Below are 68,845 nucleotides of genomic sequence, written 5' to 3'. Positions count from 1 at the left end.
TGATGCCCACAGTTGAGAAGATAATGAGCCACACTGAGACAAATGGTGAGCCACTTGTCTCACCAGACTACTTCACTAAGTTTTATTACAGCAATGGCTCCTTTTGAACTATTGAACTGTTTTTAGGACCACTGGAAGAAATGACAGTGCATCGCATAGGCTCTGAGACGTTGTGTTCAGCAACGGTTAAGACCCACTTCTCCTGCGTAGAAGTGGGTCTACAGTGAGTGTGGATCAAGACTCTCACATCAAGGGCCTTTGTTTTTGACATTGTGTCCCGAAACAATTCTGCCAACGGAATCTCTATTTCTCATGCATGATGTGGTCCTTATTGTTACGTTTTAGGGCTGGGGAATGATTAAAAGTTGTAATCGTGATTAATCGCGTAGTATTGGTGAGTAAACTCGCGATGAATCACACTCTTAAAATTCTGATTTAAATCCAGTCCAACTGAAGTTAATTCGTTAGTTTGCCAGCTCTCGATGCATCTCAAGAACAAGAAGGATCATCCGTGGCCACCTCCATCCCGGCCACCACCTGCTCAGCCTACTCACTCATAAAACATAAAACCATAAACAGGTACGCATATACCTCACTTTCTATAAAGTGCAATATGCTTACAGCCTTTTATATTTTATGTTTATTATTCACCTCGCCTGTCCTTGTCTTGTTCCAAATGTTTTTCTGTTATTTCTGTCTTGTTTTTTACATTTTTAACTTAAATTGCTTGTTTGTCTTTTTGCATGTGTAATGCACCTTCAGTTGGCACTCCCAATTTCGTTGTATAGGCGACTGTACAATGACAATAAAGGCTTATCTTATCTTATCTTATCTTAAATGAGTTTATCAAATGGAATGACACATTATCATTCATACCAAATGTATTTAATAAGCAAAAACAAGTGGCCTTGAGAGAGTTTTATTGACTCACTCAGTGTGGGTTGAATATGAAACTTCAGAACACCACAGATTTGGGAATAGTTAACAGGAAGTTAATTAGTACAATTGTAAACCAACAGTTACTACAAGTCTAGTTCAATTCAAATAAGTAGCGCCACAGATTTGGGAATGTAATCAGGCAGTCACTTACTGCAAGTGTAATAGAATTTAAAGTAATTGGAACTAAAAACAAAATTATTTCTGATATGAATGTTCACATTCTGTGGCAAAACCTTTCAAAATAAAAATAAAAAAAAGAGAACGTGCGTTAATGTGTCAATTTGTATTAATCCCGTTCAGATAAGTTTGCGTTAACTTGCCCAGCCCTAGTTGTTACTGTATGAGGGTCATACAGAGCCACAGAATCAACATACTAGTAAACACAGGCCGACATCCAGTAGGCCTACTTGGCTTGGGAGAAGATGTTATTGCATGTCTGTGCCACATGAGGAACATGACCCATCACATCAGAGAGCCGTTTCTAATGTCAACATGGACTGAGATTAATGTTGTTCCTGCCCCATCCAATTCTCTTGTTGGTTGTTTTTGTTTGGTCTTCTTTAGTGACGTATTAATTTCATGATGTTCCTCAGATTTTTGGGCCTCTTTGTGATAATGCTGTGTGAACCACATGAGGTCATTGCCCTACAGTGCAGTTCGAGAGAACAGGACGTTTCTTAGGAAACATGTGTGTTGACGAACATATTGGTTAATGATTTAGAGACGATGATTAGCCTATTTAGCAAACCAGCTCGAAAACAAAAAACACAACTTTACATTGTATTGCACACACAGCAAGACAGTGCAATGCATAAATTGATGACCGGAATAAAGTAGCAATGTAATCAAGTATGTTTGAATGAATTGGTCACCAATTCATTCAAGACAAACGGGAACGCTATAAGTGCTCCGAGACCGGAAATTACGTCACAAGTGCAACTTGGAAGGCTGGTGTCCGAGGCATCTGGATCACACCATAATGCCTCCTTCAAAGCAGCTCGGAGGTTCAGAAGCTCTTACGTGTCTTTACGTAAACCTTCCCTTCTTCCGAAATCAGAGCGTTCAGGAAACGGCCCTCAGAAGTTCGTAGGCCATGACATAAAACCGGAAAAACTGATCGTTCGTGAGACTAGACTTCATAACAACAACAAGTATGGATGCCCGCAGGGACCTCTTTGCGCTTCTTTGCTGAATCAGATGAATTTTAAGCTATAATGTATCTTAATGCCAATGTTAGAATGGGTGTTAAGTTTGTCTTTTAGTGCTTGCTGCAAATTCACTTGTGACGTGATCTCGGAGGATTCGGGTAGCTTTACGTCCGCACGAAACTCTGAGCGAAAACTCCGACCCAACAGAGTGTTCAGAACGCTTTCCTCCAAGCTTCAGGTCCGAACCTCCGAAACTCCCGGGAACTCGGAGCGTTTTGAAGGCGGCATTAAGCTCCAAACCTCCGAACCTCCCGGAAACTGCCGAGCGTTTTTTAGGGCGGCTTAAGGTCAGACCTCCGAACCTCCCGGAAACTCGGGAGCGTTTTGAAGGCGGTGTGGGTACCAGATTGACTCGGCTGCCAGGTCGACTCGGGGTCCTGCGCTTAAAGATGACGTATCGACACTTGACGTATCGACACAAGCCAACGGACAAAACCCGGAAGGTTTTTTTATAAAAGGGGCTCTATCATGGACATAAAAAGAAGGCTCAATCTGATTTGGTTTTGATTTAATTGAACGCAGCCCGTTCTTTCCCACAAACAAAGCCATTGGAAACACGTCTAAAAGCACTGATGAATGCATATGTAACCCAGTTCCTGTTAGGGACTCTTATTCTGAAGGAGGAGAACGGAAGTGTCTGCGTGTGGGTCGCAGTTTTGACTCTGTGTTGTGAGCGCTGGAAATAAAGTGGATCGCCCCGTTCAGTGAATGGAGCTAACCGATTCTTCTTTTATATATAAACCAAGTATAGGCCACAACAATTAGTACATTAGATTATTATTCATAGATTAGAAAACAAAAGGAGATCGTTAATACTTGGGAATAACATGGGAATGAATGAATCGTGCATGCGCATTTAAAAGACAGTGTTTACAGGAAGTGTGTCATTTTTGCGCATCTAGGACCCCGAGTCGATCTGGCAGCCGAGTCAATCTGGTACCCACACCGGCACGAATTCCGAGGTGGCCAGACCAAAAGGGGGCTTAATGCTGTTAAATGCCGCAATAAAGCTGGGAGATTTTTCCCACTTGCCACTCGGATGGCTGGGGCCTCTACGAATTCTCAGAAACATATCATTTGAATCGAAATGAAATCATTTATTGCTGGTTATTAAGCACACAATATTCACGTAAGAAAATTAAATGCAGACTTCACATTTAAGAAAGACTACTGGGGGCATTTAATTTTAAATCAATTGAGCCTCTTTTTTTTTACATGTGAATTGGGATTCAAATGGCCTAAAATATTCCCGTTGGCCAAGTCCGACCTAAATGATTAGGCCGCTTGTTGTGGTCCAACTTCGGAAAACTGTAGTTCGACCCTAGAAACGCTGGAGGTCAGCAATACTCGCCGTCGCGCAATGACATTGGTGAGGAAAAGTGGATTCGAATTCATAAGCAGTGCTGTCTTTTCCAATGTTCGAAAGGGAAGCACCATTTGATCTCTCCTTGACCCGATGACGTTATCCACAAAGGTTAAGTAAAGGAGCCATTAAGGTTAGGAGATTTGACTATTCGTAGAGGCCCGAAGCATCTGGATCACACCATTCTGTCTGCGTGAACACAGGACACCGTGACGAGTCCCTGCGTCACGTCCCAGACTGAGCGTCGAGCTCCGATTGGTACGTCGTGGCATGACGTCTATAAATGAATCCCGCCTCTATCAGATGTGTTAACAGAATTCCTCCTCCGCAGACGGAACCACTTCCACAAGAGGTGGAATTGTACGTATATAAAGCTATCACCGTGCATTCAAATCATTTAGTACGGTATTGATTAAAGATAAAAGCATAACAATATTTCTGTTTGAAAACAACATCAAACTGGACTGTTGTGGCCGCTTCTGGTTCATGTTTAGGACTGATCCATCTACCGTCCGCCCCTGGAAACGTGACGTAACACTTGAGTCACTCAGTACGATGGAAAAGAGACCGGTGGTGAAACTATATTAACAGAATACTCGAACGGTTTCCCTTCAAGTAAATGATTCAGTCAACCAAAGCGACCAACCTTTGAAGAGTTGGTGGTCGTCAAACCCTGACTGTCTCTTCTGGACCCCCGAGCAGGAATGACCACCGCGCTGCTCCTCCTCAGCCGACATCTGGCCGCGCTGTGCGTCTCATCCCGTGGGCAACTTTCTGTCAGGAGGGGGTTCTGTTCCGCGTCCCCGTCCAGCCCCGCGCCGGGACCCGGGCACACCACCGGAGCAGGAGGGGAAGCGGAAGCCGGCAGCCGCGAGCCAGAGTGGAAGGCGGCTGGAGCATCACAAACTACGGCCAACACAGGACCAGGTAGGCTCCTGATGACACGGAGACGGTGGACCTACTCTGCGCCCTATACATCCCCAAAGTGGAAAGACGCATTGACATGGAGAAAATGACAAATCTAAGAAATAATTCGTATATTGTGTATCTTTTCTGTTTTTAATAAATCCAATCGGAGCGAGAATGTAATTTCAATAGGCTGACTAGGCTGTTCGGATGAGAGCATCGTCTTCCAAGCCGCACGTGTTGGCCTCGAGCTGTCGTTCCATCCGGCAGGATGTTGTGTTCTGTGCTCATCGCATGGTGCTCTCTGGGCGGATGTTGCCCCCTGGCCAAAGGTTCAACAGGCCGGTTTCTTGTAGTAGCCTGCTTTCACACTGGGACAGGTTTGGTTGCTATTGTAGCTTGAGATTGTTTCTTTTCTAAGGGACAGTGTTGCTGGTAAAACAATGAGTTCAGGAGGACGGTATGTTAATAACCTGCTCAGGGAATCAGCAGAAGGTCATTCGGTCAAAGCTAAATCCATCCAGCGGGAAAGTTGGCGGTAATAAATTGCTGTAGATTTTACCTTCTCCTGCACACAGAAACACGGCACTATCATGTAATTGTTTCATTTGTATTTCCCTATAGCCCTACAGAGGGAAAACATTATAATGGAACTTCTTTTCTGGCACATGTTATGTAACGGGCCTTAAGAAGTGGCCCACGTTTCACTCTCTCACTCCTGTTCTCTCATGCGGGTGCATTATGCCACAATTTTCACTCAGTCTCTCCTTCTGTCTTTTCCCAGTTCTAATGGAATGAATGTGTGTGATTCGTTTTGAGGCTGATATGAATTGCACGATTTAAAAGAAGATTCTAAGGTCCAATTCAGCTTATTTTGAATGTTCATTATATTTCAAAACACAGAACCCCAAAGAAGACGTGAATGACAGTGAAAATAACTATTTTTTGAAGGCTTTCTCGGGAACAAAAAATACATTTTAATTAAAGTAATTTTCTTATTTTCTATTTCCGGCAGCCTTAAAATAAAAAGGTGTCATCTGCTTCTTTAGCTTAAATCCACACACCCCCCCCCCCCCCAGCCACCCAGCTGAGTGGTCGGTGGTCATGTGATTCATATTCTTCCAGGGTGCTCCAGTTCAGGATTCCTAATAAACGACCAGCTAACACAATTTGCCTTCTATTTAAACGCACACAGCCTCCAAATGACCGACGAATTAGGCTGTGAGTAGTCAGAAAATGGATCCTTCAACAGCAGTTGGTACACAAAAGTCGAAATAGTCGAACAAGTCGAAAAACACGGCTGGTATAATTCCAAAAACTCTGAATACTTCCCTAATCAAGGCTGGATTCTTATTACATTCATCTAACTGAATTAGAAGACGTTGGGTAAGCAATTGTGTGTCCCTTCCCCCCACTGAATAGGTCATCAGTTAAAGGCTGTCTAGGATGCCTCGATATCACCGCATGCAGACGGTTCTTACTGTGCACGCACGGGTACACAACTTCACAAGTCAGTAGAGCAGACTGGTGGTGAACATCTCGGCACATTTCTGCCTTGATTGCAACGGAACCAAGCGAGCGGAGAGAGTAAAGCCCAGTTCAGACCAAAGATTCACCTTGCAACGACTTGCAACGAGACGGATTTAGAACGTCGCAGGGGCGGTGTGAACGGGTCGTTGCAAGGAGTCGCAAGGAGTTGCGAGTTGCAAGTCGTTGCAAGGCGAATCTTTGGTCTGAACTGGGCTTAAGAGACACGGATGTTAAGGCAGAGAGCCAAATAGAGATGTGAGCAGAGGAAGAAGCTGGACCGTCATTAGAGATATTGGGCTGAAGAGGAGATATTAAGCTGAGGAGATATTAGACTGAAGAGGACATTTGGCGTTGTGTTGAATTAAAGGTGAGCGGGCAAATGTGGCACAGTCCAAATAATTAGTAGTAACCTATCTAGATTCCATGGTGATGGTCTTGCTTTTTTATTAGTTTCATTCAGTTTTGCCCTACTTGACATTACGAAAGGATGCCAGAGGTTTGACAGCTTCTCAAAATTATAATGGAATATCATTTTTCATGGGACATGTAAACGTGTTTTGGGAGAGAGGAGAATTTTCCACAGTGACTGTTGCAGTGTGACAGTCGTGGGCTTTGGTCCACGTGCTCATTACATGTTGGTTGATAAGTAACCAATCGGAGGGTCAGTGGTCCTACTGAGATAGCGGCAGCTATATTATTCGGTCTTTATGACTTGGTGGTACATCAAGTGTTGATACCACAACGCATGTACCGGTATTGTGCACTTTATCTCATTAGACCACACGATTCTAAAGCTAATATCATATCCTCATTGGACCAGACGATATTAGAGCTAACATCATGGCCTCATTGGACTAAACAATGTTATAGCTAACATCATGACCTCATTGGACTAAACAATGTTGTAGCTAACATCATGACCGCATTGGACCACACTTTGTAGCACCGGTTCCGACTGGTTTCTAGTGGTCAGGGGACAACAGCATATGGAGGTGTGGTTCTGATGAATCAGTCCCTGTAGGATTCAAACTAACAAATGCAACAGGATTTAATTGAGAGCTAGAGAGTCGACTTTTCTCTTTATATTTATTTAAATTAATATTCTGTGTGTCATTGCGGACCGGCAGGAATGTTTCTGCGGGCCGCCATTGGCCCGATGGCCGCACATTTTGAGGACCAATGCTCTGGTACTAGCTGAAGGAGAGGCTTCTGGATGAGTCCAAGCAGTGAGCTCTGTTCTCTGTGTTCCCCATTCACTGTACCGCATGACACACCCGCGTGTGTGTGCATGTGCTTGCGTGTGCTTCTGTGTGTGTGTGTGTGTGTGTGTAGCCCCTCCCTGAACCCCCTCCCCTGTCTCTTCCGCAGGACGTCCCATGGGCTCCAGCAGCAGCCGGCCCTTCAGCACCCTGGCCCAGCCGCTCGACGGGGGGCTTCACCCGGACCCCGAGGCGGACCCCGAGGCGGACCCCCAGGCCGACCCCGACCAGCTGCTCCGTCAGTGCGCTGAGGCCCTCCGGGGCCGGCCGGCCCGGCCCCGCCGGGAGCTGGTCTCCAGCCGCGCCCCGGGCAACTGCTGCCGCCACAGCGCCTCGCCCCGGGTCCGCGTGCTGCAGTGGAACGTCCTGGCCCAGGGTGAGAGGGCCCGTCCGTCCGTCTGTCTGGATCCACTCTCCACTAAGGAGGCTCCATTATGGAAAAGATCATAATCACGATTGTTTTGGTCAATGTTGAAATCACGATTATTCAAACGGTTATTTTTGGAGTTTGAAAACATGACGTGTTTATTCAGCGTGTCTCTCTCACAAACACTTTGTAACTGAGAACTTTGTAACTGGAAATTTCGCCTTAAAAAAGTACACAAAATGGGCCAAAAGAAAATCGATGTATCCAGCTGTTCTGCACTTTCTATAAAACATTAAAAAAAAAATCGAAAACTCGATTATGTTAATTTTGTGATAGTTTGACGCTAAAATCTAAATCGAGATTGAATTTCGATGAATCGCCCAGCCCTACTCTTCACCTCTCCGTCCTCTCCATGAACTGTACTCCTCTCTTCTCCACTCCCTATTAATGACATATCTGATTCATCATCATCATCATCATCATCCGTAAGGTCATCGGAATGCGCAGACACGACGGCGAAAGAACAACGAGCAAAACAACCTCCTTAGTCCGTCTAAACGTCCCTTCTCTCTCCCCCCCCCACCCCCCCCCCGCAGCTCTCGGGGAGGGTAAGGACGGCTTCGTGCGCTGCCCGCCGGACGCCCTCGACTGGCGGGAGAGGAAGTACCTGATCCTGGAGGAGATCCTCACCCACCGGCCCGACGTGGTGTGCCTGCAGGAGGTGGACCACTACCACGACACCTTCCTGCCCGTCCTCGGCAGCCTGGGCTACCGCGGCAGCTTCCTGCCCAAGCCCCGCTCGCCCTGCCTGGACGTGGAGCCCAACAACGGGCCCGACGGCTGCGCCCTCTTCTACAGCCGCGAGCGCTTCTCCCCGACGGCCACCGACCACCTGCGCCTCTCGGCCATGATGCTGCCCACCAACCAGGTGGCCATCGTGCAGTCGCTGCGCTGCCGCGCCACGGGCCGCGGGCTGTGTGTGGCCGTCACCCACCTGAAGGCCCGCAGCGGCTGGGAGAGGATGCGGAGCGCGCAAGGGGCCGACCTGCTGCGCCGCCTGCGGGCCATCACGTCCCGGGCGGCGGCCTCCGAGGCGGACGGCGCGGCGGACATCCCGCTGCTGGTGTGCGGGGACTTCAACGCCGAGCCCTCGGAGGACGTGTACCGGCGGTTCCTGGCGTCGTCGCTCGGGCTGGACTCGGCCTACAGGCTGCTGAGCGCCGACGGGCTGACGGAGCCCCCTTACACCACCTGGAAGATCCGCCCGTCCGGGGAGAGCCGGGGCACGCTGGACTACATCTGGTACAGCCGGGAGTCGCTCAGCGTGGAGACGCTGCTGGACATCCCCGGCGAGGAGCAGATCGGGCCCGACCGGCTGCCCTCCTACCACTACCCCTCGGACCACCTGTCGCTGCTCTGCGACGTCAGCTTCAGAGAGCTCCCTCACAGGCTGATGTGAGCGTGTGTGGGCGGGCTGCTCAGCGAGGGGAAGGAGGTTCCCTTGGCTAACCTCGTAACGTTATCCTTAGGAATGAGTTTCACGTCACTTACCTCGTACCGTTATCCTTAGGAATGAGTTTCACTTCAAACGTAACGTTATTTTCGTGAGTGGAAACGGTTCAACTGCTTATTTGAGAGGTTGGAATGCAAGTAATTGAGTGTTTACATGACAGCGGGGCACAAATGATGGGATTCGTCCTTTTTTTGTTTGAAGAGGTTACTTGACACTGGAAAGCGGTAACCAAGTTATTTATTTTCTTTGACCAGCATCTATTTAATATTTAAAAAAATATTTTTCTACATAATGGTGTTATATTACCGTTGTTTAATTTATTGCTACTTTGTAAAAGTACAAGTTAATTAGGGAATTGTTGCTGTGACAAAATAAAGTAACTATATTCAAAACTTGTTTGGTGTAAATTATATTGTATTTGATCATTTCAAATATGGTTCCCAGATTTGATTCCTCCCCCTAAAAAATGTGCGTAACGAGTGTACTTGTTAGTGTAATAGCATTGAACAGCCTGACACTAGTTTTATGGAACCCTGTTCCTAAATGTTGTTCCATAAGTATGTTCTGCGACAGGCTTACATTGCTTAGTACATGTGAACCAAGAGTACAATAAATCCATTGAGTTTTATTCACTTCTTTTTATAATACATATTTAAGTAAAATCTACATCAATACACTGATAGTACAAGAAAAAATAGTATATTATTCAAAAAGCGCACAATGTCTAAGTATTTATTCTTTAAGCAGACATCCTTTCACTCCCTTATGTATGGTAAAAAAATGGACAACAGAAAGCAGAGGGGGGGGGGGGGTGGTGGGGTTGCTTGAAAGGAAAGCAGAACAACATAGCAATTAGTGTCTGCTGCAATGACACATGCCAGGTGGGTATCAAAAAAAATATTTTTTTCGTTTTTATGTACAACAAAGTCTGCTTGGGCTTTTTCATATTTGTTTTAATTACAAAAGGCATTTGTACAATTAACAATCTAAGGCTGCCCATCCATGTTGGATGGGATGAGCTGTGAAGCGGACGTAGAAAGAGGGTCCCTTTTTTTTTCCGGCTTTGTTGGGACTTTTGAAGCCCTTCCTGGATAATTAGGTTTCCAAATGAGATGGTAGAGCTGGGCCAATGGGAGGAGGCCCTGAACCCCACGTTGAGCCTGGGCCAATGGGAGGAGGCCCTGAGCCCCATGTTGAGCCTGGGCCAATGGGAGGAGGCCCTGGGCCCCATGTTGAGCCTGGGCCAATGGGAGGGGGCTCTGGGCCCCATGTTGAGCCTGGGCCAATGGGAGGAGGCCCTGGGCCACATGTTGAGCCTGGGCCAATGGGAGGAAGCCCTGAGCCCCACGTTGAGCCTGGGCCAATGGGAGGAGCTCCTGAGCCCCACGTTGAGCCTGGGCCAATGGGAGGAGGCCCTGGGCCCTGCGTTGAGCCTGGGCCAATGGGAGGAGCTCCTGAGCCCCACGTTGAGCCTGGGCCAATGGGACGAGGCCCTGGGCCCCATGTTGAGCCTGGGCCAATGGGACGAGGCCCTGGGCCCTGTTCTCAGCCTGGGCCAATGGGACGAGGCCCTGGGCCGGTTCTCAGCCTGGGGGGGACGTCCAGCGCTGTGCTGATATCTAGCAGTAGTCCACAGTCATTTCTCTCTCGCCAAACCCTCCCCGGGCCCTGAGGGGGGGCCCCTGGACGCCGGGGCCCCTGGACGCCGGGGCCCCTGGACGCCGGGGCCCGGGTCTTTGGCCTGGAGAGTGGGAGGATGGAGGGTGGTAGGGGGGGGGGGGGGGAGAGGGGGGGGGGTGGACTAGGAGTCCTTCGAGTCCTCTGTGGCGGGCGACACCCCCGCTTCCTGAGGGCCCCTCGCCGCGGCGGGGTCAGTCTGAGGGGCCGGCGCCGGTACGGAGGCCGCCACCGGAGCGGGAGACACGTGGACGGTCGCCGTGACGACGGCGGCGGCGGCGGGTTGCGGCGGCGGCGCCACGCGCTGAACGGTGAGCTGCGGCAGCGCCTGCGCCAGGGCCGCCGGCTTGGCCAGGATGAGCTGGGGCCCGTGGCGGCCGGGGGCCAGCTGCAGGGTGGCGCCGGCGGCGGGGGGGGGGGGCCGCCGCCTTGGGGCCCACCTGCGTGGTCGTCAGGTGGGCCCCGGCGAGCGTCCGGGCCTGGAGGAACTGGGTGAGCTGGCCGGCCGAGTTGGCCTGCATCAGGCTGGCCAGCTGGTTGGCCGGGATGGTGATGATGGTGATCTTCTCGCCCGCCTTGGCGCCCGGCGCCGGCAGCACCGAGGGCATGGCCTGGATCACCAGCTTGGGCGGCGGGCCGCCGGACGAGCCCCCCAGGGTGAGGGCGCCGCCGGCCCCCGAGGTGGTGGTGAAGATGGGGGAGGAGTTCAACGTGACCTGGCCCAGCGAGTTGGTCATCACCAGGGGCAGGGTGCGGATGGACCTGCCGCGGGGACGCACACAAACACATGACCCCGTCAGTCGGGACAGGGAGGGAGGCCACATGCAGGGCAGAACCCCCTTCTCCAGTCTCTCCCCCCCCCTCTCTCTCTCTCCCCCCCCCTCTCCCCCCCCCTCTCTCTCTCTCTCTCTCTCTCGCTCTCTCTCGCTCTCTCTCTCTCGCTCTCTCGCTCCCCCTCCCTCCCTCTCTCTCTCTCCCTCTCTCTCTCTCTCCCCCTCTCTCTCCCTCTCTCTCTCCCTCTCTCTCTCCCTCTCTCTCCCTCTCTCTCTCTCCCTCCCTCTCCCTCTCCCTCTCCCTCTCCCTCTCCCTCCCTCTCTCACCCTCCCTCTCTCTCCCTCTCCCTCTCCCGGGCAGGGGTACGCACCTGTTCCCGGCGTTGGCGGGGATGACGGTGACGTAGCTGTGCTGCGGCAGCCCCACGCCGCTCTGCTCCTGGGCCAGGTGGTGGACGGCCATCTGGTGCTCGTTGACCATCACGCCCTCGGCGTCCTCGGCCTCGTCGCCGTCCTCGTCCTCGATCACGCGGATGTTCTTGGGCATGTCCTTGAACTGGTAGGCCAGCCGCTGGCCCTCCACCTTGGCCAGGATGCCCCTCTGGTAGTAGTACCTGACGGGGAGGAGCCACACAGGTGTTCTGTTTCCATACGAGACAACAACAGCTCTGCGGCGCTTCGGCCTTTTGTTACCGGGACCACTCCGGTCGCCCATGTGGGTCCTTGAGTATAAAAGGGGCCAGCACAACATTCACGCCATGATAAGAACTGATTCTGGTATACTGGATAAACCTCAGTACCCTCCCAACTACTACGTGACACTATCGAATAACAAAAAAAACAAGGACAGCAACGCTTGGACTGCACAATGAAGCAGAGCTCAATCAACAGAGGCCGTAGTGAGCCTCGAGTCCAAACAGCACAACTAAATACCACCCCATTGGTCGTCAGGATCATCACCTGACCAAATGTCTGGCCAATCCTAACCATTAGTCTGGGGCCTGCCCTATGTGCGTTGCAGCATGGTCGGTTAGACATACGTTATATACACACATCTGTGCATATTACCTGAGTGCCCGCCCCATGGTCTCGTAGTTCATGTCGGGCTTGTTCTTGTGTTTGCCCCACAGCTTGGACACGGCCTTGGAGTCCACCAGCTTGAAGATGCCCTTTTCCCGCTGCATCCACTTGATGTACCGGGGACACGTGTTCTTGTCCTGCAACAGCTCCAGCAGGAACTCCCACAGGTAGGTGGTGTTTCCTGGAAGAGCATCAGACAACACTCCTAAAGCCCGATACACACCAATCAGACTGCCGATCGTCGCCAGAAGAGGCAAATCGGACTGATCAGTCGGCTCCCGTCAAAAAAGTGCGAAGAACACACCTGACCGACTAGCGACTTGAGTGTACGTTCTGCGATTGGGCGAGACATAATGTCTCCATAACAGCAGGCGGAAATGACGGACCATCTCCTTAAGCCAAAACACAGAGCACGCTGTCGTCAGTCATTGTTGTCAGTCGTGAGTATTGAGTAGTCAAGAAGGATTGTTGTTATTACTCGCTGAAAAATCTAAACTAATACGATGGCTAGTAATAAGAATAATAAATATATAGCAATAAATAATATGACTATAATAAACTTTATCTGGTTGGTTTACCATTGTCACCTCACGTCTTCTCGATAACTGACACGCTAGTCGATATCTAGCACTCCACCCATCAGATTGGTCAGACTGAACGATTTGGGCACGGCCGATACAAAAGTGGGAATCGGCGGAAAAAATAATACAGGCGACTGACTCGTGTCATCGATCTCCCCAGACTGTCCAAAGGCCGGTAATCTGGTTTGTTTGTCTGCGCGTTATCATGCACTTCAAAAGGTGCGGTTAGATGTGAGCGCTATTTGCTTCCCTTGTCGACCGCGTCTGCCTCTGTACGCGACCACTGCGATCGCACCCGGCCCATTTCTGACCTCAGGGCATCTATTCCAGGATGTGTTGGGGTGGATCCACCTCGTCTGTGGCGCACACCGTCCTTATCGAAGCTCCAGCACAGGTGTGTGAATGGCACACTTTTCAATGGGGGGCTCATTTGGGGAGGGGGCCCAACGTTTGCCCGCTCTCTGATAAACTCTTATAAATAAATAACACAACCCTAGTGCTCTTCAAGTATCTTGTGTGGAGTGAGGACGGGGTGCGGGCGGTCTCCTTCAGGAGGTTCTCAGCGCACCTTTACTCTCCCTCGGTCTCTTCTTGATCCCCAGCTCAAAGGAACCGTTGGAGGCCGGCTGGTGCGTCTTTGGTTTGCGTCCTCCTGCAGGTGCACATGTCAGTTCATGTTCCTTTACTCAGAGTGCAACAAAATAACCAAAAAGGAAACGTGTGATGGCTGAGGTAACAGGATGAATCTCCAGGACACCAGTTGATGTGTAGGGTGAACTGGCTACACATCAACTTGATGTGAGCACAGTTGATCAATACATTTAATTTTATGGCCAATTAATACAATATGCTGAAAGGGTACAGATAAACCTTAGGAAAAATACTGTTTTATAGGGAATCTCAAAACCGTGTCACTAAATCTGTGCGTTTAAGTTTTAGTAAGCCTAGATCACGGAGCCGTTATCAATCTCCCTTTTTTGGGCAATACGTCCTTAACATTGGTTTGTGACAAAATGTAGCCCGAGAGAAGAAATTCCCTTCAACCAGTGAGATGATTGGCTTACTGGTTAACCAATGCAAGATGAGTGACTGCCTGGTATTCCAGATGTCTCTGAAGAGAGCCCAGTGAACATGGAGACTAGCGTGACTCACCGCCTCTCCTCTTCTTCACCGCTGGCTCGCACTCTGAGGGAACAGGGAAGGAGTCTTCCTCCACCGGAGCGCACTCCGTGGATACCTCCACCACCGTCTCCATCATCACGTCCTCTGAGGAGCAACACACACGTCACATGATCACACAACCACCCTCTGCACGCCACAGTCCTGGGACCGGGCTGTGGGCGACGCTGAATGTGGAGGAGGAGGAGACGGGGACCGACCTGAGTTGCGCTCCGGGTGGAGGCCCAGGCCGGGGGATTCCATGTGGAGCAGGGCCTCGGCCGCCTCGAACGTCTTGTCGAAACACACCATGTCGTGACCCGACATCTCCACTGGGAAAGCAGAGCCAGAGGACGGAGACATCATGTACCGCACAAAGCTTCAGAACCCTACCGCGCAGAGCTTTAGAACCCTCAAGATTAGACTGAGAGATTCACCAGCAGGGGGCGGCATAGCTCCAAAGAAAGTTGACCTATTGTGTTCTATTATGAAACGCACCCATTACATTGATTGAAATGGGTATTTACTTCATATTTACTGTTTCTAAAACGTGTGCGGGCATAGTAACATTTCCCGGCTACAAAAGACACCATTCTACACATCAGCACAATAGAAACTTTGCATTAACGATAGATTACGTTTTTTGCGAAACTGGGTGCTAAAAAATGACGATAAATCTGGGAAGATTTTGCTTTTTGATTTGCATAAAACTGTAATTGGCCCCCGATCAAAAGTGGTGCTCAGAGGGGTGATGCTGATTATTTAGAGTCAAGCACATCCTTAATAACGCCTCCTGAACACCTTCAGGACTCACCCGTCTCGACCACCTCCGTCACCACCTCCTGCTCATCGGCCACGTCCTGCATCAAGTACGTCTCTTCGCCGTACACCAGCACCTGGGCGGCGTAGCACTGCTCCACCTGGGCACTGGGCACCTCCTCCACGATCACTGCCGGGCACTCCTCCTCCTCCTCCTCCACCTCCTGGAACACCATGCCTCCATCGTCTCCCTCGACCACCACCTCCTCCTCCTCCTCCCCCTCCTCCTCCTCCTCCTGTCCAGTCACCTCCTCGATCACCACCTCTTCCTCCTGCTGCACCACCTCCTCCTCCTCACAGGCATACTGGTCACCCTGCTCCCCCAACATCGGGAGGCACAGATCAAATTAGCCATGGAGCCTCACAGTGTCACCTTATGTTTGCATTCAAAAAAAATTCTTAAACCAGCAAACGGGAAAACAATTTAGAAGTGATTCCCAACAACTAGTATCGTTCAAATAAAGATCTTGTCATGCATACGTATGGACACGGCCACAGTCATAAAAAATCTGAATCTGTTGCTGAGAAAACCGAGTTTAAGAGTTGTACAAATAGAAGAAGGTGTATACACACTGTACTGGGTTTTTTAACTTAAATAGTCCAAAGACTTGAAATGATGTAGATAGAATCCAATGGACCCCGCCGTAATGGCAGCCCTGAGCTCGATGCCGAAACAGTGTTATTATCCCTAGATATAGTCTTTGGTGTGAAGAGGGGCTCGGCCTACCTGCTGTGGGTCCTCCATCACGGTGACATATTCAACTATGTTCCCTCCGCTGTCTGACATCACAACAGAAGTCATCACTCATTCCTGCCAAAAACACCAAGGGTCAATAAGTGTGGGGCGATGGCGGAATGATGGCTTCTCCTATCTGTATTCATAAAAATACTAACATATATGGCTCGTTTCAAAAGGTACAAAAAGTGGGATAAAATTAGTCAAAATGCATAACAAACCTCTAGAAGCGCAAGCCAATGTGTGTAGTGCAGCGTTGTGTGTAGTGTTTGTGCCCTAGTTTACTGTAGTGTACATTAGTGTTGGAGCCTTAGTGTACCGTAGTGTACATTCGTGTTGGCACCTTGGTGTACTGTAGTTTATTGCAGTCTTGGAGCCTTAGTGTACTGAACGGTGCATCAGTGTTGCAGCCTTAGTGTACTGCAGTGTTGGAGCCTGATGCTGTGTTTACTTTATGAGGCGCTAGCTGAGAGGCTCAACTTCTTCAACTCAACTCATATCTGCATGCTTATCTCAACGTATTACGGTAAGTTACACGCGACTAACACCATATTAAGGTTAAAATTACTTAATGAGAGCGTTAAACACTAAGTTTAAGTATCCAGGTTCCTCAACGGTAGCGCTCCTTAGCACAGTAGCTCCAGCTAACAAACAAGTAGCTTAGCTTCAGAGATCGCTAACTCTTCCTTCGTGCTACATCTAATCAGCGTGCTACACTTGTCAACAGCGGACAGATACTTCTTGTTCTTTATTCCCCCATACCTTTTGAGCTTCTTCAAGATAAACTGTTTCCTTCAGCCGCGTAGCGGGCCCTCCTGGAGCTAATGTTAGCTACCAGTCTCCTGGAGCTAATGTTAGCTAATAGAGTTAGCAGGGCCGAGCGCTTCCTTGTGTTGGAATAAACAAGTGATGTCAAGATGCAATCACTAAAAACTACATTGAAAATGTATCTTCAACAATGAATACATAAAATACCCAAAGAAAATCAAATTTTAGTTCCATCAATAGTATTTGGATTAATCCTTGTTTCGTTGCTTTCCGGCGCGCCAGCTCTGAGCCGTAGGACCTCCTGCCCTGGGATGACGCATGACGCGATGACGTCATGACGTAAGCTCTGAGCCGTAGGACCTCCTGCTGCCCGCTGGAATGACACATGACGTGATGACGCAACGAAGGGTTCCAGTAACAACAAACCCCCGCGCATGTACCTTTCTATTTAAAATGTGTTATTGAGCGAGCAAATTACCGAATACAATTTTATATAATTTTAATATGGCTTAACACTATGTAGCCCAAGAAGATTTGTATTCTTGTACAATAATTATTTGTACAATTGTTATGTAAAAAAACATACCATTATATTCGTTTTACCTTTTTATTCACATTCACATTTAAACCTACACAAAAGCTTTCAGGATGATCACCTCTGTAAACCATAACAGAAGAAAAAATGTGCAGAATAGCCATTATTCAATATGCTCCTGTTCCTCATCTTCACTCTTCCTGATCAGTGTTTTTAAGTATAAGCAAACACAAGCAAATGGAGTAATCGGAAGGAAAAGATAGCTGAAAAAACATATTTGAAACAGACATTTTCAGATCAATACCATATTTAGTTAGCTGTCGAATGTAACATAGCAAGAACTCTACTCCTCAAGCACCTAATCCATTGTTTGACACTAAACACAAACACCTTATAAAGTCACTATTTCATAACATCATCTCCAATTCAAACATTAATTGGCTTACCAGCATCCAATTTACCTCTCTTAATAACCATAAACTGCATTTATTCCTTCCTCAAGACAATAACAAATATTTGCCAATAACAAGGTCTGCATGTATATCCTGGTCAACCCATGTCTACCCAAGTCTTCCATCGCTGTGTGTAGAAGTGCCTAATGTCAGTAATGTCCATCAACATTCAGAAACACGGGCACCTTCCCTTTACAGACCATTTCATTGAATATATGTACCACATCATAAAAGTGAATTAACTACTGGGATTTAAAAAAACAATCTTTAAAGAAAAAAAATATTTTCGTTTCTATTTCTCCCATTTATCCCTTCTGTTGAGTATCACAAGTGGAGTGAAAGTACCAAGGCCCAAAACTGTTTATCCATTGTGTGAAACATGGAACGTTTTCCATGAGCACAGTAATGTAGGGCTTCAGTATTGGTTGGCATGCAGCTACATGAATAATTGTTAAAGTGCCGTGAGGTTAATAGTCATTTCGATGGCTCATTGTTGCACAATACATTTTGATAAAGTTGCTTGAGCAGTTTCTTTGAGTTTAAAAAAAAATAACTTTATATTTTTATTGCAAACACTGTTATTGGAGGTAAGAACATAGGATTGAAAAAGGCACATCCTTTCGGTCATTCTGCACGGAGGGAGTCTTTGTTGATTAATTTACTGTTGGGGAGAAGAAATTGTTAAAAACCCACATAATAAACTTGGCAGTGACACCTTACATGCAATGTGATCCCAGTTAATGCTCCTGATTAAGAAGAGGAAAGCCACAGTACCTCTCGCAAGATCTACTGCATTTGCACCCTTAGAAGCACTCTCTCTTGGCTCTAAAAGACAATGCATAAAGTACACGTTTAGACGTTCCGCATTCATTACAAAGCAGCAACTACCAATGCCATGGATTAAATCACGGATCAGCAATCATTTAAGTATTCCTGTGGTTAATGAATTCTCCAGGTACCTCAGAGGGGGCGTCGTCGTCTGGCGCCGGGATGAGTCTTCCAGTCGCCGGCCCCACGCCGAGTACTTTGGGGTTTTTCTCGCTCTTGGGCGCTCCCTCCAATACGACGACGATGTACTCCCTCTGGGGCTCGTCGGCCTGGGCCTGGGACACCGGACAAGACGCTTCTGGGGCACCGTCTTCCACCGAGGCACCGTCTTCCACCGAGGCCTCGGCCTCCGCCGACGCCGCTTCAGCAGCGACGACTTCTGAAGACGGTGCGGCCTCTTCCACTGGCGCAGCTTCAGCAGGCGCTGGGGCCTCCACTTCCACTGCCGCAGGGGCCTCCACTTCCACTGCCGCAGGGGCCTCCACTTCCACTGGGGCCACCACTTCCACTGGGGTCTCTTCCACTGGGGTCTCTTCCACTGGGGCCTCTTCCACTGGGGCCTCAACTTCCACTGGGGTCTCTTCCACTGGGGCCTCTTCCACTGGGGCCTCAACTTCCACTGGGGCCTCCACTTCCACTGGGGTCTCTTCCACTGGGGCCTCCACTTCCACTGGCACAGGGGCCTCCACTGCCACTTCCGCAGGGGCCTTCACTTCCACTTCCACAGGCGCAGGGGCCTCAACTTCCACTGAGGCCTCCACTTCCACTTCCGCAGGGGCCTCCACTTCCACTGGCGCAGCTTTAACAGAGACCGGCTCTTCCACAGGTAGGATTGCGTCGATTACCTCAGCCACCCCTAGTGCCTCAGTCGTAGAGGCAGCTGCCAGCACTGCAACACAAAAGCCAGCCATTCAAAACATCACAGACCCTCGTCACAACGAATAAAGTGCTACGAGTTTACCATTGTAAATATGAAAGAAAGGCATATATAGCTTAGTTAATACTGCTAATCTACTTGTTTTGGATTGATGGATGTAGAAACTTTAGACATTTTATAGCAGACAACCAAATATGCTCATAAATTAATGAAATAAAACATTTGAGTTAATCATCCTTCGAAACTGAACATGAAAACAGCTATTGGAACACTTTCTATAATATGCAATACCTTGAAGATTTAAAGCACCAATGCACATATCGGTGCACGCAGACCAAATTCAGACAAAAAGACTGGAGTAAATCCTTTTCATGTTGATAGAACTTTATTGTATGGCTTAATGAGTAACCTCCCATAGCCCACACCAGTTTTAAGCCATTGAGTCTACACATGGTTGGAGTTTTGTTCGTTAGCTACTTTCCTGTGCATGATGACAGATCAACAGTTGGAAAAAGTCACACCACTAAATTAAAAGCTTGTACACAATCTCAGAGCAATCTTTTAGGTATAGTCACAGCCGCATGACTAAAGACAAATTTACACTCACTGATGTATGGCAAAGAAGCACAAAATTATAAATTAAAAATGTACAGTGTCTTTCAGGTCTCGCATAAAGAGAATCCCTATATTGAATAATTGGGTTTAAATAGAATACTAACGCATTTAAAATGAATTGTTCCACCTGCTGCCATTTAATCCTGTCCTCTGTACCAGTGGACAGGTTAAGCTTAAGAAGCTGATTAGGGTAATGGAACGCATAAATCAAAGCGGTATTACAGGGTAGCTGGATGAGGAAAGATTGATAAATGGTATCTGTGGATCTCACCAATAGTGGTTTTACAAGTTGATGAAAACATTGCATTTACCCACTTGCAATCAGCTGCAGGGGTCAATTTGGGACTTCCACATCTAGGCTCTCACACCCAACAGAAACACAGCACATGGTCACACTCCAGTCCCTCGCACGCTCGTCAGAGACGACGCATTGAACGAGGGAGCTGAAACATGGTCAAACCTGGAAGCTAGGACATTTGGCTCCACCCAAAAATAAATATCAGACATCTAAATGAAATGTATTATTATTATTATTATTACAGTGGGGTCAGTGTATGCATTTGGGATGGTTTAGTGTCTAGGAGGACTGAGGAGAAGGGGGTAGGGGACTTTACACTGGCTGGGGGGGGGGGGGTGGTCTGAAAAGGCTTTGGGAGGTGGACAGCTGTGCCTCCGGGCTCCCCGTCACCCCCGGATCAGATCTTAGGAGGAATCTGCCTCCTCCACGAGGGGAGCAGCAGCCGTACCGTTGTTCTCCGTCTCGGCCGCCGCCGCCACCGGCTCCGTCAGCACCTGGGCCGCCTCCTCCACGGCGTCGGCCCCCTGCGCCACCTCCTCTGCCACCGCCGCCACCTCCTCTGCCACCGCCGCCACCTCCTCTGCCACCGCCGCCACCTCCTCTGCCACCGCCGCCACCTCCTGAGCGGCCTCGACCACCGCCTCTGCGGCCTCTACAACCACCTCGGCGACTTCGGCGACCACCTCGGCGACTTCGGCGACCACCGCGGGAGACTCCACCACCGCGTCTTCTCCAGGCGCCGCCTCCTCCACCACCACGTCTACAGGTGCCTCCACCTCTGCAGCGGCCTCAGCTTCTACCTCGACGGCTTCTACCTCGGCGGCTTCTACCTCGGCGGCTTCTTCCTCGACGGCCGCTTCCTCCTCCTCCTCACCTGAAACCAAGGAGACGGCGGAGGGGTTAGTCGTGGTTTGAGTGGAGGCGTTCGCATCTCTGGATAATAGAAAGAAAAAAGGGCCCAGCATGGATATAAAACATGCAATTACATGGCGACTTAAAGAGTCAAATCTTAGAATCACAAGCATTTGTAATCGAACAGAATCAATCTTAAAAAAGGGAATATCTGACACTACCAAAGTGAAACACTGAAAACATTTACTGGCTTATCACATTGCTCCTCATTTTGTAACCACGGCGATCCCGTACATCTTGAGGTAGAGCCGTAAGCGCCCGTCACCGAGAGACCTTACCGGCGTTCCCTGTGAGGTGATCGTCCCAACCGTAGGAGCCCAACACCGCTAGCGGGTCGGACTACAAAAAGGCGCATGCAAACCCAAAAGGAGGGAGAGAGGAGAACAGGACAATAGGGAGAAGGGTAGACATTACACTAAAGAAAGGCAGGTTAAAGTGAAGGAAGGGAGGAAGTGAGGCGGGCATATATTTAGTGTCTTACCATCATTACCATGCGGTCGGTTAATTGTAAACTAGTCAAACAAGTCAGAAGTGAGACGGACATCAAGACAACCCAAGTAGTTTACTTTGTGCAGATTTTAATCCCTCCCAAATACACTGGTTGTTACATTTCAGGCATTAGCAAACCTTTTAGCCATCCAAAGATAGTGCAAACAGTAATGACAGTTTTTTTTTTACGTAGCAAGTCCATTCCGCCTATTCCCAGAAGGTGGCTAATGAAAATGTTTGCGCGTGAAGAATCGAATAGAGGAGGAGCAGCACCAAAAGTTCAAAGCAAGGTCACATCTCAGTGGGGAGACCATTTTTTTGGTCACAGGAAGAGTGAAAAGAGCGATGAAAGGTTGTTCAGTCGCTGGTCCACAAAAAAGAAAAAATCAAAGAGCCAGTTCTAGGAGGGGAAGCCCAAGGGTCCAGGGGACCTTAGAGTTAGCATTAGGCTGGAAAGAGTAAAGAAAGAGAATTAGGGTTTACCAGTAAATTAGACTACACAATGTCATAGTTACTCCAAAAATCTAACAAAAAGGAAATATGGTTTCAAGACTCGAAAATGAGCAGCAGGTGAATCGCAAAGGGGATTTTCTTTCTTTTTCGACGGGAATTAACACTTTGCCAATAGCACACTACTGAAGAGTCCGTCTGTTGTTCTCACTTGGTGCACAGGTTGGGAACATTTGTTTGGATACAAATGTATTCATTTTGGTAATTCAAAAAGAATAGATGTCAAGGATAGAAGGGAAGGAGGGATGTGCCCAGGAACAGTACAAAGAATGGGTGCCTAGCGCCCTATTCGTACCAATTGAGGTCTTTGGAACACAAAGGTGAATTCGGGAAAGGCTGAGGAAAACAGGGTTCTCAACGTTCTGCCAGCCCAAATGCAACTATGGAACATTGTTTATCGTCAAGAATACCCAAGAGCCATTTGTTAATCTTTTTGTACAGATTTGTTTACATGATGCCTTTGCATGCATTTGCTCCAATTAAAGTCATTAGCTGACCAGTAGAACAAGGTGGGAAAGGACCACCTGAATACAAAGATGGTGGCATGAATTTAAACAAATAATAAATTCAGAAGTGCACCATTTGGTGATACAAACATTACCATAAACTCAAGTGTGTGGGAGCACAAGTGGCAAAGAGCAAGAATAAAGGATTCTTGTAGTGAAACCCACAGGAAAGATCATACCCCATGCCACCTGTGATTAGTCAGGAGCGAGCCAGGCCATGCTTATGAATGACATCAGCAGAACTCACCTTGACCTGCAAGACAGAAGACAAATAAAATGCTCTCATTAGAAGAGGTAACGTGAACCATGTTAATACCATGTTACAGTGGGAACCGTGACTTATTGTATGAACAACTGCCAAGTGGCCAGTATGAATTACCAAAACATATCAGGTACACTCAATATGCCTAACATTCCAACACTCGTAATAATAATGAAGATGTAATGGCATAACAATTAGGGATGGGTCAGAAATTAGAATATTCGATTATTCGTTCCCGAGGGTCCAAATATTTAACATTTGGACCGTTAACATTTCTTCCCATTCAAATATAAAGTTTTTCACAAGCCATAACTTTGCTTCCCTGGTAACGCCTGAGGGTTTGACTAATACCTGGAACAACCATTACCCTCCCGTAAGGTTCTTATGCAACGGAAACGTTGCTCACTACTCCAGTAAATAGGACAGACCTTAGCTACGACTTGGCAACGGGAGGTATTCTAGTCCGCTCAGCTATGAGCCAAAGAGCCAACGTTATGCAATGTACATATTTATAATTCGAAATTCGTCCCAGCCTTTATACAACAGATACTCTAGGGTCTATAGCATATAATGCGTTCAAGATATCAAGTGATTTCTTGCCGATGATCCATGGCTGCCTTTGTGAATGTCAGCACAAAACGAATAATAATCCGAAGTGATGCACTTACAGAAAAGGTAACGGAACAAATGCATGTTAAATACAGCCTTGTGTGTTAAACACATGTTTTTTGCTGCCACCTTGTTAGATATCAGGTCACCTATGTGAATCAAACCTGTTGATGAATCACTTTAAGTAATCTTCATCTCATTGTTAAATGATGAAAGGCTGGACTCAATGTAGTGGGTGAGTACGATGTGCAAGTGCTTGAAGTGAAATCTGAAGGCAGTTCATGAGTTCGCAACGAAAGAGAAAGAGCAGGGTTTCCCACAGCACAGTAAAGCTTAGGCAGCCTAAGCCTGCCGCCTTAACTACGACGTCCCAAAAATAAATAAATATGCAAGGGATAATGTATAGAACGCCGGTCATTATTGGGAAAAAAAAGTCCCAACCGGACACCAACGCGGAGTGGAGGTGTCTTGCTTCGCACTGAAGGGGCTTATTTTCGATAATGACCGGCGCTCTATACATTATTCCGCTTATTACACGGCTACTTGCCAAAAGTAAAAAATAACCTCACACGGTATGTTTTCTACAATTTATTTGTTACCAATCGTAGTGTTGATCATCAGATAAATAGTTTCCCAAAGACGTTAACTTCGCTTAGCAACCGAATACGCTGGGGTTGATAAGTTATCGGACTACTTGCGGAGTGATAAGAAAGACATGAATCAGAGGCAAAACAAAATTGTAATAAATATATATTTTGGTAAATATTAAACAAAAGACCCCGACCCCCCCCCCGGGGTCAGACAGCAGCCTCCAAAGGCTCCCCATTGTCCTCAAAAGTGGAAGCTACTGCCCGTCTTAAGCAGCATTGCTTTAACAAGAAAACAAACCCTTTCTAAACATTTGAGGTTTAGTGACTGAAGCTTGTGCTGGCCAACAGGCAAAGGGAAATGTACTTACTCTTTGGTGGCCATGGTTTGGGCACCCAGTCCGTCTTAGGTCTAGCTTGGATCTGTTCCACACGGTCATTGTACCGGGTATGGTCGGACGACAGGGTGCTATACACCTGGTGAGAACCCACAACACAAGTATTAACATCAAACTGGACAGAAGCATTCTTATGGCCGTCGCTCCTCTACGTTCAGTGTCCCATTTGAAAGTTAGGAGCCATGAGGCTTTCAGAAAGGCACCGTATGCAACACAGACACCAAACGTTTTACCTATATACTGTAGTCCAAATTCAAAATATTGTCGAGTTGTCCCCAACTTAAGCTTACCGTTTAGAAAGCCGTTACTTTGTCATCCTTAAAACATTTGCTGCCACACCAACGACTAATTTGACATGGTGTCAATTTGCTTCATTCAAAGTTTTATCACGTTACGGTTAGTCCGGTCTTATTTCGTATTCAAGTCTGACTAATTACATAGCAACAGTAGTTAACGTACATTTGTAAGTACCCATACAGCAGAAGCCAATGTTGTGGCGAATTTAATTGAGGCCGAGGCGTAATCCGCAGTCAAAACAATCAAGCTAACCTAAGTATAGGTTAGCTTGCAAAGTGGACATGACGGAGGCCATTGCTGATCCACTGAACACCGTTACCTTGAATAAAAATGGATTCTTCTTGCATTATCCCAAATGTTTGCGACAATGTTCAACCAAGGACAAAACTCGACAAAAATACACAACGAAAGGATTAGTCCTTTTGTGGGGAAATGTTACGTACATCTTAAATCATATTTTCGAAAGGTGAATGGAAAACGTGGTACTTACATACGCGAGGGAGCCGGCGAACGCACCACCACATAGCAGAGCGTAGACTATGTTCTCCCCGGAGCCCCCGGGCACAGTCGACATCTGTCGCCGCTGAACAACTGCAAGAAATACACACAATTACAACGATTTATCAATAAGGCCTTTATGTTTTCCATTACTGGATCCAACACTTTATTTCCAATTTTCAGTGTGCCAATAATGATCGGTCGAGAAAATTGGCGTGATCATTTACTATGTCAATACACCGTCAACATAAACAGCTGACATATAAAAGTGCTTATTTAACAAAATGACAAGTTGTCATCTAAATGCAATATGACAAACCACATCATGACAAAAGACTAGCGCATCTATACGAAGACCATCAAGGACTCCCAGTGTTTCTCTTTTAGACAAAAAGGGCAGCTATATTAGAGGCAGTAGAAAGTCACCCAACAAGATATGTTTACGAGTGCCACAACACAACGAGCATTAGCTTGAGAAGGAAGGGGGGGGGGGGGGGGGGGGAGGTGAAGACTTAACCTGGCTTATGACCCCTCCCTTCCTGACTGGCTGCAGCAAGAGATTTAGTTGGCCAAAAATATGCACGCTAGCGTGTCAAATACAAGCCAGTATACCAAGCCTCCACAATCTGGATTTGGTAGAACCAGACTTTTTACATTGTTAGATATTTACTTGTTGCCTTGTATCTTCAGCTGCCATAGTTCAAGTGGAGGCAAATTTCTAAATAAATCTGGTATTTTCAGTACTATACTTCTGAACGGGCATTTCCACATAGCAGCTTTTACTGCAGAGGGCAACCGAAGTCCTGTTAATGCCACCGTTATGCAGTCAACTCTGAAAACACAGTTCAAACTTACGGTATAACTAGCACAGAATTTAATTTTTTTACATAAATATGAATAGATATTTAGTCTGGCGCTTCAACAATTGCATTAATCAATTGAGGTTAATTTCTTATTCAAGGGTGTACATCAAGAAACTGCTAAAGAAATGCTATTCTTTAGTTATGGAATGAATGACAGCTTTTTTATGTCGGGGGAAAACACTCAAACGCATTTCTCTCATCTATTGACAAGGGTCTAGGTTGGATAAGGGTTGATTGGTCCGTCTTAACGGGACTTCCTCATGACCCCGCCCCCTCTCTCATTAAGCAGTCCACTAGTGGACAAAATTAAATAAAGTGGCAGGAGGCTCATGCGAAGAACATGTCATGTTGGAGACAATTAAGAGGTTTACGCTAGAACTTGAGCAAGGTTCTTCCAATCTTTATGTTGTTCCTGATAAGAGTAAAGTTAATCTCATCCACTAGTATGGCGCGGGGTCATGTTGCTCAGGCCTCTGTTCTTCGTGAGAGCTGTGCTATAGTAGACGCTCAAAACGCACAGCACATAACAGGAATGCCTTCCTCTGACGTCCTTTACATCGAGACACCGTCACGCACCACGTGACGCAGCTCCCTCCATGGAGATGAAGGTCAAACTTAACGCATTTCTTTGTAAATGTAGAGTTTCCCACTTTCCCAAATATGACACTAGGATGGGATGCAATGTTGGATGCACTTGATTCCATCCATAACGTTTAGGATGTTTGGGGGGGTTCAGTCAATTAAAATAGCGATGCTTCAATGCGACCCGCAGTGAAGAACCAGAAACCCAATGAAGATCACAAGAGGACATTTATAACGAGTTGGATGGCATTGCCTTCATACAGCCACGTCGTTTTTGTAAATGCCGTGCACACATTTCAAACAGCTAAACCAATAAGTCAGTAGAGATGTAATAAATCTGCATATTCATTATATTGGATATGGTAGGAATAGCCCTAGGACTCCATCTCGAATTAAATTGCAATATCCAGAAATAAAATTTGACCTTCAGGTTCCTTAATCTACGACCCGCTGCATCTCTCTGGTTTCATGTATGAACACATCTTGCATAATAGAACAAAATGTTCTAGCAGGCCTCTGGTGGATCGCGAATCCCAGCCGGTCGCCATGATGGAATAATGTACGGACCCTATGCGTCTCACGACCGGGGTCCAGCACATACCATACCCAAATCAACGTCTGGACGTCAGTCCTTACCGTCCTTTGGGCCCCTGAAGGCTGCCCTCCGCACCAATGGACCGCACCTCTGCCAGGCTGCTCTGCAGGAAAACATCGCTGTTTCAGGGATGCGGCTAGTACAGATGGGAGATGATGGTGTCTCGCAAAACGCGTAATGAATGACTGGGAGGACTGGAGCAGCGCTCACTATGGTCTGACCGCGTGTACTGTGGACTCTTCGTCTGTCCTGCCGACTGTTGCGCAATATAGATGCGCACGCTACGATCCCGCCCCCTTTGACGTCACAGGCCATTTAACTAAAGGTAATGATAACATGAGATATAACTACATGTTTACATTTAGGGCATTTAGCAGACGCTTTTATCCAAAGCGACTTATATCAAGTACATTTGTCAGAAGAAAGAGAAACAACGATGCACTTACAGTTACCTAATCCCCTTATTGAATAGAGATAGGTAGAATAAGACAAAGATAGGTAGGATAGGACAAAGAGGTAGGATGAGTGTCAGAAGACATTTGCAAAATGCATATTCAAGGAAAAATAAAGAGAACCAAAACGATATGCATACTGTCAATAAACATACAGTTTGTGATGTTATTGTGTACATTGTTACTCAATAAAGGGGGGGGGGGACAGAAAGAATATCAATATCATTTCTCGGACACAAAGTTCAGAGCACCCAAAAGGTAATCTGAATAATTAATTATTGTTTTTTGTTGTTTATTCGGTCTTTATGGCTATTTCATCTATTAATTCTTCCTGACTTTGAGATTGGTTTACTTAAAAAAACATTTCACAAAATAAAATATATCATGAATGAAAAAAATATCATTTACTTTTAAACAGGAAACATTTAGTAAAGAGTACATCGATTGTTATGGTTCAGTTTTGATTGGGCCACTATACTTTCCTTTTAAAGATAGGCTAGATAGATTTGGCTAAACATACATACAAGTCATTGTCTCGTCAAAAGTTCTTTATTGATGATTGTGAACCAGATTTACAGCATCAATTCAACTACATTTGGGTAAATATTATAATAAATAATATTTAGCATATTTTTATGTTGTTTGTTTGACACCTAACAGGAGTACAAAGAATAATAATAACGTCAAAGTGTATGTGGAACATTTTATCAGAGTCTTGATTTGGAATGAGACACAAGGAGGTCCCGGGGGACAGTGGCACATCCTGCATCCTACATCCTACAGGACAGACTGTGGCCGCAAGGACAGAGCATCCTGTGTAGAAATGGGAGATTTTTTTTTCTTCGATAAATCAATACAAAAAAACACTTGTGAAGTCGTTACCGTATCATGTAAATATGATCTGATTCAGGGGTACACTTACTTTATTCCAAGCCATTCCTAACTTTGTACTCATTCACATCAGTGCTGTGCTGCTTGAAGAGCTATGAGGGACAACAAGTAGAGAGATGCTGTTAAACACATAACAGAAAACACCTGGACATCACATCATTCTAAGTTCACACCTGCTTTGTTCTACAGACAGCTTGTGACAACAAAAAACCAACAGACTGTATTAAATAGGTATTAATAAAGGTTTACAACAGACTGTAATAAATAGGTACTAGTAAGGTTTACAACAGACTGTATAACGGATTAATACGTTTTACAACAGCCTGTATTAAATAGGTACCAGTAAGGTTTACAACAGATTGTATTAAATATTAATTCCTAAGGTTTACAACAGCCTGTATTAAATATGTATTAATAAGGATTACAGACTGCATGAGGTATAAATAAGGTAACATGAATAATGTAATATCAATACGGTAAAATTAATAAGGGTTAATACGTTTATATGAATAGGGGTTAATTCGGTAATATGGATAGGGGTTATTACGGTAATATGAATAAGGGTTATACGGTAATATGAATAAAGTTAATACGACATAAATAAGGGTTAATGAGTTAATATTAATAAGGTTTAGAAACTGTATGAGGTAAGACGGGAATATGAATAAGGTTACCAGGCCCCAGAGGAGAGCAGCCGTCCCGAAGGAGAGTCCCACCCGCAGCCAGTTGGGATGGACCGTGTCTGGTTTGGAGGCTGTGAACATAGACCTTCTCCCGACTGCACCAACAAAGAATACTTTTGATTAATACATAATAACAATAAGATAATACATTATCCAATACATCTAGGAAATATATATGCTAGTATGAATCCATAATACAGACTTTGTGGTGGCTAACAGTGCTATGCTATTGCTAAGCAAAGGTCAAGCCTTACAATCAATGAGGGCATCTTACTAATTGTATCAAACTATAACCAGATGCCATTCTATTCAATAATGATCAAGTACTGCTAAAGGATAAACCTACCTTTACTGACAGTACGAGACAATAGGTTGCTGAGAGTCATGTTTGCTACAGGACGTCTGGATACTGCGATCGTAACAATCTGCGGTTGACTACAAATCCTGGCAGCCCTGGTCTGACGATAGAAGATCACAGATAGCATGATGGCAAAGAACGCAATATCTTAATTCGTTATTTGTTACTGAAATCTGCACCGTCTAGAGACTTCAGGACGAAAACATTATTATTTATTTATTCAGGTTGAGCAAATAAAAGTTAATTAGGTGACGATGATATCGTCAACGACCTGCTCTAACGTTACTGAAACGTAACGTCGATCCCTTTGAATAAATATTCCCTGTACTTTTGCGGTTCTACATATTAATTCTTACAAACATCAGAAGCTCCGGTCCTGTTGGGTGTGTGTGTACACTGTTTAACACGCAGGGCCCTTTGACCCGGAGGAGAAGCGGCCATCTTGCTGAGGGGGCCTCGGCTGTCACCACGTGAGACCTAGGACCGTCCAGAGACCGGGACCAGCCCTACCCCGAACCCCACCGACTCAGGAGGCCGTGCGTATGCCCAGCTCCAAAGGAGTCGCAGGACGACACGATGCCCGCCATCACCTTACCGCCGAAGGAGAACGCTCTCTTCAAGAGGATCCTGGTAGGTTGGACGCCTCAGTGTGCTAATGCTCATGATGAAGCTAATGCTTAAGCTAGTGGCCCGAGAAGCCGCTACTTCTAGCATACACCACGCATCTAGTCTCTTGGGAAAATGATATTTATTTAGTACGTCAACTTTTAAGGCTTCAGTTTCTCCCTTAATCTCTCCAGAGCAGGCAGTGACGTGGTCTGCCAGCCTCGACAGTACCTATCATGGGTCCTGGACAGCACCTAGCATGGGTCTAGGACAGCACCTAGCGTTGGTCCTGGACAGCACCTAGCATGGTGTCTGGACAGCACCTATAATGGGTCCTGGACAGCACCTATAATGGGTCCTGGACAGTACCTATCATGGGTCCTGGACAGCACCTATCATGGGTCCTGGACAGTACCTAGCGTTGGTCCTGGACAGTACCTAGCGTTGGTCCTGGACAGTACCTAGCAGGGTGTCTGGACAGCACCTGTCCAGCAGGTCCTGCTCCTCATTTAGATGAGAAGGCTGCTGGGAGAAGTCAGACTCTCCTCTGTGTGGGGTTAAAAGATCACCAAGTCAGACCCCCTGGCATAAAGTCATCGACATTTAGGTGACAGTAAAATTAAGTTTGAATCCCAGCAACATCACAACTCCTTGCTACCGCGTAGAGCTAGTTAACACTCGCTAGTATTGTTTGTTGTCTGAATCGTTGTGTTAAAGTTATTCCACTAGGCAGGCCAAGTAAGCTGAGCTGTGCTAGGCACTGGTAACACTGAGATACATCAGCCACACTTTAAGGGTGAATTGGTTGATTTTAAGTATTGGTCTATGTATTTGGGCACTGGACGTGCTCAGTAGAGGCAGTCATCACTTTTGATCTGAGGTGGCTGGCAGCTAATTTTAGCACTTGGCAAAATACTTTGCTGACTTGTGCGGTTTGTTCTTTTTCATGTTTACATGGTGGTTTTAATAACCTTCAATAGTATACAATGTTTGGTATCATTAACTGCTATGAGTAGTTATGTTTTGTGAATATATATATATATATCCTAGTTCAATAGTAATACCGTTAGTTCTTTAGTAACAGAAAGACTGTCATAGCTCAAGCCAGGGCCTCAAGCTGAAGCTGTCAAACTGCTGCCGAATGTCAATACTTGGATTGGATGTTTTGGCCTGCTGCTGGTGTTCAAGGAATGCATCCGTCAATCAGCTTTTAGATTTAATACAATTTATTTCTCTACACCTGCGATTGTGATGCAACACGGATGTTTCGAGATCACTGGCTCATCATCAGCCATTCGTAACGGAAAACTGGGGTCTTAATATAGTTTCTGGTCATTGCCTCCTTTAACATAGTATTTTGCAAGTTTTGCTGTTATACTTGCTCGATAAAAATTCAAAGCTGTTATCAAAATATTTATCAGCCAAATCACTTAACCATAAGGACTATGCTAACATACTGTCACTACAAAATATGATATTAACGGCTACTTATTGACTGTCTTATAAAGAAACTTAAAGAAACATAACCAAAGTATGTTGTGTGCATGTTTTATTTTGCCAACTGAGATTGACTTACTGTTCAAGCCTTGCTGATGCAGAGGGCTCTGGATGTGAATCAGACCGAAAGGCTGTTGGTTCCTCATGATGCTGAGAGCTATGGATGTGAATCAGACCTGAATGGCCTTGTGTTTGTTCTACAAGATGCAGAGGGCTCTGGATGTGAATCCGACTTGAAAAGGCTGTTGGTTCCTCATGATGCTCAGAGCTCTGGATGTGAATCAGACCTGAATGGCTGTTGGTTCCACGCCACCATAGTGATGGAGCGTGTTGCCCTAGCCTGAAACCTTTTCTCTTTTATGCTGCAGAGATGTTACGAACACAAGCAATACAGAAATGGACTGAAGTTCTGCAAACAGATCCTATCCAACCCCAAGTTTTCGGAACATGGAGGTAAGTCAACTCTGATACATCACATACTTCTCTATGAATTATCTACGATCCATCTATGTATTGATATAACGTGACTTTATATTTCGGCCAACATACAAACCTTTCTTAATGGTTGGTTGTTAAACTTAAGTAATGGTGTCTGACATTTCCATGTTTTCTCCCACTATTCGGTCCCTGGTTTGATCAGAGACCCTGGCGATGAAAGGGCTCACCATGAACTGTCTAGGCAAGAAGGAGGACGCCTATGACCTTGTGAGGAGAGGTCTACGCAATGACCTCAAAAGCCATGTCTGTATCCTTTTCTGGTCAATGCATTCAGCCCTAACTCTAAAAGCTGTACGATAATTGGCAACAAGGACTTTCTTTACAAGTCTGAACCAGGGCTCAGCCTACCGCCAGGAGTTGACGTGTTTACGAGTGGCACAATTACCAAGAACGCACAAATCAAAAGCCTTCATATTTCTAACGAGGGATCGCTTTTTAAAACTTCACCATTTTCGGTTTTGCTGACAATAAGAAGGATCGTCATATTCCCAAAAGTTCACAACTGATGCGTGGAACGTGCCCAAACATAGTCTTAGCGGCCCCTTTGGACCCGAGGTGATGTCACCGGTTGTCTCCTTAACGCCACTGCTGTCAGGTTGGCACGTGTACGGGCTGCTGCAGCGCTCGGACAAGAAGTACGACGAGGCCATAAAGTGCTACCGGAACGCCCTCAAGTGGGACAAAGACAACCTGCAGATCCTGCGGGACCTCTCGCTGCTGCAGGTCCAGATGAGAGACCTGGAGGGTTACCGGGTGAGCAGCATCGTCCTGTGCAGACGCAGTGAAACGCGATGAGATGCAAGACGTCGTACAATAGAAGGGATCGTGTCATTATCCCTCGATGACGTTGAGTGAATGTCCATATCCTTACAGGAGACCCGTTACCAACTATTGCAGCTCCGCCCCGCCCAGCGGGCCTCCTGGATCGGCTACGCCGTCGCCTATCATCTGTTGGAGGACTTTGAAATGGCAGCTAAGATCGTGGAGGAGTTCCGCAAAACACAACAGGTCTGTTGAAGCGTTGTCCACCAATGTCCCTGGTGAGATGCTAGCGCTGAAAACTGCTCTGGTGAGTTTGTTGTTGTATTACATCTCTTATTGTGTGTGTGCGTGTGTGTGTGTGTCTATTGCCAGACCTCTCTAGACAAGGTGGACTTTGAGTACAGTGAGCTTCTGCTCTACCAGAACCAGGTTCTGCGGGAAGCCTGTCTCTACAAGGAGGCCCTGGAGCATCTCAACAGCTACGAGAAGCAGATCTGTGACAAGATGGCCGTGGAGGAGATCCGAGGTTAGGGCTGCTCGGTTATGAGGAAAACCATAATCCCCATTTTTTTTTGGTCAATATTGAAATCACGATTAATCAAACGATTATTTTTGAGTTTGAAAACATGTTTATTCAGCATATTTATTCAGCATGTCTCTCAAATTTTATTTTTCTAACTGAGAACTTTGAAATTTCGCCTTTAATTAATACAAAAAAAAGTACACAAAATGGTCAAAAAGAAAATGTTCCAATCTAAAATGATGTACATATATGTATCCAGCTGTCCTGCCTTTTTCTATAAAACATTTATAAAAAAATGTTATAATAATTGAAAACTAGATTATGTTAATTTTGTTATCGTTTGACGTAGGGCTGTACGGTATGGACTAAAATGTATATCACGGTATGATTTGAGGAATAGACGGTAACGGTATTATATCACGGTCGCTATGTTAATTTTATCTTCTAAATGCCTCTGAAGGGGTCAAATACTGGAAAGGTAGCAAAACTGCATACATTTTTTTTAAAACTTTTCTCAAGTTACTTCTATCTCTGAAAAACACTAATGTTTAATAGTATGGATTTGTTTCTCCACTTGCTTGCGAACCTTGCCGTATAGTTTTGCCATCTCAATTTGGCTGAAGTGTGTGCGGGCATGTAACGCGTACCTGGGATCAAGTGTTTTGACCATCTCTTTAAAGCCCTTTCTATCGACATTTTGAAAGGGAACCATGTCCTTAGACAGTTAAACAGTGACAACGTTTGTCATCTCGTACCACCACTGGCATTTTGTTGTAAGGACTGGCTTTCAAAATGCCTGCGGAAGAAATGTCTGATTGCAGAGACGGCTTCACGCTACCAGCGTCTGTCTCGTACGCACGCAGGAGTGCTTGCTGCGCACCTGCGCAATAGCATACTGCCTGAGAAGGCGGTATCGCTGTCAATCTGTCCCTGGGAAAAGTAACGTGGTGCCGAATTGAAAAAAGAACCGTTTCGTTACCATATTTTCAGTAGTTGCTCGTAACTTTTACTTTTTACATGAAAAAGTAGTTAGGGAACTGTATTAACGCATTACTTACTTTGTTACGCGTTACACACAACATTGTCTACCGGTCCCACCGGTCCCGAGGTAACGTCAAAATCCATACCGTAGCGCAAACTCACACCGGTATACCTTCAGCACCGTTTATACCGTACACCCCTAGTTTGACGCTGACATCGCGATCAAAATTAGAGTAATCGCCCAGCCCTATCCCGAGGTGCCCCTGGCTTCTGGCCCCTTGACGGTTTCTGCGGCGGCTCTTGGGCTTCATGTGACCGTCTCGCCCCTTCTGGCTCCCCCAGGAGAACTGCTGTTGAAACTGGAGCGGGCGGACGAAGCCTCCCAGGTCTACAGGAGGCTCCAGGAGAGGAACCCAGAGAACTGGGCCTACTACCACGGCCTGGAGAACGCCCTGAAGCCAAGTAACCAGAGCTCACCGTGTTGGACCCAATGGACGATGGCAGGGCTCAGCCTCTGTCCAATGAGGGCTTAATGTGGGTCTTCAGCACTGTAATTGTGGTTTTGTTAACTCCCATGTATCCGTTGAACCCCAGGAAACGTGGAGGAGCGTCAGAAGCTTTATGAGGAGACGTGGGTCAAGTTCCCCAAAGGCCTGGTGCCAAGGAGGCTGCCTCTCACCTTCCTCACAGGTAACTGCTGAGCAGAATGCACCGACCCCCTCCTGACTCTTGGAGGAGGGGAGACCAGGCTGCAGCACCATGCAGTCAAACGTCTTTCCATTACTATTTGTGCATATAATACTAATGAATACTATGATCATGATAGGTTTTTATTGTGTAGTAAAGTGGTTCTCAAACTATGGTACGCGCACCACTACGCACTACCACATACGCAACTTGCTGTTTGGTGGTGCCATAAATATTTTTTTTTTAAAAGTTACTTTTTTTATCTATACAATTTTAACTGAATAATTTCAAAATACTAGTACGAATGGCAATACATTAACAATGAGATCATTTAAAATGGGGTTTAAAAATGTTGTGCCTTTCCTGTAAAAAATGCAGTTTAAATATCAGCGTGCTTAATAGACATCTACGATTACAAGCTAAACTGACGGCAAGATATAAGTTCTAAAAATCAAAAATACTATGATCTTGATAAGAAGTTTGAGAACCACTGGTATAGTTTACTCGAGTGGTCAATCTTCCTCTATAATCCCAGTTCAATCTCATTCTTCATTATCTTTAATATTCAAATTATATTTGAATACTGTATGCTAAATTTCGGCCTTATATAAATATATACTATGAACCTATACACTATACAGGCTTATGCATTGCTAATGAAACTATCCGCATGTGGTTGTTAACCATGTGTCAACTAGAGGGCATTCTACAAATATACATTTCTTTCTTGCAAAGTAAATAATAATATTGGGTACAGAATCAGATCACATGTTGTACGGTCCTTTCACATTGATTGTGATTTGCTTTGAGATTATCCAGGCTTTCACGCATCATTTGAACAAACAGGATTAGGTTGCCTCTTTAACGATGTGTTTTGGGCGTGTGTTTGGCAGGGGAGAAGTTCAGTGAATGCCTGGACTACTACCTGAGGATGAACTTAAGTAAAGGCTGCCCGCCTCTCTTCACCACTCTGAAGTCCCTCTACGCGGACACAGCCAAGGTACACGCTGAAAGATGAGGCGACCGAAGGTCACTGTTGAAAGTGGGGTTGGCTTAGCCCAGGCGGTAGAGCGGTTGTCTTGTAACCGAAAGGTTGCTAGTTCGATCCCCAGCTCCTCCTAGCTGAGTGTCGATGTGTCCCTGAGCAAGACACTTAACCCTAACGGCTCCTGACGAGCTGGCTGTCGCCTTGCATGGTGGGCTCTGCCGTCGGCGTGTCAATGTGTGTATTAAACGATGTAGGTCGCTTTGGATAAAAGCGTCTGCCAAAATGCCCTAATTGTAATTGAAAGATGTTGGCAATGACCTGGTTTTCCTCCCGTGCTTCAGGTTGCCATCATTGAGGAGTTGGTAGTTGGATATGAAACCTGTTTGAAGAACTGTCGGATGTTTAGTCAACATGGTGAGGACTAGTTACTAACCTTGCAAATTACGGAAACGTGGGTTACATAATCACTGTATTGTTCCTGTTTTTATCACAGCTAAAAACAGGAACAATTTTGGGTTTTCCTGCCCACACTGGATATATACATTTATATATCACTTTTAGATCACAACCTCGCCGAGCATTCAAGACTTCACATTTGCCGTCAACATCAGAAAATAATTTTGCAACACAACTTATAGTTTTCAGCGGGTCTATTAATGAGGTCCTTGTAGTATGATGAGTGTCATGTCCTTCCTGCAGATGAGGGCAAGGTGGAGCCCCCCACCACACTGCTGTGGGTGCAGTATTTCCTGGCGCAGCACTTTGACTTCATCGGGCAGCAGAGCCGTGGCCTGGACTACATCAACACGGCCATCGACAGCACGCCCACGCTGATCGAGCTCTTCCTGGTCAAGGCCAAGATCTACAAGGTTGGTACGCGTCTCTGATGCGGAAGGAGCGCACGGCGTCTCTGAAAGGGGGGGGGGGGTTCCTAACAGGGGTTGAGACATTGCGCTGTGCAGCACGCAGGGAACATCAAGGAGGCAGCGCGCTGGATGGACGAGGCCCAGGCCTTGGACACCGCCGACCGCTTCATCAACTCCAAGTGCGCCAAGTACATGTTGAAGGCGGGCCTGGTCAAGGAGGCGGAGGACATGTGCTCCAAGTTCACCAGGGTGGGTTTGTTGAGAGACGTCCAGACCCGCACATGAAGGCCGACGGTACCTCGAGACCTCCTGCTCACCTTGTGGTGCGTTTCAGGAGGGCACGTCGGCGGTGGAGAACCTGAACGAGATGCAGTGCATGTGGTTCCAGACGGAGTGCGCTCTGGCCTACAAATCCATGAACAAGTTTGGAGAGGCGCTCAAGAAGTGCCATGAGATCGAGAGGGTAAGCCTTCCAGTCCGAGACGCATTCTCCTCAATCCTTTGGCCGGGACGACGGCCGTGAACTTCTCCCAAGGATAACCTAAGTTGTCACGTTAGTTCATTCAAAAGGTTGTTTGTGATTATGATCCGTTTACAATTAATAATTGGTTTCTTTACATTATATAAATATTAGGGCTGTCAAGCGATTAAAATATTTAATCGCGATTAATCACATTATTGTCATAGTTAACTTGCGATTAATCGCAAATCTTTTTTCTATGCTAAATATCCCTTGATTTCTTTGTCCCATTAATTGTTCTAATTTTAATGCTCTTATCAACATGGAGAAGTGCATCGGCTTGCCTTGTGCAAATGTTTTTTTATTGATAACATTCGCATATACTGATCAAAACAGGAAGATACAAAAAAAAGCCTATAGTGTAATTAAACGATGAACATACAAACATACTGCCTTGAACATAGCAGTCAGGCTACTGCTTCTTTGTTTTGAGCCAGAGAAAAAAAAAAGAATTATTATTTTTTTTTTAAATATGAATAATCGCGCGATAAAAAAATTAACGCCGTTAAAATTGGATTGCGTTAACGCCGTTAATAACGCGTTTAACTGACAGCCCTAATAAATATGAATTGATATAGTGGTAGCACTAATCTGCAAGCATGCCGAACTGATAAGCCAGACTCGACGGCAGTTTGCTTCACTAAAGCCCCGACTGTCGTCCCTGCAGCACTTTGTGGAGATCACAGACGACCAGTTTGACTTCCACACGTACTGCATGCGCAAGATGACGCTGCGCTCCTACGTGGACCTGCTGAAGCTGGAGGACGTGCTGCGGCAGCACCCCTTCTACTACAAGGCGGCCCGCAGCGCCATCCAGATCTACCTGGAGCTGCACGACCGGCCGCTGGCCGACGACAGCAAGGAGTGCCAGGCAGACGCAGGTGAGGACGGATCCTGAGAGGGGGAATGGGACTGGGGTCACTAGAGGGTCTGGGAGAGGGGGGTCACTAGAGGGTCTGGGAGAGGGGGGTCACTAGAGGGTCTGGGAGGGGGGTCACTAGAGGGTCTGGGAGGGGGGTCACTAGAGGGTCTGGGAGGGGGGTCACTAGAGGGTCTGAGAGAGGTTCATGGAGTGCTTTATTCGTTCTCAGATTTTTTAGAAAATTGAGGATATAAAAAAGAAATAGAAGTAGAAATACATTAACGTGTGAAATCACAAAGAATATGCATATATTAAAAGCATTTACTAAACTACGCATAAAAAATTACTGCCATAAAAAACATATGCATCTAAATAATATCCACAATAAATATATATATTCACAAAACATAATACATATAAAACAAAATATATGAATTTGCACAAGGGAAAAAGCTTCATTATCATGTGATCGGTATCCTTGATTCAGAGAACGTGACGGACAAGGAGCTGAAGAAGATGAGGAACAAGCAGCGGCGAGCGCAGAAGAAGGCCCAGCTGGAGGAGGACAAGAAGAACGCCGAGAAGGAGAAGCAGCTCAAGAACCAGAAGAAGAAGAAGGAAGACGACGACGAAGAGGTCGGCGGGCCCAAGGAGGAGCTCATCCCGGACAAACTGGCCAAGGTAGGCGTCTGGTCGGTCAGCGGCCGCTGCTTCAGCTTCCTCCTGCTCCCCCGCCTTACGTGTGTGTGTGTGTGTGTGTGTGTGTTCAGGTGGAGAGTCCTTTGGAGGAGGCGGTGAAGTTCCTGATCCCTCTGAAGACGCTGGTGCGGCACAAGATTGAAACTCATCTCCTGGCATTTGAGATCTACTTCAGGAAAGGTAGGGAACCACAATGACCCGCTTGCATGTCCCCCCTCTCCCTATACAACCCGTGTCGGGTGCTTTACCTTCGGGAGCTCGCTGCCCTCAAAACCGTCACTTGTGTGACCCCTCTGCATCCGTCCGTTGACGGATCCCATTGACTCTGAATGGGGTGGATCCCGCAGTGCATTGTGGGTCCATCCGTTCCCTTGGATCCGTCGGCTCCGTCAAGAAAGTTGAAAAATGTTAAACTTCTCATGCAGCGACGGATCCGTCGTCCAATCAGATCGCGTATGCTCGGGCTTGGCTGACGTATGCCTCTGCAGAGACTACTCCCCCATTCCGTCAGCCACGCCTTCCGTCATCCGGTGACGGACGGTGCAGCGGGTAGACGGTGTGAGGAGGATGGGGGGGGAAAGGGATGAAGAAAACCTTACAGGATTCTTTATGATCGGTCGGAGGGCAACACTGTTGCCAAGTAGGAGCCAGACTACCAAGGGCACGTCTGAACAGTTTATTAATAGTAATCTACAGGTTATCCTAAATTCTACTGCTCGGCTCGGCGCTGCTCTTGATCAGGGCCAACAGTTACCCCCGTTGGTGCGGTGCGGTGCAGCGCGTGCTCGGGTCCAATGGTTCCAACACTTATTCCCGTTTCATAGTTAAGGGGAACATTTTAACAACGGAGAATGGCCGTAGATCAGCAGCAATGTAAACACCAATAAACTTGGTTATTGCATTGGCCCGTTCTGAATTCCCAGGCAGGGGTTGTTGAAATAGTGTCGTGAGCTGGGTTTGCACAGCTCGTTTTTTTTTTCATAGCAACGGTGGTAGTAACGCCAGGATGGTGCCTTTTTGAAATGCGTGTGCATGTTGAAGTGCTGTACGTAGACACGGAGAGCCCTCTCCGTAGCTTACGTGCGCATCCAATGTCTTTTAACTATCCGTCGACGCAACGGAGACGGCAAGGGCTGTGATTGGTCCTCACAACAAAAATAACAAAATCATTTCCGGAATCACTTCTCTGCTTTGACTTTGTACCACCAAATAAGATTTGAAAAGCTTTGTATTTTATTTACAACACTGCTTACATGGTTTGTAGTCAACATATGAGATCGATCGGGCGGTGACTTGCATTGCGTATCCGACATCCCGACGGAGAACTGCGAATGCTCGAGGGGTCTCCATAGTTACGGAGTCGGAGTAGTATACTTTGGCTAAACGGTCTAAACGACTTCAAGTTTTAAATATTCCGCATCACATAACAAGCCTTTACATTCGCCATATTAACGCTTTGTACGCCACATTACGCACCGCGGCCCACCTCTGTAACCACCCAGAAGTGCCTGTACCGTGAGGGTTCGGTACACATGCGTGTATCGTTACACCCATTTAATTATGAAGGAAAGACGTTGATGTTCCCCTTAATGCCATACTGTGCCTCGGCTTTCAGTTGAGTGGGCTGCAGAGCAATGGCCGAATGTCATGCTCAGCTTGTTCATAAGGCTCGAATCGGGATTCAAACTCTCAACCTAAGGATCACCAGTACAATGCATTAACCCGTTGAGCCACTGACATACCCGAACGGCATGAAGCCTCATTCACATCGTGAAAATGTCTATTGATAAGCACACAACAAGAAAACCCCAAGCACACAATTCACAAGATAATTAAGGGCTTTCTTAAAAGAGTACAGATCTGATACCATACGTGAAAATGTCACACGAGTTTTCGCCTTACGGTACAGGCTGCAGTATGACTTTTACAGAATTTCGGGGGGATAAATGAACGGTACAGAAACGATAGACAAAGCAGCTTGGCTGCTGGGACCCCTAAAAAAAGCTTAAACACAATACATGCAGACATGCAATATAAAAGCAAAACAAAAATGAGAACAACCATACTTCCGCTGTGCGCCGTGTGCAGAAAGAGAGAGGACTTCCTTAAACTGTACTCTTCACTTCTTTGTAGTGTTTGAACCCTTTAGTCACCACATGAAATTTAACGGCTGGATCAGCTCTGATAGTTTTCCCCTTGTCCCTCTCTCCTGGTTCCAGAGAAGTATCTGCTGATGCTCCAGTCTGTGAAGAGGGCCGTGGCCATCGACCCCGTGGACCCCTGGCTCCACCAGTGTTTGGTGCGCTTCTTCAAAGGAGGTGAGCCCAGCGTCGGTCGAGACCCACGGAGAGGCGGGTCACCTCTGGACCACTTCAACCGTGGGACGGTCTGAGAGCACTGACCGAACGATTAGGAGAGTAGCGCGTGTTCTCACCTGACGGCCATTCAAACCCTGTGTTTACGCTAGGCGCCTCTTCCTAGAAACATTTAAAAAGAAGACCTGCGTGCCAACTCCTTGCAGACACTGCCCAGATACTGAGGCCCAATCCCATTACTACCACTTACCCCTTCCCCTTACCCCTCCGCCTTGTTTTGAAGGGGGAAGGGGTAGAAATGGGATTGGGCCCCAATCCCATTTCTACCCCTTACCCCTTCCCCCTTCACCCCTTCAAAACAAGGGGGAGGGGTAAGGGGAAGGGGTAAGGGGTAGAAATGGGATTGGGCCTAAAACGGCCAGTAAGGGGAACTGGTGCAGTAGCAAGCCTTAAACCCCTCAATAGATTAGATGGATGTTGAGCCCGTCTTTACGTTGTACCCTATGACCAGGATCAAGCCACAGCATGGATCCCACCACATCACTACCCACAATAAGCTGTGTGTCACGTGTCCCTCGATCCCTCCAGTGAGCGAGAGCAGCGTCCTGGCCGAGCCGGTCCGGACGGTGCTGAAGCGGGAGATCTCTCGGCTGTTTGGGGACAGCGACCCCAAGAGCTTCAACAAGAAGTACCTGAGCCGACACTCCAGCTCCGTCCCCCAGCGGCTGGCCGGTGAGCCCCTCCGCCCGGCCGTCCCACCCGCCGCCTTACTGCTCTGTGTTTCTTACCCGACGGCTGAATCCTCGTTTGTTTCTGTGCCCAGCCGCTAAAATGATGGTGTACCTAGAGCCGTCCTCGGACACGATGGCCTGCGAGCTGGCCACCGCCATGGACGATTCGCTCAACGGCCGCAGTATTCAGGTACGCCCCCACACCTGGTCAAGTCTTGGTGTTCAGAAAATGGCATTTTGCCAAAAGACGGGAAAAAGGTTTTATGCTAGCTCGAGCTAGTGTTTACCTTATTCAAAAAAAGATAGATTATCTGACTCGACAAACATTTCGACGGGATATTCCCATAATTCACGAGGGCCTCAACAGGTCATCCTCCGCGTGGACCCATTAGACCTTAACATTCCTTTAATCCATGAGAATAACATCCGCGCCGTTTGAGAGGGAATGCAGCTACGGAAATCTACCAGGAAATGGGAGATGACATCACAGCCTTTTGAGAGGGAATGCAGCTATAGAAATCTACCAGGAATTAGGGAATTCCATGACCAGCGAAATGTCCCACCCTTTGTGTCGTGTTTCCGCTTCACAGCCTCTACTTCTGTTTGTAAGCCATGTGTAACGCCGACGATACCGCCATCGTCTGACCGTGCATCACAGGGCTTACTGGCTCCAGACCAGTAGCTAGTTACCGGCCTCATTACCATGTTCTTTAGCTGTCATTAGGCGTGTTCAGATAAACAAACCAGGCCCGTGACATGTGGCTCTAACCAGTTCCATTAACCAGTTCGCAGGAGCCTGGTTAATGGGAGTCGGGAACCGATTAATGGGAGTCCTAAACCAGTTAATAATGGCTCCTGGGAACAGGTTAATAATGGCTCCTGACCCGGTTAGCAATGACTCATCAACCGGTTAATTGGTAATGACTCCTGAACAGGTTAATTGGTAATGACTCCTGAACAGGTTAATTGGTAATGACTCCGGAGCAGGTTAATTGGTAATGACTCCGGAGCAGGTTAATTGGTAATGACTCCGGAGCAGGTTAATTGGTAATGACTCAGGAGCAGGTTAATTGGTAATGACTCCGGAGCAGGTTAATTGGTAATGACTCCGGAGCAGGTTAATTGGTAATGACTCAAACAGGTTAATTGGTAATGACTCCGGAGCAGGTTAATTGGTAATGACTCAGGAGCAGGTTAATTGGTAATGACTCAAACAGGTTAATTGGTAATGACTCCGGAGCAGGTTAATTGGTAATGACTCCGGAGCAGGTTAATTGGTAATGACTCCGGAGCAGGTTAATTGGTAATGACTCAAACAGGTTAATTGGTAATGACTCCGGAGCAGGTTAATTGGTAATGACTCCGGAGCAGGTTAATTGGTAATGACTCCGGAGCAGGTTAATACCGATGGCCAGGTAAATAAGGGGCGTGTCCTGCTGCAGGTGTGCTCGGCGGTCCTGGAGGCCCTGCGCGGGGGTCAGCTGGGGGGCGAGGGCCACCCCAAGGCGGCGGAGGCGTACCGCGCCGCCTGCCACGCCCTGTTCCCGCACACCCTGGCCTTCATGGAGGCGGACTACCAGGACAACAGCAGCGCCAACGGAGACCTGTCGGCCGGGGAGCAGGACGACATGGCCCACGAGATGTGAGGAGGGACGAGGGGGAGAGAGCGCGGACAGACACACACGCCACACCACGCACACGCACACACACACACACTCACACACACAGACGCCCCCTGCCACATGTCTGCCGTGCGGCCGGCCATGCTCCTCGGATCCCTTCCGCGGTCAGCTCAGCCGTTTGCCCCGCCCCACTGCACTGACGCGAACGGACTGACCGTGCCACAAAGAGACCAGGCCCCATTTTACTTTTTTTAAGAAAAAAAAAACAAACAACAAAAAAGGGCTCCCCCTTTCCTCTGTGGGGAGTGGAGAGAGGTGTTGGGGTTAGGGGGGGGTGAAGGGTGGAACGGTGTTGGGTTTAGTGCTGACTGACCCGGGTGGACTATGGGGGGGGGAGAAGAAGAGGACTCTGACTGGAGGTTTCTGTAAAACACAGTTTAGATCTTTTTCTAGCGCTCCTGTGTTTCACAAAATGTCCTTGTAGGTACGTCTGCTTCTCACATTTTTAAAAAAAGGTAATTTATATCTTACAAAACTGACTAAATGAATTAAATAAAAGCAGCATTTGCGTAACCTTATACCAATTGTATTCGTGTTTAAATTGCAAGTAACTCACGGATAATGGGTTATCTCCGAGTCCAGATGTAAAACTACTCCAAGTCTCGACAAATAAAAGGAAAACGTTAATTTATGTTTTAATATTTTATTTCAGGTACAAAAGGCTTCCTGGTAAGTCAGGGAGTAACGCTGCAGCTTGCAAATAGGTCACCCTTTGGTCTGAGACGGCATCTCCTCCTTCAGAGTTTAGACAGGAGGGCGACGCTGGCCCCCTCCTCGCGCTGGGAGCTCAGGAAGGTGTGGTCGAGGTTCAGGTAGCTGGTGAGGAACTCTGGGAAGTCCCTCTTCAGCACCACCTCTAGGAACATCTCTGCGGCGGTCTGCAACCTCTCCGCAGCCCTGAGGCACATGAGGGCTCTGTCAGCGGATCACGAGGCTACAGGGACATAGAGCCATACACTCGGCTGTGTGGCTAGCCATGCTAGCCGTGCTAGCCGTGCTTATGATGCTACGCTTGTCCTCCGACTTACTAGAACCAAGCTTGTGCTTTTCTTACGGCCTGTGCGTGTGTGTGTGTGTGGGCCCTCCTCCTACCTAACGGTTTGACAGGCGGTGACCTCCGTCAGCTCCTTCATGACCTCCTGGGTGAGCTGCACCACCAGGCTCCGGGACACCACCCTCTGGCTGTCCTCCAGCCGGGCCTGGTGGAGGATCCACTGCCACACCTGACACCACTCACTCAGTTAATGGGATAGTACTCACTGAGTGATGGGATAGTACTCACAGTGATGGGATAGTACTCACTGAGTGATGGGATAGTACTCACTGAGTGATGGGATAGTACTCACTGAGTGATGGGATAGTACTCACTGAGTGATGGGATAGTACTCACTGAGTGATGGGATAGTACTCACTGAGTGATGGGATAGTACTCACTGAGTGATGGGATAGTACTCACTGAGTGATGGGATAGTACTCACTGAGTGATGGGATAGTACTCACTGAGTGATGGGATAGTACTCACTGTGATGGGATAGTACTCACTGAGTGATGGGATAGTACTCACTGAGTGATGGGATAGTACTCACTGAGTGATGGGATAGTACTCACTGAGTGATGGGATAGTACTCACTGAGTGATGGGATAGTACTCACTGAGTGATGGGATAGTACTCACTGAGTGATGGGATAGTACTCACTGAGTGATGGGATAGTACTCACTGTGATGGGATAGTACTCACTGAGTGATGGGATAGTACTCACTGAGTGATGGGATAGTACTCACTGAGTGATGGGATAGTACTCACTGAGTGATGGGATAGTACTCACTGAGTGATGGGATAGTACTCACTGAGTGATGGGGATAATACTCAGTGATATGGAGATAATACTCACACTCAGTGATATGGGGTTAGTACTCATACTCAGTGATATGGGGTTAGTACTCATACTCAGTGATATGGGGTTAGTACTCATACTCAGTGATATGGGGTTAGTACTCATACTCAGTGATATGGGGTTAGTACTCACACTCAGTGATATGGGGTTAGTACTCATACTCAGTGATATGGGGTTATTTTATATTATAATGTATCGTCCCTAAACGTGGGTATAGGGTTAAACAATGTTGAGCAAATCCTATCATGCTCCTAAATATATGGTTAAAGACGATGAAGCCTGCTATATCGGGTAGGAAAAAGGACTTTTCTCAAACCACCTGTGATCTGGAGATCTCTGCTGTGGCAGAGTCTTCGACCTGGCCTCTGTAGAAGAAATGGCCTTTCCCTGAGGAAGATGGGATAGGTGGTAGAGTTATGAGCAGAGGCAGTCCATCTCTGGACCATTTCAACCACGGGACCGTATAAGAGTACAAACTTAATAATTAGGAAGGTAGTGTGTGTGCTCACCTGACAGCCAAGCATGAATAAATAGGATGCCCACGCCAATGTTATACTGTAAGCCATGAAGGGTTACTCCCCCCTGTTGAGAAATAAATACACAACCTCAATCCATGCTGATCATAATAAGAAGCCCAAATGTACTGTGATTGTAATAATATGAACGCTTTCTTCTGACCCCAGTCTCCCTAAAGCTGTACCGGTCCTCAATGTGACCCAGGAGATCACATAGAGGCTCAATCACATGCACAGCCCAGTGTGGTCCGGGGTCCGCATATACGTCCCATCCCCTAAAGTGCATTCAGCCAAAACCGGAATAGAAATGCACAAGCCTCCAACATTGTTGACCTAGTCAGTGTCTAGCCCCCGGTTAGGGTTGCCCCCTAACCCCCGGGGTTCTGCCACCCACCGCAGGCATGCACAGCAGGTCCTCGGGCGTCACCGTGACGTCCTCTCGGACCCGGTGGAGCTGGTTCTCCCCTCCGGTGTGCTGCTGGAACAGCTGGCGGAGAGGGACAGAGGGGTCAGCCCGAGTGTGGCCGCCGACAGCGGCTACCAGGCCGCGGCCAGAGACGACCCCACCGCTCACCTTCTGCATGGGCTCGATCAGCTTCAGGTCGTACACCATGAAGCCGTCCACGCCCGCCTGGATCTCCAGCAGCTTCAGCCTGAGGGTACGAGGGAACATTATTGGACCCCCAGGATTAGGAACGTGTTGACGTCTTTCTGTCGTCCTTTTTCGATTGAGCCGTTTGTGGTTAATTAAGTAATTAATATGATGAGGTTAATCTGTCCATACGGAATGCATGAGCATAATTCAATTTCAAATGTGTATCATACCGCTGTCTAGCTGCAAAGACGCCCAAAACATCACAGACTAGCAGGTTGAGAATAACATGAGGCCACACTGACTAGCAGGTTGAGAATAACATGAGGCCACACTGACTAGCAGGTTGATAACATGAGGCCACACTGACTAGCAGGTAGAGAATAACATGAGGCCACACATGACTAGCAGGTTGAGAATAACATGAGGCCATACTGACCAGCAGGTTGAGAATAACATGAGGCCCCATTGACTAGCAGGTTGAGAATAACATGAGGCCACACTGACTAGCAGGTTGATAACATGAGGCCGTACTGACTAGCAGGTTGATAACATGAGGCCACACTGACTAGCAGGTTGATAACATGAGGCCACACTGACTAGCAGGTTGATAACATGAGGCCGTACTGACTAGCAGGTTGATAACATGAGGCCACACTGACTAGCAGGTTGATAACATGAGGCCGTACTGACTAGCAGGTTGATAACATGAGGCCGTACTGACTAGCAGGTTGATAACATGAGGCCACACTGACTAGCAGGTTGATAACATGAGGCCACACTGACTAGCAGGTTGATAACATGAGGCCACACTGACTAGCAGGTTGATAACATGAGGCTGTACTGACTAGCAGGTTTATAACATGAGGCCACACTGACTAGCAGGTGGATAACATGAGGCCGTACTGACTAGCAGGTTGATAACATGAGGCCGTACTGACTAGCAGGTTAATGAGCGCTAGCTGCAGTGGGGGCACCTTGTGACGTTAGCCAGCACGGTGCGGTGGGCGGGGCCGTCCCGGGCCGGGGGCAGCAGGGGGGCGGCCATGCCCCCGGTGGCCAGCGCCCCGCGGCGGTGGCAGGTCTGCACCAGCAGGTCCATGTAGCTGCGGAGGAAGCGCTTCTCCATGTTGACGTACTTACTGCGGTCGGGGAGGAGGAAGTCCCCCCTGTGGCCTGTAGGGGGCAGAACCACAACCCACTGGTAGAACCACAGGCCACTGACACACCAGCACAGAACCACTGACCCACCAGCATAGAACCACAGCCCACTGACCCACCAGTATAGAACCACAGCCTCACCAGCATAGAACCACTGACTCACCAGTATAGAACCACAACCCACATTGGCATTCTACAAAGATTGGTAATTTTTTTCCGTTACAACCAAACCAAAAGAGATAAGATAAGAATTTATAAATGCAAATAGCTCTTTTAAAAAAAATATATTAACTGTCTTGACGATGGAGGGACCTTGTCGGATATGGCGACAGCATTATTCATCAGGCCGGCTGCGATCGCAGACAGAACCATGCACACAGAACACTGACCGAACTTATTGACGAAGGAGGCAGAGTAGTCCCAGATGCCGCAGTTGAGACCGGCAGAGTGCTCCCGCAGCTCGTAGAGGATCTCCTCCATTTCGAACGTGGCCAGGACGTTCTCGATGAGCACGGTGGCCTTGATACTTCCCCGGGGTAGCTGTAGCTGTAAACACGACCCTCAGTACAACCGTAATACGACTCATACTAGAGAATCTAATAATGACTACAATGGTGCTTATAACTATATAGTATATACAAAAATAAAATCTGTACCGTACACCAATGGTGCATGTACTTGTATCTTGTATCAACAGTAAAAATAAAAGATAATACAAACTGAAGATTTAAATATCTAAAGAAATGCTAGTGTGTTCAATATTGGAGTTAGTTCAATTAATTGATAATGAAATGGATATGAACCTGATGTTGTGCCCAAAGGAATATGTTATTCCATAATCTTGCTTCCATGAAACTCTCTACCTGAAAACAAAGGTGGAAAAGGAGGATGATGAAAGATGGATGGGAAAGCATTTCAATAGAGAAGATTGATTGGAATGAACCGTATGTAAAGCTTCAGAGTGCAGTGGTAATAGTGTGTGTGTTATACTTTGGACAGGTAGAAGAAGGGTCCACTCTCGCTGTCGTAAAGAGCCTTTCCACAGTGAAACATCAGGAGTCCAAAGTCAAACAGAGGACCAGGAACCTCTCTGCCGTTCACCTGGAGACAAAGAGCTCAACTAAATCATCACCTCACTTAAACTGGAGACAAAGAGCTCAACTAACTCATCACCTCACCTAACCTGGAGACAAAGAGCTCAACTTACTCATCACCTCACTTAACCTGGAGACAAAGAGCTCAACTTACTCATCACCTCACATAACCTGGAGACAAAGAGCTCAACTTACTCATCACCTCACCTAACCTGGAGACAAAGAGCTAAACTTACTCATCACCTCACTTAACCTGGAGACAAAGAGCTAACTTACTCATCACCTCACCTAACCTGGAGACAAAGAGCTAACTTACTCATCACCTCACCTAACCTGGAGACAAAGAGCTAAACTAACTCATCACCTCACTTAACCTGGAGACAAAGAGCTAAACTAACTCATCACCTCACTTAACCTGGAGACAAAGAGCTAACTTACTCATCACCTCACTTAACCTGGAGACAAAGAGCTCAACTTACTCATCACCTCACCTAACCTGGAGACAAAGAGCTAAACTTACTCATCACCTCACTTAACCTGGAGACAAAGAGCTAACTTACTCATCACCTCACTTAACCTGGAGACAAAGAGCTAACTTACTCATCACCTCACCTAACCTGGAGACAAAGAGCTAACTTACTCATCACCTCACCTAACCTGGAGACAAAGAGCTAAACTAACTCATCACCTCACTTAACCTGGAGAAAAAGAGCTAAAATAAGCGTAACTATTTATATTCACTACATTCTATTTAAAGGGCAGTGTAACACTAAAATAAAACGATTGCCTGAAAGTTTATTACAACTACTGTTTCTAATAGGTTCAGTGGAACAGGTCACATGTCAGATGACATCACGTGTCGATCAGGACTAGAAAAATATTACATAATATATAATCATATTCAAGACTGAAGCCTAACTACCAGCATGTTGTGCTCCACCATATTCCACGCCCGGGGGCGCAGCATGAGCACGGGAGCCTGGGGCAGGGCTGGGATGTCTGCAAACAGACATGAGGGGAGCTTAGACCCTTCACGAGGGGCACACGCTCCCATCGTCTTCACCAATGTCGTTTGAACAGGACGTTCTCGCACTAGCAGGGAATCAGACGGCAATGGCATAACATTCACTCACCGCAGAGTCAACTCACCGGGGAACTGGTTGTGTACCACTTTGCATACATTACTAATGCCTTTGATTTGGTTGTAGAACGTGGGGCAGTTTCCATCATCGAAGTCAATCTGCCGAAAAAAAAAAGCAAAAGAAGATAGAATGTTCAGAAGAGGGATTCACTTTCAAATGTTTGTTTTTCGTAAAACAAACGGAACCTTTTGCATCGCTGATACACTAAAGCTTCTGCTGAGTAAACGGAGAACAGGGACGATGTCCTCCTGGAGGTCTGAGCCTAGAGGACCCCTCCTGCTGCCACCGGCCCCCACCTCCACCGCCCCCCACCCCCCCCCCGGCCCCACTGGTCTCACCTGCAGGCCCTGCGCCGGGGACCGCAGGGCGCGGAGGAGGCGCTCCGTGTCACATGGGGCCATGTCCCCCACGTCCACGTGCCTCCTCCGCAGCCGCGGCGGCACCGGCAGCACCCTCCAGGACGGGTCGTCCCGGATGTGGCGCGTGGCCCGGGAGAAGGCGGGCAGGTCGCCGGACGCGTCCAGGTGGGCCTTCCTGGAGACCCTGAGCTGCAGCACCTGAACACCAGGGGGCAGCGGAGCAGGGCGGAGAGAAGCAGCCACAAGGAATATCAGGAGTAGTGATTGCTTTTTAATGTTGAAAGTCCTAAATGAACTCAAGTTTGTGACCATTACCCTCCTGATGACAGACCATTACCCTCCTGATGACAGACCATTACCCTCCTAATGGTCATTACCCTCCTAATGGTCATTACCCTCCTAATGGTCATTACCCTGCTGGTGACAGACCATTACCTGCCTGATGACATTACCCTCCTGATGGTCATTACCCTCCTGAAGAACCTTACCCTCCTGATGACAGACCATTACCCTCCAGCCTCTGTTCTGAAGGAGGGCTGGAGCAGCATGAACAATAAACAGATGACTTTACCACCCACCCAGTTGCCCTTAGCATCTGCCCCTAAATGGATGCAATTGAAGTATGCAGCGAAACGATAAAGCAATTCCATACGTTTCAATTCATCTCTTTTGCGTTTGCCTTTTACCTTACGCAGGACTGTAAGACAACGTACCAAAGGACACCGCTTACCAAACCACCAAATGTCACAATATTAGTAGCAGTCTGTCCACCTGGTCACCTTCACCCAACGGGCCCCAGCTTGGCCTCTTGAGCCTACAGCCACCGTACCAAACCTTGGACTTTATCTATCAATTATTAAGCACTGGTGCTGATACAAGAGGGAAATGGCCCTGGGGGTCTGTCCCAAAAGACACATAAACAAAATCTGAAGTCCTACTCAGAAATGAGATAGAAACCCTTAAAGAAACTGAGACTAAAGCCTTCAGTATCTTGCTTCCTCCTTTAAACTAGGTTACCTCCATTAACCAACAGTATATTTTATTATTTGTGTAGGGTGGTCAGGGAGTCAGACAGATTGGTCTCTAGGGCCGGGTGAGGCTGCACGACTTTTGTGGTTGAACCAGCCATCACCAGGCACACTCAGGGAGATCTCCTGCACGGCACATGGAGCCCCAGCTCATGGATTATTGTCTTTCCAACCTTACAACAACCTGGTTTCAAACCTCATCACCCTGCATCCTTGGTCGTGAGGAGTCCAGTAAAGGCCCCCATGCAGCAGCATCATGGTTATATTATGATTGTGTGTCATTGCTATCTATTGATTGGTCCTAACCTGATCCACCTCATTGTCAAACTCAGACACCAGCTGATGGAGGAAGAGCAAGGAGGCTGGTGTGAAGAGGGTTCCATACTCTTCCTCAAGGCCTCGGGGCGACGGAGACAGCTCTACTCCTACGGGGACCTGTAGGATGTATGAATGTGTGTTTGAGAAGCACATACTTGGATAAAAGCTTCAATGTGTCAAATTCTCTAGCATTACAGTTTTGGTCGTACATCTGGAGCTAACAAACCAGCTAACAATATCTTCTTATTGTTAGGGTGACGTTGTGGTAAACATGTAGCCTGATATTGATTTAGTAAAGTCCTCACACCTCCCATTAGTATGCACTCTGATGTATAATAACGGGCTAATATGCTCCATACATTATAATAAAATGTAAATATAGAACAGCAAAACTGAAGAAATTTACTGATAGCCTATAATGATGCGTTTAGGATCCTCACGCTCACTGACACTAAACAGAGTGATACAAGGTACTCCTCTGGGTTGTGGAAACACTGGAATTGGTGTTTGTATGTATTTTAATCAATGTTGACCTTGTATTTTAATCTATGTTGACCTTGGCGCAGTATTGTCTTTTATATGGAACTTTGAGTCTGGAATATAGTATTCATTCATTCAATAACTGGCCTAGAACTATAATGGGGTGAAAAGATATCTAAATAGCAATTCATATCTAAACTATGTTATTTAATTGTCTAAAAATATTTCAATAATGTAGATCCAGAATCAAATGTGGTGCATGCGAGAGAGGCTACTTACCGACATGTCGACCTGTGTCCTGTGCGCATGAAGAAACTCGGACTTTGGTTATTGGACGTCCTTCACTGTTTGAACAGGAAAGGTCTATATAGTGTTTGAGTTTAAAGTAGGCCTACATCTTAGAATATAAATTGTTTGGACTCCAGTATGCTACAAATTGTAGTCCTTTAAATTACTTATTACGTAGTCCTACTGACAATTATTATTTCTTTAAGTTGTGACTTTTTTTTGTGTGTGTCGCATATATGTGTTCCTGGGGTGGCGTTCAACTCGGACGCCACCCTTCCAAGTTGCAATTTATTTTGCCTTCCGAGACGTCATTTCCGGTCTCGGAGCATTTATAGCGTTCCCGTTAGTCTTTGTGATTGTGTCATGAAATTGGCCAGCCGTTCTTTATTGTTAGATACATTACTCTTTGGCAAACCAGGACCATAATGGAAATAAGCCCATGGGCTTTTTTGTGTCATCCTTTTGACCTGATGTACATTTGTGCACTTGCCTTTGTGCATGTGTGTCAATAAAGAATTTCAATCAATCAAAACAAACAACACAACAACACTACATTGTATTGCACGCACAGCAAGACCGTGCAATATAAAAATTGGTGACCGGAATAAAGTAGCAATTTAATCAAGTGTGTAAGAGCATTTAAAATCTACATTAAAATGACCAACGTGGTACAAATACAAAGAAAATAAATCTCTTCACGGGCGCAGCCATTTTTGTTGAGAGCGTCATCACTGCTCTCGTGCCGCCTTCGAAGCAGATCTGAGGTTCGGAAGCTCGTACGCGTCTTTATGTAAACCTTCCATTTTTCCGAAATAAGACTGTTCAGGAAACGTTCGTATGCTATGACATTAAAACCGGAAAAACAGATTGTTCGTGAGACTAGACTTCATAATAAGTATGGATGCCCGCAGGGATCTCTTTGCGCTTCTTTGCTGAATCAGATGAATCAGTTATTAGAACTGCTTGCGATGGTTGAACATGAACGAGAATTTATCAGGTGATGTTTATAATTGTATTCTATCTGAACGCGTCCTTTACGCACATATGACGCGGAGGATGCGCTCCGTGGTTGGGGATTGGTCTCGCGATATCTCCACGACTCCGTAACGCATTACGTGGCTTCAAATCAGAGTACAAGGTGTGTTTGTTGATCGCTGCTGATGCTGCGAAGAAATAAGAGGTACTTTGGGTTTGACGACCATCATGTAATAACAATTGGTAATAAGCGTGAGCCGGGACATAGTATCCATGTTACACGGGAGGGACAGTGTTGGATCAGTCATCAACCCACCAGCAGCAGCTCTATTTGCCTACGCCTTCGTCTTGGACGTATTCCGGTTAGGTAGTAGGTGATATTTGGTCAATCTAGTCGACAACGGCATTTATCGTTGCCAACCGGTTTATCCCGAGTAGATAGATATCAGTTGAACTTGAACTATATACACATATATATAAATAAATATATATATATATTTAATTATACCATGGCCGGGGTGGAGCCAGCTGGATTCCCAAGCTCTCTGTCCAGCACGACTCTTCCTCCTCCTCGCACGCGGATCTTTAAAATCATAGTGATCGGGGACTCTGGAGTTGGAAAGACGTGTCTCACCTATCGGTTTTGCGCCGGCAAGTTTCCAGAGAAGACCGAGGCAACGATTGGCGTGGATTTCAGGGAACGTCTCATCGACATTGATGGCGAGAAAATCAAGGTGCGGGGTGACCAACACTCGCCTATATCCCATTAACTTCCGTTTGTACCATTTATGGGGATTACCATAAGTTAAACATATTCATACTCCAGGTGGTTTTATGTCGTAGTGGCCTCTGTGACCCATCACCAGCACATGACTGGACCTTTTACATCTCGGCATACTCTCTCTCCCCGTTTTTCTTCATCTCATTCCTCCGTCCTCAGATCCAGCTGTGGGACACAGCAGGCCAGGAGCGCTTCAGGAAGTCCATGGTGCAGCACTACTACCGCAACGTGCACGCCGTGGTGTTTGTGTACGACGTGACCAGCGCCGGCAGCTTCCGGGGTCTCCCCTCCTGGATCGAGGAGTGCAAGCAGCACGCCCTGGGCACGGAGGTGCCGCGCATCCTGGTGGGCAACAAGTGCGACCTGCGGGACTCAGTCCAGGTGGGCACCGACGTGGCGCAGCAGTTCGCCGACTCCCACTCCATGCCGCTCTTCGAGACGTCGGCCAAGAGTCCGGGTTCTAACGGGGGCGCCGACGGGGCCAGCGGCGGCGGGAACAGCGACCACGTGGAAGCCATTTTCATGACCGTGGCGCACAAGTTGAAGTCCCAGAAACCTTTGATGCTGAGCCAGCCCTCTGGTGCGGGGGCCAGCGGCGGGACGGTCCACCTGGACAGGGGGAGGGACGGGGGGGGAGACGGGACCAGAGGCTGGGCCTGCAGCAGCTGCTGAGAGGCCCCCGGGGGTCAGAAAGGACCTCTTCTAAAAGACCGAGAGGATCACGGAGAGGAGAGGCTGAGGGAGGGGTGAGGGGGAGTGCACCTGGATGGGGAGGCTCTCTCTTCCGACTTTCGACCAAAACACATCTAGCCACAAGCGCCAAGTGTATTTGAAGAGTACAGTATTCAGTACAGGAGAGTCATCTTAAATGAACATGAACCAACGTTTAAGAGGTAGTGCTAATTCATTGTCCCAATCATTTCCTTGCTATGTTCTTCACAGCATTACTGCGGTGATATTTTGTTACTGACATGCTATCTACAAAGTGAAATCCTTCAAAGGGCATCTTTAATTCTCCATTTATTTGATATTCAATGAATTGGCGTCCGCACTGACAATATAGCATACAGAGTATCAAACCTAGCGTCCTGCCAATGTGACTCGATGTAGCTCACCTTGTTGCCCCTATGCACCCATACTGCTCTGCCCCTCAATCAGAGAACAAAACAAATCAGTTTCATGAGCACCAACGCTTCAATTGTTGCTCCAGAAACCTTTTTCTATTGAAGTGTCAATGGAATATTTAAGGAGGCTTAAGTTACTCAGCAACACACCTGTGTTTGACTCCTAATGGGGATACACATAACTATTGATCCGACTACTGATACACAGTGTACATGTCTATCACCTTGCAATCTGGACTTTGTGAATGACCTGCCTTGGAGAAGGATGAAATCAGGATTGTGACCGTCATTCCTGCCCATGCTACTGTGTGTACCTTCTAATGTCTGAAAGATGTTTGGAGGCATGTCCACCACAAACCCAACCTAAAAGCAGCATCTAGTGAAGCTAATGCCCTTTGTGATGGGTTGATATTGGTGCCTAGTTACGTCACTTGCCTTATGTGGTCCTTGTAAAGAAGTATTGCACAGCATCAGCGAGGATGGAGACTATATCATTGAATTGTTTTAAAAGTGTTAAGGGTGCGCACATCTCCTGTGAGCTTGCGACGGGCGTGAATTTACAAACTCTCTAACAAGAGTTGAACAGGAATGATGTATTTCTCACAAATCAGAGGATAAGGAAGCATGAACATACCTCTCATAGGCTAAAATATATGTACTTCTCAAACACTCAGGCAAGATGTGAACGGATGCTAATTTCCTTTGAGTCATGTCACTGGTCCTAAAGGATGTTCATGTTCAAGTACAGAGGGCCTCAGGCCTTGTTTTGGCATTTTCCATGCCTACGACTTTGATTTGTCATGTTATTTTCTATTGCATTCAGGGGGGTTTGGGGCCCCACTAATCCCTGCTCAGCCTGTGGGGGGCCCCAGCTGGTACCGGGGCCCCACCTATCCCTGTTCAGCAACCGGGGACCAGGCTGTTCTCTGGATAGGCTCTGAGATGGCTAGGCCGCTATATTGGAAGAATGTGACATTTTGGAAGTTAGTTAGGGTATCCCCATCCGTTGCTACTTTTAAAGGAAGCAGATGGCCTCTTTAGGGCGTTCATTTACAACAGAATACCGGGACAATGCATAGTCTCATAAGAAGGACGCATTGGCCTTTATCGACAGGTGTAGGGAGGAATCGGGTAAGTACATCATGGTGCTGTAGGCAGTGCCCATAAGTGTTCTCCCCTACTTTCACACCACTGATGGAGACCAGTCTTGTCTTGTGTAGTCATGCAATAAATGACCCCTAAACAATCCAAGGCGTGAATCTCATCACTTCTGATCGTGGACATCACTGGTAAATATGCGGCTTGTGTTTACTTTATTCTTTAAATACAGCATACAAAATATTTTTCCTTGATTTCACATTCAGATTACAAACAAACTCAATGTGTCTGTTCGATTTGTGGCTTCCCCATTTTTAAATGGTTGAAATGTGTTTAGAAATTTCTGGAAAACATTAAATCACTGTTAAAAACAATATTTTCACATTGTTTATTTATCGCCTGTATGCATGAGAGGATGTACGGACAATATCTGGCCTTCGACCCATTCACTCAAAATTTCAGCAAAGTCAGTGAGTCTGCTGGGGGGGGGGGGAGTGTCACGTGGTTCAGGTAAACTGAAGAGCCTTTCATCGCCCCCTGCTGGACAGCGAGGAGGTTCCAGGGATCAGCTGACGGATACAAAGCGTTTAAAAGGCTTACGTCCTAACCGACCAGTGGTGGGCAGTTTCAAAATTAATGCTGGAATGAAAAGCAGGGTTCAAAACACAACTGTAGGATTAGGAAAACCAGATTGCCACTTTTAATACACCCACAAAATGTCCTGCTTACCGAGTCACTCACTGCTTGAATTTTGATGAGATTATTCAGGATTCTCATGAGTAGTTTAAATAAAAATGACATATATAAAGCTCAACATATCTTCCAGAAGCATATTCTTTAAATTGATGCACACCATGGTCCACCTTGCCAGGTGCAGACAGTATCCGTCAAGCGGCTCTGTGGAGCCATGCGCTGGCAGACGTAATACATATGTACCCACACCTGAAGGAAATAGGAATCACAGACATATGGAAAGACATGCTCACACTTCATAGAGACTGATCACATTATTCACATCCACACTCAATTTATTCAAGGATTACCTTTTTACGCAACTGGAGATAAACACAGAGTAGAAAACTGTAGGATAGGTGTTAAAGACTTGTCAGACCATAGTGCAATATACCTAAAAGTGAATCCAACCAGTAGGAAGAATAACACAGTCTGGAGGTTTAATGTAGGTCTACTGAATAATAAGGGATTAGTGGAGGAAAAACAGGGAGATATAATCAAATACAAGGAGGAAAATGATAACAGGGAAGTGGAATAGTGATGACTATTCAGTGGGACGCGCTGAAGGCAGTACAATGAGGGAAACTAGTTGCACAAACAGCACTCCTCAAAAGAGCCAGACAAGAACTCTATGCAAACTTAACTAGACAACTAAAGGAACTAGAAAGACAGCACAAAGAGACAAAGGATCTAGACACACTTAAGAAGGTCAAAGAAATTAGAGGGAAGATAGATAATATATTAAAACAGAAGTGGAGAAGAAAACTCGATTTATGAAGCAGACGTATTATGAAGTGGGACCTAGAGCAAACAGATTATTGGCCAGAAGGATTAGGCCACACCAAACATTAAACACTATATATAAGATCAGTAGCCCCTAAAACAGCGTCTGGCCAGCAGGTGGAGTATGGGCCTGTTGGAAGCACACCGGATCTGCTGGGTGGATTTGGTCTGATTGCGGGCACCTGCTCGCTATCAGGCCAATCAGGGAGTGTGTATTTATGTGCCTGCTTTGTCTTGTAGGCGTTGGTGAGCGGGAGCGTATGAGAAGGACAGGAACAGGTTGACGTCGGTGGTGAAACTTACTGGACGCTTCCTGGGACTAGTGTGGGGGGTTCCTGAACATTATTTGAATGGGAAATAAAGACTTGTTGTTGGCAAAGCGCAGTCTTGACTCCGTCCGCTCCTACAACAAACGCCTACACTATGTAACTATGTTTACAGTAGCCGGCTGGATCGCTTAAGGTCACCGGAAGCCGCTCGCCTTCACCTGGAAGTATCTTGACGCCTATTGCTAACAAACATTCTGAAATGCCGTATAGGACAACCAGACCAAAGTTTTCCAATGCTTGGAATAACTGGAAGAATACGGAAGACATTTGGGGTATAAATTTAACGTGACAAAGAGATTTTAGCTTTAGACATACACAAACTTAGTTGGGATTTGACAAGGAATACTTAGGGGTGAACATCACAAGAGGGAAAGACAAACTATATAATGCAAATTGCACACAGATTAATCAGAACATAACAAGGGTTCTGGGAAAGTGGTAAATACAGTCCCTAGACTTCAACTCGAGGACGAAAATATTAAAATGAACATATGGCCAAGACTATTGTACCTTTATCAAGGACAATACTACCGGTACAACAACAAACGAGTGAGACAAATGGATCTCGAGGTTCATCTATACAGCACAACCAATTTATAGAGTGGGACAAATGGGATCTTGGGGTGAGGGTAAGAGGCCGAGGATTAAACGAGTGACATTACAGGTACCTAAGAAGAGAGGAGTAATGGCAGGGCCCAGTTTTATGGACTATTATGTAGCCAGAGCTGTGTCATGATGGTGTAATCGGGAATATATAGCCAAATGAAAAGATATCAAAGGGAAAGGGGGGAACTACCAAATTCAACACCGAGTAGGAGATAAAGAAACATTAAGATACAACGAAGTCTAGTAAACCCAATTACTAAATTCACTCTAAACATATGGAACACAGTAGTAAGGAGATACAAATTAGGAAAAGAGACAAAGATTCTGAGATGGTTAATCCAGGATAATAAATTCAAGGGTTTTGAAAGGTGGGTCCGAGGGGGTATCACAGCAATATGTACAATGGTAGATAAGGGGAGAATACAGAGTTTTCAGTACTTAAAAGTTAGGTTTGGTTTGGAAAAAGGCAACCTTTTTAGATACCTGCAAATAAGAGATTACTTGTAAATGGATGGCTGAACAAAACAGGATCATTAAGGTCATGATCGATGCATATGATGGGAAAAGGTGTAGAGTGATCTCAGCCCTTTATCAAGCTTGCTGAAGAGAAATTCAAAATAAAATGTACATAAAAGTATAATGGGAAAGGGAACTTGAGATTGAATTGACAGAGGAAGAATAGTACAATGAGTTCAACACTCATCCACTGGACCAGAATATGGAGGGAGTTTGGGTGGAAGAATATTAGTAGCATGTACTTTAGAACCCCAACAAATAAAAGGAAGGTATATGCTCAGTAACAGAACATGTGTTGGAGGCAATGCGGACGGATTGAGGCTGACCATACGCACATATTCTGGAAATGCCAAAAGGTGGAAAAAGTATTTGGAAGAAATATGGGGAATATTAAATGCGACACTAGGCTATGAGATACCTAAGACCAGCCCTGTACCCGGGTGAATCTGAAACAGGAAAGCACACAGGATAGGGACAGATACCTGCTCAAGACACTGCTGCAAGGAAACTATAACCAAATCGTCGTGCAAAGCAGAACCACCGACAAAAGAACAATGCCTGGGAGTATAGATGGAATATTTGACCTGGAAAGATTCACACCCATATTGAGGCTCCAGGAGGGGGGATTGTAATCAAAGCTGGATAAATGGGTGGAATACATAAGAAAACGACACCAAATATGAGGAAGGAAATAATCAAAGCAAGACGTTGGAATTTTAATGAGGGAGGGAACTCGCAAGTCATCTGTTGATATTTTTTTGTTGTTGATTTTTCATTGAATAGGTTTGTTTATTGCATATGTACCCTTAATTGTATTATTCAGTCCTCCAGAAACGCGATTAGGCGATCGCATAATTCAACACATAATAAGCCAAAGTCTGCATATTCATGCGGGGCCGCATTTTTTCAAATATGCCGCACTTTCACCACATAAATTGCCGATATCCGCGCAAAATATGCGGGGCTTGCATGATTTCATAATCCCCGCATTTCCGTTGCAAAAAAGTCACATATATCTTAGCAGAAAGTTGAAAAAATGTGCGTTTACTTCACACAAGATCAGCCATTTCCCCCTGTTGCCATGGGAATGTTATGAAGTGACGTAATTACGCGACGTGAGCGTAATTACGAAAAGCTGCATTTTTCGCATGTTCCCGCAATTTTTGCAAGTTCCCGCAATTTCATCTCATAAAATTGCATAAATGTGCCGCATATTTCATCGCATTTTTTAAGAAAACGGGCCGCCTAATCAAAGATTTTTGGCTGCAACCATCACAAAAAAACGCTGCAATTTTCTGGAGGACCTATTATTATATAATATTTTTGTTTTAATTTAACTTACTGTATTAGTGTACCTCAATGTGTTTTGTCATGGTGTGATTTTGTCAGTATGTGGTTTTGTAAGAACGTATTTTATAATAATGACAAAAAAAATGTAAAGTAAGAAGTATGAACAGTATGAACAATGTGGTTGACCGTGGTCCATTCCTTCAAAGAAGAACTTGATAAGTAGATGATACACCTTGAGGCTGGTTACCTTCATCCTTCTTCTTTTCTTTAATCCTTTTGGCCCCCTTGGGAGCAAAGGGCGTCCACCACAGATCTCCAACTCCCTCTGCTCTGCACGATGGACTTTGCTTCTTGCCAGGAGGTCCCCGTCTTGGTCAGTTCCTCAAGCGTGGAGCGCCTCCAGTTGGATCTAGGTCTTCCTGGCTAATTTTGCCTTGGGGATTGTAGTCCAGAGCTTGTCTCGCTATATTCCTCGGATCCTTCCTAAGTGTATGACCTATCCATTCCCACTTCCTGGATTTTATTTCAAGACGGATTTGCCCCTGGTTCATGCGTCTCCACAGGTCTACGTTTGATACTGTGGCGACTCCTACGGGTTCGCGGAGGGGATCCTGGGAATCCATGTTGCCTGATAAACAAAGTGCCTTTGTCGTCCTTTGTAATTGTTGGGATAATTGGGGTTAATGGGGTAGTTAATTGGTTGTGTGTAGTTGAGTGTTGTTGAGTGTTAACATGTTGTGTGCATCGTTGCCACCACCATCATCGAGAAGGACATGTTAGTCTGTTGGGTGCGCTGTTTGGTTGGTCATGAATAAAGGTTCTGCAGTCGTGCGGTGTATGGCACGCGGTACTGAAGGTTTACTCTGTGTGCTTCTTGGCCGCCGTTACAATACTTTGTTGGGCCACCAAATCCTCAGTATCTATCTGAGAGAGTTGTTAATAAAAACTTGTAGTTTATCAATGATTTATTTGGTGGTTTTCCATGTTTCACAGATTCACAGCCATAGAGAAGGTCCGATTTTACGTTTGTATTGAAGATTCTGATTGGTGTTTCTGGAGAGCTGGGAAGAGAGCCATGCAGGTCGGAGTGTTTTCAAGGCACGTCTTGCTTTGCTGATGTGCAGCTCGACACCTTCATCAGCTCCTCCATCTGTGCTGATGTTGCTTCCCAGGTATACAAACTTAACCACATCTTCAAGGGGTTGCTCCTCAATTGTGATAGGTTGGTGGTTTTTGGTGTTGAACCTTATGGTCTTCCCAACGTTTATCCTGAGGCCTATCTGTTTACTGTGTTCATGTAATCTGGTGGTCTTGCATTGAATGCTTGTATGTGTTCCTGATACCAGAGTCAGTTCATCAGCAAAATCAGGGCTGGTAGGCAGCCTTGACGTACTTTCCGAGAGCTTACCATTTGAGATATCTTGACCTGTGATCTGATGACGTTGACCAGTTTTATGGGTATTCCATAATGTCTGAGCATGTTCAACTAAATGTTTCTGCCTAGACTGTCGAAAGCAACTATTATTCTGAGTGATGCAGTGTGATCTGTAGAGGAGTTGTTTTTCCGGAAACCTGCTTGCTCTCTCCTGAAAATCATGATTAGCGGTTCTTGCATTCTGTCTGGGATAATTCAGCAGTGGGTTTTGCTTGGTTCTGAGAGTAGCATGAAGCCATAGGTTTCACTGAGGTTTCCTTTCTTCGGGACTGTGACAATTAACCCCTCCTTCCAGTCATTGGGAATCTCTTCCTCTTCCCAGATGTAATTTAGGGGAGCCCATGGAGTATATCAGTGGTGGTGTTGATGTCTGCTTTCAGTATCAGGAGGGGATTATCCTTCCCTGCCAAACTTCCGTTTTTTGCTGACTCCTTATTTCCTCCTTAGATATCCTACCACAGTTTGTGTTTAGGTCTTTTCCTGCTTCCTCTGTGACTAGGGGGATGTCTCGGGGGATTTTATTCAGGACCTCTTCAAAGTGTTCCTTCCCGCGCTCTAATTGCTGGAACTCTTTGGTGAGATGGGTTCCCTGCTTGACTACCCTGCTCTTTTCTTTCTCATCTTCATCCAGTGGACCTTAATAGATCAAACCACAACTGGTCTACAATAAAACACCCACTAGCTTAACCTTGACCTATCAAAACTGTTACAAACTTGGGTAAAAATACTTTCGCTCTCAAATCCAAATGAAACTGCCCTCTTGCCATGCTGTTGCTAAAATTATGTTTAATCATGTTTAATTGAGAATACATGGTTACCTGGGGACTGGTTGTTGTTTAGTAATCATTTGACTAGCTTTGCCAAGTCAGAAGACTCACCACCAGTAACTAGTTATCACCACTAGGAGTCAACGTAACCTTAGGTCTGTAACTGCATTCTTAAACGCATGTCGTGTTTAGCATCAGGTTGATTTCCCCTTCAGACCCAGTCCTCAGCAGGCTGGTCCAGGTGGCGGGGCAGCAGTCATGCCTGTCCTGTCCTGAGCGTTTCCCACTGCAAACCAAATCCTGAAACAGCCCCTTGGGCCGACACATGTGGCTACTAATGGGAACAATGGGAACCCGCCGCAGGTTGACTGGAAACGCGCTTGACGAGAAAACCTTCAAACCTTCGACGGTTACCTCAATGCTTTCATTTCAAGACAAGGACGAAGCGAGCACACATGCTTTTCCTCGCCCAATGGGACTGGGGGAGTCTACCGCATCTCTCTCTAGCCTCCCTATTCTCTCTACCCTCCCTATTCTCTCTACCCTCACTGTTCTCTCTACCCTCACTATGCACCATTCTTTCTACCCTCTCTATACTACACCCACACCACGTTGCTGCCAGACGGACAAATACACATTGAGTCGTTATGAACGCCTTGCTGTGGATTACATCCTGCATCGAGCCAGGCTAGCTTATTAACTCAAATGATGATTCCTCACGTTTGCAGGGTCTCAGTTTGATGTAGGAGCAAGTCCTGGCCTAAATAAAACAACATGTATACATGCTTCTTTGAACAATTGGAAAGCACATAAGACTCTCTCAAACAAATACAAGCTGATTACAAAGTCAGTGACACATCAATTAACTGCCCAAGCCGACCTATGGCAACAATTATGACACATTTAAAGAAAAAAAAAACGTTAAAAGTCTATTTCTCCACAGCACCGAGCCTGGCTTGTCCAGAAACGACTATGAACCCTTCTGCAGGTGGAGCACAGAGTGCCTCCTTCCTTCCCCTCCCTTATGTCCCCGCTCTTCTCACATGTTCTCCTTGTCAGCCCACTTATGTGTCACTAACTCAGAAGGTAGTGAAGAGTAGATTTCTGGATTCTGATTTTATTATTTTGACAACAAACAAAGCACTTTCTTTCTCAGTTAAATATACATCTTAAACACCGCCCACTTAGTAGGATACCATGTTCCAGTAGAGGCTTGGTTTTTTATGTTACAAAAATATATTTTAATACTGAATGTATTTAGTCATCTTTAACTTAATACATTATACTCATTACATGACATGAATGTTTTTTTTAAAAAAAGTCAAATTTATATTATCAAAATAAATATATACTTAATGTAAGAGTCATAGAAATCTAGTATTGTTGGTTGAAGGTTTACAGGCTTCTGGAATGTTCTGGATCATTGGTTTCCACCAGGGAACTAACCCTAACTAACCCTTACTACCACTTAGCCTAACTACCACTTACCCTAACTAACCCTAACTCTAACCCTAACTAACTCTTACGCTCTTCTGGAGTGTTCTGGATCAATTGTTCCCCACAGGGAACTAACCTCAATCCTTACTAAACCTAAGCAAACCTAACCCTAACCCTAACTAACCCTAACTCTAACGAACCGTAACCCTTACTAACCTTAACTCACCCTCTTCTGGAGTGGACCGTATGCTCTCACCAGGGAACTAACCCTAACAAACCGTTACCCTAACTCAGTGTTCTGGACCATTGGTTCCGACCAGGGCCGTGTGGATCGGTGTAGCAGGGCTGCTTTCATTTCCTTCCTCAATGGGCGTCAAACTTCAATGGACAGCTAGAAGACAAGAGACGATTAGCACGGAGCAAAGCCAGGAAGAGGCTCAGAACAGGAGAACAGCGTACCTCGCTGAGCAGCACCCAGGCATCCGAATCGGCGTTCACCATCAGACGCAGTGCAGAGACGGGCTGCAGCGCTTCGTCAACCAGGCCCTCTGCTACCCCAGCCTGAAAATCACCTGCTCTCTCGCACGCACACGCACGCACGCACGCACGCACAGACACACACACACACACACGCACGCACGCACGCACGCACGCACGCACGCACGCACGCACGCACGCACAGACACACACACACACACACACACAAATTACTTCAGCCGTCAATATTGAAAAGTCGTCGTTCCACTCACTGGATGATTGATCATCGTGTAGGGATTGTACGTTGGAATGAATAATGGGACTTTTTGGTACCATTTTGAGAGAGCTCTAGAGAGTTGTAGTTATTCAAATTCTAAGTAAACCTTAATGTAGTGTATCCTAGGCTTTCTTACAGGAGTAACACCATGGCATCACAACAACAATGCATCCCATGATGACTAATCATTTCTACGACTACAGAGGGCTATGGACTATATCAATTAATCTGCACCAAGTTGATAAGAAGACCATATTGCTAAAATATCCCTTTACATGTTGATACTGCCCTCTGCCTTCTCCTCACAACTTATATACAAATAGATCTATGTGCTCAATGAGGCTATTTGATTAGCTTTAAAGTTAAGATAAAACTGCAGACAACAAGCATTTGCATGTGTCCCTGTTCTTGTGATGTATTGTGCTTGTGTCCTCCTTGTTGCTAAGCTATAAAGAAGGCAATTGTGTGTTATCCAGAATCCCAATATAGACATTCAGTCATAAAGAGCTTAAAGGGGACATATTATACCCCCAGGTGTGAGTGTGATTAGCCTTACAAGCCGTTTCGAAAATCGGCCCCATATGACATCACTAGTGGGCGTGTCCACCTAGATCTGTGCTGGATAGATGAGCAACGTTTACTTCAGTCCACTGGGTAGGCTGGTAGACTGATCGATCCAGCACAGATCTAGGTGGACACGCGTGGTATAATATGTCTCCTTTAAGGGTCGAGGGGCTGTACAATTTGAATTGTAAATGTCAGCATCTGGCCATCGACAGTTATGTGGGGGAAACAGTAGCTCTTAAATATATAGATCAGTGATGATGGAGCCGCCACTGCTGAGTGTGTAGTCCTTCTTCCTCTTTATTTGACTTTATCTGAGATGTCTTATTTTTTAGGCTACGTAGCTCTCCGTGGCTCTCTTCATGACTGAGCAGAACACTGTCAGAATGGGCTGTGCGTGTGTGTGTGTGTGTGTGTGTGTGTGTGTGTGTGTGTGTGTGTGTGTGTGTGTGTGTGTGTGTGTGTGTGTGTGTGGTGGAGCTCCATTACCGATAACAATGAATCCATCTGATCCAATGTATTGAGGTGGGGAGCCAACAGACACTTCCGTGGACATTGACGCCTGCAGATTGCAAAATTAAAACCACCATTAAGACCACAATTAAAACCACCATCACTGTGATGTATTCTGAAGTACTAAGACACATTGTCATTTTTGTTTTCATCTTTTCTTAAATGCTTTCTGAAAAGTCCTAAACCCCATTTAGTATGACCCTTTACATTGTGTCATCAACATTCCTATCAGTACCAGCAAATTGTAAGTAATTTGTCATTTATATGTAATTTTTTGGTTCTCAAAATTCACCAGATTGATGCATTTAAATTAAATCAATTCAAAATTTTCTCCAAGGGGGCATGCCCCCCGAACCCTCTTGAGGATTGTAAGCCCCCCACCATAGTCTCAAAAAATCCATTGGGAATCACTGATTGGGAATATACATATATTGAAATGGATAACTTTCTTAGGACTGTTTGTGTTGCAACATTACAGCAGGTCACAGTTCTTGTCCTGTAGTAGGCGCTGTTGCCTTGGTTTTGGGGACATAAAGGGATGCCTTGATACACACGCAAGAAGAAAGGGCAGGATGTTGGAGTGCTAGAACTTTGTACTCAAAGTGAAGCTTGGACCTGTATTTATTAATAGCTATTTTCATGCAGTAAATGCTTTACTACCACATCCACAAGTTGAGGCATTTCAAATGGACCTTGTCCACCAACCCAATAAGAAGTTATATTAATCTCTAAGTAAAACTTTGTCGTATTTACTAAAGTCTACTACGGTAAAGAAAGTGAAGAAAGTTTCTAAAGATCTGAAACCATGCCCTGAGAATGATAACGTCCAAAGATGGGTGCTGTTTTCCAAATAAGTAGCCTAGCTAATTTTTAAGTAAATAATTACAATTATGAAATATCAATACGCTTTAAAAGTTTTCACTAATTTAAAGGTAAATATATATGGTTCATATAAATGGTCAAAAGAACTTGTCTGGGATGTAAAGCCGAGATTCATCGTCCATATATGGGCTCCACGCTTCATGACAGAACTTATCGACCCGGCAAAACGTCTGGGTCCTCTTACTGAATTACTGATCTCACCTAAGGAACATCGCAGAAATTTGATTTGTAGTGATTCTGAGATGGCACCCTTGAGTGGTTGTAGTATTCGAATGAAACAAATAGTTTTTTTGATAAAGTGCCTGGGTACTTTTTAAAAAACGTTGTACGACGTAGCTTAACAATGTCAATTTGTTTAAGGCCGCAGTTTACCATATCTGATCGTGTTTGCTTAAGAATGACAGACAAGGCACCTGGGCCGGAACCCTGGCAGAGAACTCAAGGCCTGTACAGACCAGCTGGAAGATGCTTCAGGACAGCTTCAACCCATCCCTGCTCGAGTTTGTAGTCCCCAAATGTTGCAAAAGGACCACCAATGTTCCTGTCCCCAAGAAAACCAACTCCCTCGATTTAAATGATTCCCGCCCGTAGCATTCACATCTGTCATCATGAAGTGCTTCGAACAAGCTGGACAAAAAACACATCCTCTCGTCCCTGCCAGCCCCCTGGACACATTTCAGCTCGCCTATTGCCTGACCGTTATGTGTAGGCCACAACATAACCATTCCTCTCCATAGCCCTCAGGGCTCTGTGCTCAGCCCCTTTCCTTTAAACCCTGTACACTAATCACTATACCAGCCCCTCCCACCCCACCACCTACCTCAAATACTCTGACGACACTGCCATCCTAGCTCTTCTGTCAGACAATAACTGTATCGGATTACCACAACAATGTCACACACTTCTCTAAATGGTGCACACCTAACCACCTGCATCAATTTATCCAAAGCTAAATAAATAACAATAGGCACTCCATCATCCCAGCCCCCCACTCTCTCGAAAGCGACACAGTAGAAACGGTTGACAGCTTTAAATACCTCGGACTCACAATAGACAATAAACTCTCTTTCAACCAGCACACATCGGACATTCAAAAAAGGAGCCATCAAAGACTGTATGCCATCCGTAATCTTAAAGGACTCTATGTTGCCCCCCATCTCCTCCTACTGCTGTACCGATGCATTGTCCAGCCCATCCTGCTCCACTGTTCCACCTGCTTCTTCTTCATGCTCACTTGTCAAAAACCGGGTCATACTCACACGTGTCACAAACATAGCTGCCAAATTAATCGGTCTCCCCACACCCACACTGTCAGAGCTTAACCTATTAAGGCCATTTCACGCATCGCATCCACAATAGCACAGGACAACACACACCCTCTCAACTGCCACTTCAC

The 68,845-nt window shown here is 46.3% G+C and overlaps 7 protein-coding genes and 2 long non-coding RNA genes across 45 annotated transcripts in view; 4 read left to right on the top strand and 5 right to left on the bottom strand.

The window, feature by feature from the left end:
- The first annotated feature begins 3,790 nt into the window (after positions 1–3,790).
- Positions 3,791–9,477, top strand: nocta (nocturnin a). The gene is made up of 4 exons (XM_060063932.1): positions 3,791–3,870; positions 4,005–4,437; positions 7,315–7,581; positions 8,169–9,477. The coding sequence occupies exons 2-4, from the start codon at positions 4,215–4,217 to the stop codon at positions 9,029–9,031; spliced, it is 1,353 nt and encodes a 450-aa protein (XP_059919915.1). The 5' UTR covers positions 3,791–3,870; positions 4,005–4,214; the 3' UTR covers positions 9,032–9,477.
- Positions 9,478–10,864: 1,387 nt separating this feature from the next.
- On the bottom strand, positions 10,865–17,011 carry LOC132466625 (ETS-related transcription factor Elf-2-like). The gene is given in 10 exon segments (XM_060063894.1): positions 10,865–11,174; positions 11,176–11,524; positions 11,907–12,149; positions 12,604–12,796; positions 13,765–13,848; positions 14,349–14,462; positions 14,576–14,686; positions 15,169–15,487; positions 15,901–15,984; positions 16,672–17,011. Coding segments are annotated over 9 exon segments (1,776 nt in total). The 5' UTR covers positions 15,976–15,984; positions 16,672–17,011; the 3' UTR covers positions 10,865–10,886.
- Positions 17,012–17,265: 254 nt separating this feature from the next.
- On the bottom strand, positions 17,266–27,660 carry mgarpa (mitochondria localized glutamic acid rich protein a). Of its 31 annotated transcripts, none has more exons than XM_060063926.1 (11): positions 27,432–27,659; positions 25,343–25,443; positions 24,529–24,634; positions 20,731–21,156; positions 19,272–19,381; positions 19,206–19,229; positions 19,113–19,136; positions 18,972–19,007; positions 18,624–18,923; positions 18,439–18,489; positions 17,266–18,325 (listed from the first exon to the last, which is right to left on the bottom strand). In XM_060063926.1, the coding sequence occupies exons 1-10, from the start codon at positions 27,505–27,507 to the stop codon at positions 18,451–18,453; spliced, it is 1,242 nt and encodes a 413-aa protein (XP_059919909.1). In that variant the 5' UTR covers positions 27,508–27,659; the 3' UTR covers positions 17,266–18,325; positions 18,439–18,450. The 31 variants fall into 31 exon arrangements, 30 of the variants coding, with proteins under 30 accessions (XP_059919909.1, XP_059919906.1, XP_059919908.1 ...); XM_060063923.1 differs by having other exon boundaries at positions 18,954–19,007; positions 19,095–19,118; XM_060063925.1 differs by having other exon boundaries at positions 19,095–19,118.
- Positions 27,661–29,407: 1,747 nt separating this feature from the next.
- On the bottom strand, positions 29,408–30,176 carry LOC132466633 (uncharacterized). Of its 2 annotated transcripts, none has more exons than XR_009527908.1 (3): positions 30,131–30,176; positions 29,763–29,874; positions 29,408–29,511 (listed from the first exon to the last, which is right to left on the bottom strand). It is a non-coding gene; the product is annotated as an uncharacterized LOC132466633 (long non-coding RNA). The 2 variants fall into 2 exon arrangements; XR_009527909.1 differs by having other exon boundaries at positions 30,135–30,153.
- A 92-nt stretch (positions 30,177–30,268) lies between these two features.
- On the top strand, positions 30,269–44,509 carry naa15a (N-alpha-acetyltransferase 15, NatA auxiliary subunit a). Its single transcript, XM_060063893.1, has 20 exons — positions 30,269–30,404; positions 32,246–32,330; positions 32,518–32,622; positions 32,971–33,128; positions 33,249–33,383; positions 33,510–33,663; positions 34,984–35,103; positions 35,236–35,331; positions 36,222–36,328; positions 36,658–36,730; positions 37,016–37,185; positions 37,279–37,431; positions 37,517–37,645; positions 38,370–38,583; positions 39,052–39,245; positions 39,335–39,443; positions 41,483–41,581; positions 42,167–42,310; positions 42,402–42,499; positions 43,752–44,509. Exons 1-20 carry the CDS (start codon positions 30,351–30,353, stop codon positions 43,953–43,955), a joined length of 2,601 nt encoding a protein of 866 aa, XP_059919876.1. The 5' UTR covers positions 30,269–30,350; the 3' UTR covers positions 43,956–44,509.
- A 109-nt stretch (positions 44,510–44,618) lies between these two features.
- ugl (ureidoglycolate lyase) lies at positions 44,619–53,133 on the bottom strand. The gene is made up of 15 exons (XM_060063895.1): positions 52,855–53,133; positions 52,084–52,212; positions 50,729–50,947; positions 50,398–50,488; positions 50,171–50,247; positions 49,145–49,255; positions 48,958–49,017; positions 48,544–48,700; positions 47,971–48,169; positions 46,976–47,054; positions 46,796–46,888; positions 46,396–46,468; positions 46,206–46,273; positions 45,084–45,214; positions 44,619–44,888 (listed from the first exon to the last, which is right to left on the bottom strand). The coding sequence occupies exons 1-15, from the start codon at positions 52,858–52,860 to the stop codon at positions 44,729–44,731; spliced, it is 1,653 nt and encodes a 550-aa protein (XP_059919878.1). The 5' UTR covers positions 52,861–53,133; the 3' UTR covers positions 44,619–44,728.
- On the top strand, positions 46,884–48,048 carry LOC132466634 (uncharacterized). Of its 3 annotated transcripts, none has more exons than XR_009527911.1 (3): positions 46,884–47,338; positions 47,473–47,816; positions 47,941–48,048. It is a non-coding gene; the product is annotated as an uncharacterized LOC132466634 (long non-coding RNA). The 3 variants fall into 3 exon arrangements; XR_009527910.1 differs by having other exon boundaries at positions 47,439–47,816; XR_009527912.1 differs by having other exon boundaries at positions 46,884–47,369; positions 47,507–47,816.
- A 292-nt stretch (positions 53,134–53,425) lies between the features above and the next one.
- Positions 53,426–57,215, top strand: LOC132466632 (ras-related protein Rab-33B-like). Of its 2 annotated transcripts, XR_009527907.1 has the most exons (3): positions 53,426–54,572; positions 54,779–55,353; positions 55,394–57,215. XR_009527907.1 is itself a non-coding variant. In XM_060063934.1 (2 exons), exons 1-2 carry the CDS (start codon positions 54,348–54,350, stop codon positions 55,289–55,291), a joined length of 738 nt encoding a protein of 245 aa, XP_059919917.1. In that variant the 5' UTR covers positions 53,426–54,347; the 3' UTR covers positions 55,292–57,215. The 2 variants fall into 2 exon arrangements, 1 of the variants encoding a protein (XP_059919917.1); XM_060063934.1 differs by having other exon boundaries at positions 54,779–57,215.
- A 7,185-nt stretch (positions 57,216–64,400) lies between these two features.
- zgc:154054 (Alpha-1,3-mannosyl-glycoprotein 4-beta-N-acetylglucosaminyltransferase B-like) overlaps positions 64,401–68,845 on the bottom strand; it is a 19,102-nt gene continuing 14,657 nt past the window's right edge. For 2 of the 3 annotated variants that reach the window (XM_060063890.1, XM_060063889.1), the window contains exons 13-14: positions 66,544–66,616; positions 64,401–65,308 (exon numbers count right to left, since the gene is read on the bottom strand). In XM_060063890.1, coding sequence (XP_059919873.1) covers positions 65,100–65,308; positions 66,544–66,616 — 282 coding nt within the window. In that variant the 3' untranslated portion in view covers positions 64,401–65,099. The remainder of the gene's footprint in view (positions 65,309–66,543; positions 66,617–68,845) is intronic. The other variant, XM_060063891.1, reaches the window with a different exon arrangement.

Source organism: Gadus macrocephalus, chromosome 10 (assembly GCF_031168955.1).
Source record: "Gadus macrocephalus chromosome 10, ASM3116895v1".
NCBI classification, from domain to species: Eukaryota; Metazoa; Chordata; class Actinopteri; order Gadiformes; family Gadidae; genus Gadus; species Gadus macrocephalus.
This window is presented reverse-complemented; position numbering and strand designations above follow the sequence as displayed.

Coding starts and splice junctions, on each gene's coding strand:
- naa15a (XM_060063893.1), top strand. CDS start 30,351: ATGCCCGCCATCACCTTACCGCCGAAGGAGAACGCTCTCTTCAAGAGG. Junction 35,104..35,235: donor GGAGAACGCCCTGAAGCCAA/GTAACCAGAGCT, acceptor GTTGAACCCCAG/GAAACGTGGAGGAGCGTCAG. Junction 39,246..39,334: donor TCCCGGACAAACTGGCCAAG/GTAGGCGTCTGG, acceptor GTGTGTGTTCAG/GTGGAGAGTCCTTTGGAGGA.
- mgarpa (XM_060063896.1), bottom strand. CDS start 27,507: ATGTTTTCCTGCAGAGCAGCCTGGCAGAGGTGCGGTCCATTGGTGCGG. Junction 25,444..27,431: donor CTTCAGGGGCCCAAAGGACG/GTAAGGACTGAC, acceptor TATTTCTTGCAG/TTGTTCAGCGGCGACAGATG. Junction 19,008..19,094: donor CAGTGGAAGTTGAGGCCCCA/GTGGAAGAGGCC, acceptor CCAGTGGAAGAG/ACCCCAGTGGAAGTGGTGGC.
- ugl (XM_060063895.1), bottom strand. Junction 48,170..48,543: donor CTCCTTCGTCAATAAGTTCG/GTCAGTGTTCTG, acceptor TGCCCCCTACAG/GCCACAGGGGGGACTTCCTC. Junction 46,469..46,795: donor ACCTGCTGTGCATGCCTGCG/GTGGGTGGCAGA, acceptor ATTTCTCAACAG/GGGGGAGTAACCCTTCATGG.
- nocta (XM_060063932.1), top strand. CDS start 4,215: ATGACCACCGCGCTGCTCCTCCTCAGCCGACATCTGGCCGCGCTGTGC. Junction 4,438..7,314: donor TACGGCCAACACAGGACCAG/GTAGGCTCCTGA, acceptor TCTCTTCCGCAG/GACGTCCCATGGGCTCCAGC. Junction 7,582..8,168: donor GTGGAACGTCCTGGCCCAGG/GTGAGAGGGCCC, acceptor CCCCCCCCGCAG/CTCTCGGGGAGGGTAAGGAC.
- LOC132466632 (XM_060063934.1), top strand. CDS start 54,348: ATGGCCGGGGTGGAGCCAGCTGGATTCCCAAGCTCTCTGTCCAGCACG. Junction 54,573..54,778: donor TTGATGGCGAGAAAATCAAG/GTGCGGGGTGAC, acceptor CTCCGTCCTCAG/ATCCAGCTGTGGGACACAGC.